General features: G+C 47.2%; 1 protein-coding gene across 1 annotated transcript; it reads right to left on the bottom strand.

Annotated features, from left to right (window-relative positions):
* Positions 1–14,620: 14,620 nt before the first annotated feature.
* LOC147663241 (uncharacterized) lies at positions 14,621–33,062 on the bottom strand. Its single transcript, XM_086950600.1, has 2 exons — positions 32,349–33,062; positions 14,621–16,150 (listed from the first exon to the last, which is right to left on the bottom strand). The coding sequence occupies exons 1-2, from the start codon at positions 33,060–33,062 to the stop codon at positions 14,912–14,914; spliced, it is 1,953 nt and encodes a 650-aa protein (XP_086806726.1). The 3' UTR covers positions 14,621–14,911.
* Between the last annotated feature and the right edge of the window lie 39,027 nt (positions 33,063–72,089).

Genomic DNA, 72,089 nt, shown 5'->3' with positions numbered 1-72,089 from the left:
CTCTCCCTTTTATGCAGCGCGCCGCGTTGCGTGCACATGTAGTATATCTATCTGCCTCGAGAGGTTTTTAAATTATCGACACCCAAAACTTAAAACCCAGTCGTTTGTACGAGAGTTCAGTGGGGTTAAGGATCTGAGGCAGAGATTGGAGTCTACTCTGCAGGTTTACAAATTCAAATGAAAGCTCGGCGGACTCATCTGTTCGAGGCTGGCAAAATAGGTGCCAGAAATTAATATCGGAATCTGTCATTAAGCGCCAAGAGGCCTTTAAGCAAGTTCAGCGTGCCCTGTGCTACTTGCCCACATCCACATGCGTCACATACAGGACACAAGGTTGGATAGGCGGACTTAGGCTCGCTTATACTCTAGAAAGGGCTGTCTGGCATCTCTCCTTGAGAGCTGGGTGCATTCAGTATTATTTAAAATGATAATGCTAACGCCTGGGTGTTTCCAGAGAGTAGTGATGGAGCGAGGTGGAAAACAAAATCTTGTGTACCCCAGTTACTTCCTCATAACAGTAACATGAATACATTGTGTGGTTTTGAAATTAACCAACATAGAATAGAAATGCAAACACACAAATACACGTGGGAAACTAATTTGCTTATGTTGCAAATCATAAATCGACCAATAAAGTGATATTGTTACGTCTATAATTAACGCAATTGCTAGAACCTAACCAAAATCGGCATAAATGTGTTTTTGACTGTTTATTTGTGGCATGAAAGATGGAGATTGGTGAGTAACCCACTCATATATGATGCTTTATCTGCTAGGTAATAACTAACAGGGTTACCTTAGTATGGTGGGAGGTAAACAGAACGGTTATATATTAACAATTAACTTTTAATTGTGTTTGTTTCTATAATCGTTCCCATTCTGTTCCATGCGGCCTAATAAAAAACGGACGTCTCTGTGGCTCCGAGATTGTGGTGCTGTACGCATGCGCAACTGGGCTCAAGACGAGCGCGAGCTGCCTGTGACTGTGCGGAATGGGTCAAGGACAATGTGCCCTGAAAGCCTGACTGATTGCCAACAAAAATGAACATCCGCATCGTGGGCATGTGAAAAACTGTTGAAATATCCATTTTAAGGACACAAGTGAACAGACTATAGCTAAGACAAAGAGGACTTTCATATTTGATGACACCAAGATTTTTGAACAATAAGATGATGAAGTTATGCTAATCCACCCCTTGATTTGTCCAATCAGAACTGTTAAAGACCCCAAATGTTTCAAAATTTAGATTGTTTGGTTTGTGAAAAAGGGTATAATGGAGTACGTGTGAAATTAAGAAAAAAACCTTCCTTTCCGCTTTCATCTTTGCATCCAGACATGCTTCCGGATTGCTGAATCTTTCCTATATATCAATCAATAGAGAGGGGGGGGAGAAGGAAAACTTGTGATCCCACACTACTGATGTCATAGTCAGTGATGGTAATATTCTGTAACGGATGCTTAACCCACAACAAAGACTAATAAAAAGAGGTTAAAACCTATAGCACTCTTCATATCCCTAAAACTCTGCTCTGCCCTTAGGAAAATGATTCATAAGTTTAGTGGCAAGGTAGGGAGCATGAAGAAGTACTGAAGTGAGCAGTATTTATGCAACTTTGTAGGATACTTTTGCAAGGTACCCTTCTTTAGCAAGATAACCAACAGTGCTGTTTGACACCAGCTTCCCATAAACAAGGAAATTGTTCCCAGGTCATGAAACAAGATCACTTTTTGCGACAATCGGTTTAAGAAAGTTGGCAGTTTCTTGTCCTAATCACACAAGCCTCTGCCATTGTCCTGGTCCACATGACTGTGAATGGCTCCTCTGTTGTGCTTTCTGTATTCGTCCCAGACAGTGAGACAATAGGGGACTTCATGTGTTCAAGATGGGCCATCCTGCCAGGTTGTTCCCTGCCCCACACACTACAAAGGGCTTGCCTTCAGCACACACATATCTGGCACTAGCAGTTTGTCACCCCAGACTTTTTGGAGCCTTGATAGGGGAACAGAAGAACTTTCCAGAACTAGATGTGGGGAGAGTATAGGGAGCCCCATCACTTGAAAGGCTGGCAACAAGTATGAATAATAGGCCCTTAGAACAACTCTTCAGAACATTCCTGGACCTGTAGACATTGTGGAAGAAGGACTGCACTGCAACCAGATGTTGCTTTGGGACTGCTTGCTCTCTGAGAAGGAACATTGCACTTTCTCCCTTCATCCCTGCCTAAGTTGAGTGACTCCAAGGGCCAGTTGACTGACCTCTGAGATACACGGACACAATAAGCTCCAGAGACCTCCCTGCAACTGCCCAGCTGACCTACTGCACTCAACCTGCCCTTTCATCCTGGTCTCTTTAATCCCTAGAATCATGAGCTTTCAGGGCGCCCTGGGTGGCTGTCCTACCCAGCTCTTCTCCTACTGGTGGTAACTCATTTCCCAGAATGTAGTCATTGATTATCTGAGGACTAACTATGACCCACCTCAGGACCACTTCCATATCCCATTCTATGGATGCAAGACCCATGGGGCAGACAAGGTCCTGCATCAGGGCCCGACTTCCACTCCACACCTGTTCAGTGTACTGTTCTGGGGAAACCAGACATTCCACTAATGTGGTCTTGCTGGCACTGGTATCCCTCAGAGCACAGACAGGGATCTCATTCACATAATTGGATGGAAGTGAGGTCTCCGAAACTTAGAGATCACAAGCTACCCTCTGAATCAATCTCCCAACTAAAGAAGACCAGGACATGTTCTCCCACCTGCCCCTGGGGACTACTAGTCCGTAAAGGTAACATTAACTGACTGACTGAAATGCTTATACAGCGCACGAATGCCGCGGCGTCTTGGCGCTGTGAGATACAGAAAAGAAAAGCAGTGAAGCAGTTAAGTTTGGGTAAAAAGCCAGGTCTTTAGGCCCTTCCTGAAGCACTTTTTAGATTTTTGGGCGCGTAATACTGGGGGTAGCAAGTTCCATATTTTAGCCACCTGGTAGGAGAATGACTTTGCTCCCCATCGGGCTCTGTTTATTCTGGGCTGGCAGACTAGGCCATGATTGGCTGACCTCAGCATTCGAGAGGGTACATAACGGGGCAGTAGATTGATGAAATCGTCAGGTCCCTTACCATGTAGAGACCTATGTACCAAGCAAAGAGCCTTGAATTGAATACGGCGCCTGACCGGGAGCCAGTGAAGCTACCGAATGGCTTTGGATGTGGGGTGGCGTTTGGGGAGGTTCAGCAGCGCCCTGGCTGCCGCATTCTGGATTGCCTGCAGGTGGGACAGTTGTTTTTCTCCTGCTCCCAAATAGAGGAAGTTACAGTAATCAATCCGGGACATTACAAGGGCTCCCATCACCGTCTTTCTTAACATGATCGGGATGTAGGGTAAAACTTTTCTGAGCACCTTGATACTATAGAAACAGGTTGATGTCACCTGATTAACCTGGGCTTTACATGAAGATCTTTATCTAATAGAAAACCAAGGTTCCTGACCTGGTCTACAGGGAGAGGGCAAGATCCTGCTTCGGGAGGCTACCATAGATCACTCCAGATAGATGGTTTATGACCGAACTCTACGATTTCGGTTTTATCCGTGTTCAGTCTAAGAAAATTGTGGCTCATCCAGTTCTTCACCCCGGCAAGGCAGTTTCTAAAGCGTTCCGCCGTGGCTTCGATGGACTGTGAAATTGACACTATGATTTGAGTGTCATCGGCGTAAGACACCAGTTGTAGGTCATAGGATCTGATCAAGGCTGCTAAAGGAGTGACATATAGGTTGAATAATGTAGGCGACAATGCCGATTCTTGCGGGACCCCACCCGGAAGGGAAAATTCAGTTGATTGTAATCCATTCCAGATCACTTGGTGAGTTTGGGTGTCCAGAAAAGAGGCGATAAGGGCCAGAGCAGTGCCGGTGAATCCTAGGGTGGTTAGTCTTTTTAGCAGGACAGAGTGGTTTACAGTGTCGAAGGCCGCTGTAAGGTCTAATAAGATCAGGGCCGACCTACCACCCTCGTCCATGGTCTTACGTATTTTTTCGGTGGCCATGATAAGAGCTGATTCCGTAGAATGAAGGGGTCTAAAGCCGTGCTGCGACGGATCTAGCAGCTTCTTTTTATTTTTTTATTTTATTTTATATTCTTATATAGCGCCTGAATAGACCCCCGGAGGGGTATCTCCGCGCTTTGCCAGTAAGAATATATCTCCAGATGTTAGATCAGGGAGGATAGTGCTTATTACCTGGGGACAGTCAATTGCTGGAAAATAGGTGTGTTTTTAGAGTCTTCCGGAAAATTAGATGGCTGGTGAGAGATCGCAGCTCAAAAGGGAGGGTGTTCCAGAGCCTAGGTCCCATATGTGCCAGCGCTCGGCCTCCTTGTCTGGACTTCTTTATTCTGGGTACCTGTAGAAGCTCCAGGTTACTGGAGCGCAGGGAGCGTCCAGGAACATATGGCTGGAAGATTTTGGCCAGATATTTAGGACCTTCACCTATCATACTTTTATGAATGGTACATAGAGTTTTGAACTGTACTCGCTTCCTCACTGGCAACCAATGGAGTCTGGTCAGCAGGGGGCGAGAGGGAGTCCTAAAAGGTACATTAAGGACAGCCCTAGCTGCTGTATTTTGGATCACTTGTAACTGTTGGAGTTGTCCTTCATGGCTCCTAACAGAAGACCGTTACAATAATCCACTCTGCTGATGACTAACGCCTGCACAAGTGTTTTTCTGTGGCAGTCTGGTAGATAAGGGAACACTCTTTTTAACATGCCTATTGCCCGAAAGCAGGTGCTGGCCACTTGATTTACATGGTCCTTAAAAGTGAGGGTCTGATCCAAAAGTACTCCCAGGTTTTTGACCGTGCTCTTGGGGCTGGGAACAGGTCCTAGTTCCAAAGGCCACCATTCAGGGGACCAGTATGTTGCTGCATGGCCAAACAACATGACCTCTGTTTTCCCTACGTTGCATTGAAGACAGTTTGATGACATCCACTTGGATATTGCCCTCATTCCGTCTGCAAAAGATCTTATTATTGCAGGTGTCAGATTTTTGAAAGGGAAAAGGAGTTGGGTGTCATCGGCGTATGACACCGGGGTGAACCCAAATGATCTTGCTAAGTTGGCTAAGGGGGCCACATATACGTTGAATAATGTCGGGCTAAAACAAGAGCCCTGTGGCACTCCCTTATTGAGCTCCCTGTGGATGGATTTATGGGAGCCCAGCCTTACTTCTTGGGAGCGGCCAGATAGAAAGCTTTCCATCCAGGACAGAGCCACTCCTTCCAGACCTACATCCTTTAAACGGTCGAGAAGCACCGTGTGAGACACCGTATCAAATGCGGCGGAGAGGTCCAACAGCACCAGAATCATAGAACTGCCCTCATCCAGTGCCATTTTGATGTTATTGGTCACGGTTTGAAGGGCTGATTCGGTGCTGTGGTTAGGCCTGAACCCAGATTGTGAATAGTCCAGGCCCTCCGTCGCCTCTATATGTTCTGATAGATAGGTGTTCACGTGCTTCTCGGCTATCTTGCCGAAGTAGGGTAGGAGTGAGATGGGACACAGGTTTGAGAGGTCTGTCCATGGGGATGCCGCTTTTTTCCGTATTGGGTTTACCACCGCTCTTTTCCAGTCTTCTGGGACCTGTCCTTCCTTAAGAGAGATGTTGATAACACTCTATGTGGAGGGTACCAAGAGAGAAATCAGAGGGGCAACTATCTTAGCAGGGAGGAGGTCATTAGGAGATCCGGATTTTATGTGGGTGATGAGGGGAAGGAGCTCAGTCTTGTCAATAGGAGGAAAGGATAGTAGAAAATGTTTGTTATGCTTTGGGGGGGTCAGGGATAGGGACTTGTTGGTGTTACCCATGTTGTTGTTAGCTGCCACTATTCTTTCATAGATGGTGTTTATTTTGTTCTCGAAAAATAGTGATATATCGTCGCATAAGATCTGCGAGAAGTCAGAGCTCTCACATGCGACAGGCTTGACAAAATTTTGCAGAATTTTAAAGAGCTCCTTGGGACTGTTGCCCACTTCTGTTAATTGTTGCGTTAAGCTTTTCATCCACATGTCTCATAATTTCCTGATTCATGGCTTTTTCCAAGATTTTTGCAGGTAGAGGCATGCAGGAAATGGGACGGTAGTGTGTGGGTTCAGAGGGATCAAGGGTTTCCTTCTTAAGAATAGGTCTGATACAGGCCATCTTCCAGCTTTTGGGGAATTCACCTTGATGAATAATTTTATTAAGCAGGGGAGTCAGGATATTAGCGATGCTCTCAGGGATCAAATGCAGTACATAGGGGGGGGGGGGGCAAGGATCCAAAGGTGAGCCAGATTCCATCTGGATGAGAAGATCGCATACTTGCTTCTTCTCTAGTAAAGAAAAACTAGAGAAGCAGGAGGCGGTTGGAGTGGTCTGTCCGACATCATTGGTGGATATATCTGATATCATGGAGCTGAGGTCATCATATACCATTTTTACTTTAGTTTGAAAAAAAGTGGCAATTCCATTAACAAAGCTCTGATCTGGACTAAAGACTGCGTCCCGGGGGCTTTTGATTAAATGGGCTACGGTTTTGAATAGTTCCCTAGAAGAGTTAGCGGAGTTTTGAATTTTATCTGTAAAACAGGCAGATTTTGCCTGGACAATTATTTGTTTATACTTCTGTAGGACTTTTATATATTCCAGTTTGTTTTCCTGACTGTAGTCTGAGCGCCATATCCGTTCCACTCGTCGGCATTTAATTTTGATTGCTTTCACCACTGCCAGGTACCATTGAGCGGTGACGGACCGTTTTCTGTTTTTTTTTGCTTCCATTGGGACCAGTTCATTGACTGCCTCAGTGATCCAATTGCTAAAGTTAATTGCCCAGTCCTCGCTATGTCCACATTCAAAGTCCGGGGGGTTTCTGGCCAATGTCTTGGCTAAGGGGTTAGATTAAAGCTTTTTCCAGGGCCGGGTTTTTTCAGGAGGCATGTAGTTTCTACGCTGATTTACAAGGTTTTTCAGTTGTAAGTTAAAAAAGATAGCGTTATGGTCCGACCATGGTACAGAGAGAATAGACGTAATCTTAATGTGGTTACTGTTGGTAAAGATCCCGTCAAGGGTGTGCCCTGCTGAGTGAGTGGGCCTGTCAACTAGCTGCTTCATGCCAAAGCTGAGAAGATTATCAAGTAGAGTGGCTGAGTCAGAGTCGTTATTCTCCTCAAGATGATAATTAAAATCACCCAGAATAGTACAGGTAACTGAGTCAAACGTTGTTTCTAAAAAGGTGTGTAATGCTTTGGTGAAAGGACCTCTTGGGCCGTGGGGACGATACACAAGCAGTCCCTCGAAGATCAGGCGGTTATTCTCTTTAATCTTAAAGGTCATAGCTTTGGCCTCTAGGTCTTGTTGGGGGCATACAAGTAATTTGAGGTGCGATCTATGAATTATCGCAATTCCTCCACCAACAGATCCAGTTCTATTTGTGCATTCCACAGAGTAACCTTCGGGAGTAGCGGTGTTCCAATCAGGACCAGAGGCATTTGATGCCCAGGTTTCTGTAAGGAACATAAGATCAGTGTTGTGGTCAGTGATCAACACTTCAATTTCAAGTTTATGCTTCGGCATGGACCTTAAGTTCAGTAGTATACATTTGAGAGATCTGTTTCTATTTATCATCGTTTTGTGAGCAATTGTCCTGATTAGTAGCCTGTGGCTGGTTAGTTAAAGCAGTATGCACTTTTTTAGCTGGAGGTGGGCCAGTGAGATGGTCGGAGGGTTGGTTAGTACTTGAAAGCCACAGGAGGGACATGTGGGGGTCATACAAGTGTCACCGAAGTCAACTCTTATCGGGTGATCACAGCAGCGCTGGTCCAGCCTACATAGATCAGATTTAGAGTATCACAAGCCGTGAAAACGGGCATAGCTTCTGGCACTGGGCGCGGGTCCGCCTTCGGCACCCAAACGGCGTGCCCGCTGCGCTCATCCACTGCGGGTCCGGTAAATGCACATATTTTATAGGGGAAGTGACAGGGAAAGAGGGGGCGTGGCCAACCGTAGTGGGCGTGGCTTTGGGAATCCCCATGAATGGCGTCAAGGAGTAGATTGTATACCGCGACAGCGATAAATCCACTGCGCGGGAAGAAGATCGTAAGTGCAAAGCACAGTTTATAGATGCCCAGGGAGTGCAATTCAGGTTTAAAAACACAACATTTCCACAACAATTATTAAAACTTTCCTCCGATCGGTTGCCCGGCTTCCGCCTCAGGAGAAACTATCTGAGTCGCGCTTGCAATCAGCGCGTTAAGTATACGGTGGTAGGGGGGCGTGGCCGACCGTAGTGGGCGTGGCCTTGGGAATCCCCGTGAATGGCGTCAAGGAGTAGATTGTATACCGCGACAGCTATAAATCCGCTGCGCGGGAAGAAGATCGTAAGTGCAAAGTACAGTTTATAGGTGCCCAGGAAGTGCAATTCAGGTTTAAAAACAATTATTAAAACTTTCCTGCGATCGGTCTCCCGGCTTCCGCCTCAGGAGAAACTGTATCTCATTGGCCATCCTCACAGAATTCCCACCAGTGGGTGGGTTCTTGGTACATATCAAGTTCCCTTGCTTTTGCCCCAACTGTGAGCAGGCTGGAGTTGGAAAGGGTGTGCCTTGGTCCACCACACATAAGAACCTCTCCCCCTATTTTTAGGAGGGGTATGAAGACCTTTCCCCCCACACTATTCTGAGACCGATCTGTGTCCTTTGAGAACTCCGCTTCACTCTGATGGGGGGAATCTACACCACCCTCTTCAGGATCAGTTGCGGGTTGTTAGAAAGGCGATCTTAGGGAGGGGGAGGCAGAGGCTGTCTGGCCGACCACCCCAAGACCCACCTCTTCTTCGAGAACTGACCGAGCGAGGTTGAGAGGCCTCCTGGCGAGGTTCCTCTCCTAGGATCGTACAGGCGAGCAATCACACCACTACAGATGGACACCACACAAGGATAGATTCTTAACGTTTTTATCAGCAATCAAGGCAGGTTAGCTCAGCAATACAGGTACGAATGGATCAAGGGATCCTTATGGTCTTAGTCACTGCGGGAAGGGGGTAGCGGGACAATCTTGGTACAGGGCTACCCTACGCTCAGCTCTCAATCCTCGAGCTGGGGGGTTCCTCAGGGTCGGGCCGCGGCAGTGCCAGCATGCTCCAAAGATGGATTCAGCGAGGTTGGGCCACGGCAGCGCCAGCAGGGCTCCAAAGATGGTTTTCCGCGAGGTCGGGCCACGGCAGCGACAGCAGGGCTCCAAAGATGGTTTCAGCGAGGTTGGGCCGCGGCAGCGCCAGCAGGGCTCCAAAGATGGTTTCAGCGAGGTTGGGCCGCGGCAGCGCTAGCAGGGCTCCAAAGATGGTTTCAGCGAGGTTTGAAGTAGGTGAGTTCTTCTCGGGGTCTCTCGACTCCAGGATACAACTGCCGACCCATTCCAGGGCTGACCCAGATATAGGTCTGGAGTCCTTTGATGTCCGGACCCTCGCACCTGGGGGTCAGAGGGGCCAGGATGCGAGCGTCCAGACACACAGCAGGAGGGTGGAGCCAGCACCCAGGGTGGCTGGAGGGCGATCGAAACCAGGCGTCCAGGGACGGCTAGAGGGCCATCAAAACTCCCCTCTTCCTTGATCCGTCAAGTGGCCGTTTTACCACCTGGTAGGATTTTGGTGCCTCGATGTCGGTGCTTTGTTGGGGCCGCGGCCGAGGCCACGGGTTCCGGACAGGGGAGGGCCAAGATGGAGTCGGGGCCTGAGAGGGTGGCCAGAGAGAGGGATCGGACCAGCAGCGTGGGGCTAGTAGGGGGTCGCCATGTTCTGGTGGTAGAGAGCCGGGGGTCGCCAGGAGTGGCGGCTCTCGTGAAGGTTGGAGGGGGTATCTTCAGCCAGAGGGACAGGGGTCGATGTCATCCAGGGCCCACCATGCGGCAGGAGTGGGACCACGCCACGAGGCCGGTTCTAACACGGGTCCCTCCTCAGACACTCTGGTACTAATCCAGAAGCCTGCCTCCTCTGCAGATACCCCGGGGTCAGTGAAATTGTGGTCAATCAAGGGTTGGTATTGCTGTGAAAAATAATAACTGAACACGTGGTCTCTAGCAACTAAATTGTAAAGCCCCTCATAAGTGTTAACCTCACAACCCTTCACCCAACCATCCAATGCCTCAAAAAAGTAGTCCACGAGATTCACCCAAGACTGTTGAGACAGCTTCTTACTCTTCCAGAATGTTTACCTGTACTTTTCTGTGGAGAGTCCATACTCCCTAATAAGTGTGTCCCCCATGAGTGGATACTTCTTCCGGTTTCATTTTCTTAAGGCCTGCAGTGCATCCCTCCCTTCATTGAGAATTCGCCTCCAGACACTTAACTCGTAAATCCTCGTTAGGGGCCCTGTATATCTCCAAGTCAACTTCATAGGCCTCAAACCACTTATCTATGTCATTCCCTAACAGCAAAGTTAGATACCAGATCTTTGGGTGTGGAGACAGTCCTGTCTCCAATCAAAATTCCACTGCCTTCATTTCAACTGGATCTTGAGGCTTATTTGAACTTTAGGTCCAGCTTCTTAAGACTCACTTCATTAGACCACAACAGTTAATATTCCTCAAAGCTACCTTTTTCTCCTGGGCTGCCTCTACATCAGCAAATTGTGCTTTTGTAGTCAGTTCCAGCTGGACCAGCTGCAGCTTGGGATTGTAACGTTACACAAAATCAGCGTATGGCACTGCACAAACATTGCATCCCACACTGAACACCAATGTGAGAAGTTGGGCTGTTGGTTGAGAGCCCTTCTCAGGCAACCGTCACAATCCCTGTGAAGAAGAATCACAAAAGTCATTAAATAAACGTGGTTTTACCACTCTGGTAGCTTGGCACAAAAGCAATCTGTGTTAAGTTAGAAGAAATGTGTAACACATTAATGCATCACACAAACTGAAATACATTGAACAGAAGACAAGACAAATTCCAAACCAATTTAGAAAAATAAAGTACATTTTAATACATTATTTGACACTAAAATGACAAAAATCCAATTAGCAAGCCGGGAGATATGAAACTTGGAAAGCTTATGTAAAAATAGTGCTTAAAGGCGCCAACTGTGGCAATCTGGTCACACCCGACCAGGACAACATTTAAAATTCAGGATGAAGTGTTGGCAGCTATGGGGACCAGGACAGACCCATTGAGAAACGTACTACAAGACCTGGATGCAGAGCATTGCGAAGTGCAGTCCAGAGGATCAATGTAAGGTAGAGATCGCAGATGCTTCACACAGCAGTGGTACTGATGGGCTGGGAGGACCATGATGCATACTTACATTAAGTATGCACCACGCAGTGGAGGTTCTGAAGGGCTGTGTTGCAGGCTTGTGTCTGGCTGTGGCATGCTGCGTTGGTTCAGATGAACATCTGTGAGATGAGGTATTGAGTTTGCATCCTGTTTTGTTGGTTCTGGTGGATGCCGCAGCTGGGCTTGCAAAGCACCTTTATCTCCACCTACAAGGGTCATGGGCTGGAGGGGTACCACTTGGGGTGTTATAACCCACAGCAGGCAGAGTCCAGGTGGTGGGTTCACAATTGTTTTGATCCTTTTCTGTCCCAGAGGCTCCGATCAGCAGTCCAGCAAACTAGTCCTTGAAGTCACTCTGGTGGTACAGGATTTAAGGTACAGGTCCAGTCGTCCTTACTAAGGCAGCAGAGTAGCAGGGCAGCGAGTCTTCCACAGGCACAGATATGAGATAAATATTTGGGATTCAAAGTCCACTATTTATACCTTATGCCCACTGTGAAGTGGGAGAAGCATTTACAGCCCTCCCCTACAAAGGTGTTTGGAATTTCCTGCCTCTCTACCTTCCTGCCCTGACCCCAGCTTGTCTGGGGGCATAAAAGACTAGTCTGAATCCCTTTGTGAGTGTGGTGAGGCAGACTCTTTGTGATGTTCAAGTATAGTAGATGACAGCTCCGTCCCTCATATTAGAGAAGGCCCCTCCTGCCAACAACAATTCCCCCTTTGTCTCATTGTCTGAGGGTGTAGGATCTGCTCTTATGGTGACCCCCACTTTTTGCTGATGTTTCACTGTTTTTCGACTTTAATCTGGCTGAGGCCCTGCTATCCAGGAACCCAACCTAGCTGCTTCCTCCCTAAACGGATTCCAAGTACTTTAGGTACACTCCAGTTTGGTAACTGGGGTACCCTTATGAGTCCCTAGTATATGGTACCTTAGTTTCCAAGGGCATAGGTACCCACGAGGCCTACCAGGGGCTGCAGCATGTAATATGCCACCCCAGGGAAGCCTTCCAAAATGACACCACAGGACTGCTACTGCAGCCTGGGTAAGGTGATGCATGCACTCCTTACTTAGATATAGGTTACCAATATCTACCCTAAATTACTACATATATAAACCCATCAGTCACCCCTATGGCAGGCCTTATCAATCCCGAAGGCAGGGTGCTGGGTTTTGTGCGAGAGGGTGCCCATGCAGGAGCAGGGCCGCTCTGCAGCCTACAGAAGCTATTCTCTGGGGTGGTTCTGTGTTATCCAGCCAGACCATATACTCTTGAGTCCATTACAACAACGCAGTAAATGGTAGCTTTGGAATGGCTGCACGGAAACTTGTTGTGTTTGGTGTCAAACACTTTGGAATCATACCCCCCTCCCCCCTGCCAGTCCTGGCAGCGGGGGTATGATTCCACCCTACTAGAGGGAGAGACATGTACACAACGGTATACCCGGTACCAATTTAAAAGACCCCTGGCATCACAAATATATGCTGCAGCCACAGACACGAGTCTGGCATTCTGCTGCTGGACTAAACTCCGGCAGTGGAGTCCTGGACAATAGGTTTCCTGCCACAGGGAGGTATAAGACACCTCCCAGACAGGCTTTTTTATATTGGGGCTAGGTGGGTGCTCTGAAGTCTGCACTGGGGGCACATTTGGTGTCCCTGTGCATAGCCCCATTCAAACTGGATGCAGGGGCTGCCAGCCACTGCTCTGCACGAAACTGGACAAAGGAAATGCGTGTAGCCACCCCTCTTTCCAAACCCTCCCATAGGTGGGTCCCCAGAGTAGGTCTTACCCCTTCCTTGGGTATAAGAAAGAACCCCTTAATACAGGAACTTAGATTACACCTGGATAAAACTCTGCTACAGATATCCTGGAACTTCCACGATCTACACTACTAGATGACTGAAAAATCTCCCTTGGAGTAAAAGAGTTATTCCTCTGCTTGGCAGGCACCAAAGACATCTGACTGGTCTGCATCTCTGAAGCTCCCGACGGATTCCGCAGTAATTGTAGCCCAGGAGGTGGATTTCCAGACTCCTCCAAGGCCAACCTGAGTCCCCAGCAAAGCTGAGACCCGCAGCCCTCGTGAGTACTGTGGAGCCGGACCCCTGGACACAGTGCACATTTGCAAGATGCCAGGCCAACCTCTCACAGAGGGTAATACACTAAAACCACCCTCCCAGCTATATCTAGTCAAGTGACTCAGGACACAGGCTGCAGGCACCAAACGGTTGGGGCAAAATCCCAATATCCTTAAAGTCTTTTAGACAAAAGAGGGCGACCCAATATTCCCTTGAGGACTTCTTTGTATAATATAAAACAGATGAGGGTGTCGAACAAGGGAATTATTCCAGCACTAATATGTACGTTTCTAAACTTTTGAATATGTCAAAGCTTGACATTACAACTTAATTGAAAGTTATTTTCAAAAACATAAAAGAAATATTTCAAAAAGAAGGTGGATATATTAAAAAATTGTCTTTACATTGAAAACGAAGAATCATCAAATATACAATGACAGGTTCACAGTAAAAAATATCATGACACTTTGAAATTGGTCATTACTTAATCATATCTAACTACATATGCCACATGTCAATGTATCAAACAACCACTTCCTATACACATGGGATACACCTAACAACAAGTATACTGGGCTGTAAATGGCATATTTATCAGGCACTACAAAGGAAGTTGGAATGTGCATCGCCCCTTCAGTCTCGGTCATTAACAAATCAATGAGACCATCTTCAGGACTGTATATACCTCAAGATGATAAGGAATCCCTCTTGTGGCATAATTGGAGACAGTGTGAAAGATGACAACAAGCTAATAGGGGCCACAAAAGACATGATTTAAGTAGTATTTGGGATGCTCACTGTGCACTTTATGTTCACTGATTTCACAGCAAGCAGCTATCTGTTATTCAGCGCCAAGAGGCCTAACAGGGTGAGCATGCACTTTACAAATACACGTTATGTGATCCTTCATTTACATTTTATATTTAGGCACACATGGTGCACTTAGCTTTCCACTTGTAAAATAAGGCAAACCGTTGAGTCAGTCAAGATATTTCACAACACTTTCCCTAGGTTCGTTCGAAAGACCCCAGCATATTCAAAGGCTGTATTACACCCTCTCTGAAGAAGCCAAGCTGGAGTGACCTCTACCCTAGTCCTCTTTGATTGCTTAGCTATGGCCTTCCCTTTGTTTGCACAATAGGGTTCCTTGTGTGAAGACAACTTCATGAAACCTTATCCTTGTAAGGTCGCTGACCAATAATATTGGTAAGATCATTAAAGATTTACAAAGAGTGGGCTTCATCACCCAAAACCCAAATCTAATTTTTCTTTTTCCAGATTATTCTCTATAGATGTGTCATTTTAAAGATAATAGAATAATGGTTATACAAATACCAGCATCAGATACCTGGGATGTCTTCTGCACTGTCCCATGCTAGGAAATTTAGCACTCCTCACTAACTTTTCACCTGTGATGGCAAGTAAGTCACATGCTCAATCAGAGCATGAAATATCTACCTGTATTATACATTTGTAGAATTGTTCAAAACACTTTTCAAGAGAACAGTCAAGTCAATGTTCATGAGACTATCTAAACGAGACTGGTCATACGACTTTGGCTGGAAGTCTCAGACTCAAAGGTTTTAGTTCTGCTGTCCTGTGAATTTCGAATCAGATCCTCGTCAAATATTCCTTTGAACAATGTATAGAGGGATGTCTTGAAAAGTCCCCTGAATTTTTCACCAATTAACAGGTACAGCATTGGTGTGCAACCAGCATTAATGCAGCACAAGATGATGGACAGGCTCCTCGCTATCAGGAGGAGAAGCTGGGGGATAGACTCTTGGTAGACGATCAAGCCGCTATAGATATGGTAAGGTAACCAACACACAAAGAAAGAGATGACAGTGGTAGCAATCACCTTGAATGGTTTGTTAGTCTTATTGTGGTTCCCAGCCTTGAGCGTCATGGCCAATTTCATGTAGCATACTGTCATAATTGAAAAGGGTATCAGAAAACCCATCATAAGCTGGATGATGAACATTGACAAATGGACAGTTCTCTGTAGGCCTTCTTCCTCAGGAGTAAAGCTGCCATCAGAAAAGGCATAATCGTTGAAGCAGGATGTTTTGTGGTTGACATCAACAAAGGTTTTTGGGAAGGCCAAATAGGGGACACTAAAAACTAGTGCTAGCACCCAAATAGAAAAACACACTACTGATGCCCATTTGGTTTCTCGGTAAGACATAGTCCAAAAAGGATATAGGACCACCAAACATCGGTCAACACTGATGGCGGTGAGCAGAAACACCGAGGAGTACATGCTTAGATATAACAAAAAGGTGACTAGCTTGCAGAGAGTCAATCCGAATACCCAGTCCTCGTTCTTCAGCAGGAAGATGGCATAGAAAGGAATGATCAAGGTGAAGAGCATATACGACCAGATGAGATGGTAGAAACAGATGGTGCTGGCTGTCTTGATCATCTTACAGCTCAACATCCACAAATATAAACTGTTCCCCAGAATCCCAATGGTGAAAGTAATGATGAGTAATGCAGCAACATGAAGAGAAACCTGCTCCGAAGTGGATGCGAGATCACTATCTTCAGATGTCACGTATTCCCTGGTGGAGCCAGGATGTGCGGCTGTAGGCTGCATACTTCCAAGAAAAGAGACTATGGTTGAATACTGAGAAGCGATAGCACTGCCGTATGTGGAATTTACAGCTCCCACAAAAATGCCTGATGTTGGACGCTCAGGAATGGTACCATCTCCAACTGATGTCCCGGTAACTCGAAGATGGTTCATAATATCCAGGAGCAGTGTTCTCTAGGGGAGAGATTGAAAAAAAATGTCAATGAAAACATTTGGATGTACAATCTTTTTTCGAACTAAGAAATTGTGTCAATATTGGTTGTCATTTTGTTTTTACATTCTTCAGTTTAAACTTTGTTATTGCTCGTTGACCATGAATCTAAGAATGATGAACTGCACAGTCAGAGGTTATTAGGGTGTATGCACGGAAAGTAATGTAGAAAAAGTACCAAGGCACATCCCTCTTAGTTGCTATTCTCCAAATATCATTTTCGCCATTACAACTCCAAAGACAAGTAATTTCACCAACTACTCGTAGTCCTCAAAAAGACATGTACAATGTTCAATGTTATTCCAAGTCCATTTATTAACAATTCCTTTCTTTTGCCACACCGTCACAGCCGACGCGCGTTTCGCCCTCCGCGGGCTTTTTCAAGGCTAACAAATTATATGGTGAGCATGTATCTTTAGTAGTCAACAAGAAATCGTGTGGTCTAAAAGTACATGGGTCCTTTAGAACTTTTGTTTTATGCACCATGAATTCGGTTTATGTAGTATGGTGTCAGTCCTTCCGTTCTTTAGTCAATGAACAAGTAATTACACGTCTGATGGAGCCATGATAAGTCCCATCGCCATCTCGTGTTCAATCGTCTTTCATATGGAGTCCCGTTTCGTTTGGTCTGACGGAAAGTAATGTAGTTTACAACAGGAATCCTAGGCCACCATCCCAATTAGGACTCACCAAAATGTGTCTTATTACTTAAAGCTTATTCCTGAAGATGTTTGCAGATTTGGAACTGAAATTTAGAACAACAAAAGTAATGATTCGAAACAAACTCAATATTTTGATGCAGATAAACCTTTAGAAGATAACAGGTCCTAATTGACATTAGGAAAGGTAGATCATTTACATTTAGACACCGAAAAGATGGTATTAGAGCCTTGTGGGGGCAGAGACCCCACCCGAAAACCATTGTACACGCAAACAACAGTTTTCTTTTTAGGCATGTCCATGCCTTAAATTTATTTTTGGGGCGTTTTGTGGAAGGACTGTCCAGAGGAGTCCCACAGCACCCCTGTGGACTGCAAGCACCGGCCGGCAATGTGCCAGGAGGCGTGTTTGCAGAGTTCATCTTTTTAAGGGGGCGGCGGCTACTACTGGCCAGGCTGGGCCTCCCCCTAACATTTTCAGCTTTCCCTATAGCACCTAGGTAATGTATGGGAAAAAAGAATTCCAAGCAACTGGAAACAGGTGAGAAAATAATATCTACTTTGGACTCTTTTCTTGTGATGGCAACACATTTTTTAATTAAGGAAATATAACTCATTGAACTGAGACTTTCATTGGGAGGGCTGGGAGAAGGGGAGGTTGGTGGGGATACCCCACAGAGGCCCAACCTTAGCGACTATCAAACCCAAATACTAGGTCCACATATTGCAAACCTGGAGGCCCTATATGACAAAGTGCCAACCCTCTTGTCAAGTATGGTTCAGTCATTATTAACTTGCCCGGGAAAAATTGATCAAGGGGTGATACTATTGATTGATCAGGGCGGGCAAAGAGCCGGGCCACCTGCGCTAGTTTCTGACTCTCCTTGTGCTTTGAAAACAATGCTGACTATACATGAGGGAGGAAAGGCAGGAGCAGAGGTGAAGGGTCCCATCCTTCCCCCTTGGCCCTAGAAACGTACATCAGCCACCAGCGTCATGCCCCTAAAGAGGGGGGCGCTGGGGTTATTTCCCCAGGTAGCCACGATATGAGATTGAGCGTAAATCAACCGTCCTTTAGTGAAACTGATACTAGGTGAAAAGTCAGGGAGGAGAGGCGGAGAAAAAAAACGCTATCTCACAGGGAGAGGGGTTTAGTAAGGTGCAGTCCCTAAGCCTCCCTCCAGCAGCTTGCCCATACCTTATTGTACTTGTCAATTCACCGGAGCCAAGGGTCTCACAACAACAGACAACCTAATGGCAAGGGCACTTCATTGTATGACCAAGCTTGTCAGACTTGGTACGCATGTACAGGGGCACCCCAATGGCAATGAGAATTCCATGGGTGGGCCCAGCCTCAAAACAAATTGTGGCGGATTGTATTGTAGTTAATTTTAATGAGGAAATTATTAACCAAAGACTAGTTGGGGACCTTTTAGGCCGACTCCCCATAGCACCTTTGGTAGGTTCCAAGATCTACGCTCTACCTTTGGGGTTTTTCTACAAGGCACATGACATTCCATGGTTGCATAGACTGGGAGACGTAAAGATGGATACCAAAAGGGATGAGAGGGCCATATGGCCCTAGAGGGACCAATACCCTAACTTGGTTGGCCCCCTTAGAGAGCCTAGAAGGCTGTGACTGTCTCTCTGGGGAAGGAAAAAAGAGGGATTAGGAGGGGGATCATTGGCAACTATGCACAAGGGAGAAGGGTATAAAGCATGTGAGGGTAAAGGATTGGAAAATTATAACTTGAAAAATTGCAGACTATGGGGCTAAGAAAGATAACAAAGATTGGTTAAATGAGATTACAAAATTTGATTTCATTTGCCTCAAGGAAACATGGGAGAAGGGTCCAATTTTTCTGGATGGTTATCAATTGTTCCAAACCCTGGCACATCCCTCTAGAGCTAGTAGAACAAAGGGAAGACTAGTAACATTATTAGCAAATACCCACAGGCGTAAGATTTTAAAAATGTTGGTTTGTGAGGGTCAAGGCGAGTGAGATCTTATTATAATTTTTTACAATAACTCTTTTCGGCGCTTGGTATATAATGTGGACCAAGCTGAACATAGGATTAACGACTTCAGTCATCAACTTCCCAAACCTCTGAAAACCCTCTGGATGGAATATTTTAATATGAAGAGTGGTCAAATAGTCAAGAACAGAAGTGATATGTGTTTAGAAGCTTGGTTTTAATTTGCAAATAACTATTCTTAAGGGGTTTTTATTATCAATGGTGCATTTTGTGGGGGGGGGGGGGGGTGAAATCGCATAGAGGTTCCTCATACCCGTCTCACCATCTTGGCAGTACTCCTCTAAGCGGGCGGGTCTCTCATGGTCCACCACTGGTCTTACCCGCTTGAGTAGAGAAGGCAGAAGAGTAGAGTGAGAGGCTGTGGGCACTTCTGGTTTTGCAGGGCAGTAGAGTGGAGGTTAGCGGTCTAGTTGCTAACTTCCCCTACCTAAACGGATGGTTTGCATGACGCGCAGCGGGCGCGCCTAAAGCGAACCTGTCTGCAACCGTCCGTGCCTGGACTTTGCCAGGAGCCAGGACCCTGATCGACCCGCAGCAGAAATAGGGAACAAGCATTTACAATGCAATAGGTCTCGCATTAGGAAATTTTGAGCTATTGTAAAAGGCAATTTTTTTATTTCTGTGTTCGTTTTGAAAATAGCTAAATTAATAGCTTAGTCATTTACAATGCCAATAGTTAAATGTGACACCTATAGCATTTGTAATGCAATGTGTGTTGTATTTACGTGACTTAGATGTATTGCTATTACAAATAACAATGGCTTAATTTTTTAAAATAATAAATAAAAGTTATTGTAATTTATAATAGCAATAGCATAAACTCTTGTAAATAACTTTTGTGAAGATTGTGTTAGGTGTATTTTATTGTGACGAAAATCCAAGAAAAGAAGTGAAATATTAACATCTTTTTATGACTTTTGTAAGAAAGTTTGAGATATTGAGAGAACATATTTGAGCCAGTTGTTGAATGGTTGCACAGATTGATGCTGTGGTGCTGAGTGAGGGCGATAGATGGATAGAGTGAGGGCGATAGATGGATAGATAGAAAGTGCCTATAAATAAACCCATCAAAAACAAAAACAAAAATGCCTGATTATTGAAAAGGAATAGACCAAGATATTAGATTTGTGCAAATACAATAAACAGAAGCAAGACAGGGAAGGGGCAGGAGAGAGATCGAGACAGAAATAGAGGAAGAGTGGAGAGGCCAAGACAGGGAAGGGGCAGGAGAGAGTGAGACAGAAACAGAGGAAGAGTGGAGAGGCCAAGACAGGGAAGGGGCAGGAGAGAGTGAGACAGAAACAAAGGAAGAGTGGAGAGGCCAAGACAGGGAAGGGGCAGGAGAGAGTGAGACAGAAATAGAGGAAGAGTGGAGAGACCAAGACAGTGAAGGGGCAGGAGAGAGTGAGGCGGAAACTGAGGAAGAGTGGAGAGGCCAAGACAGTGAAGGGGCAGGAGAGAGTGAGGCGGAAACTGAGGAAGAGTGGAGAGGCCAAGACAGTGAAGGGGCAGGAGAGAGTGTGACAGAAATAGAGGAAGAGTGGAGAGGTCAAGACAGTGATAGATACATAGTCCGTGGCTATCCGGAAAACGTGTCAAGGCACCAATCTTCCTGGACCTACGATCGACACCACTGTTTTGTGTGCATGCATATGTTTTAATGGTGTGCTGGCATGTACTTTTGATAGTGGATCGTGCATTATTTGGGGTTTGGGTGCAGGCACGGTATGCTATTAATGCATGCAGTGTGTCAGAGAGTGCGTGGGCTGTATGTGAACCCTGTGCGTTAAGGAAGCCCAGGGCAGTTTGACAGCATGAAGAGTGGGCTGCTTGTGCTCTGCTGAATGGGTGAATGCACCGATTTTATGAGCAAGCACACTATCTGATATGCACGCGTGCTGCAGAACACCCCTATGGAATGAATGACTAACATTCCAGTTACATATGGTGCCAGTGAAACGCTACCGTAGTTTCTGTCGTGAAATATGACACGCAACCATAGAATGAGGAGACACAACTTAGGAGATGCGTCACGTCCTGCTATCGGGGAACAGTAGGGATATTCAAGATGACTGGCTTAAGGAACGCTGGTTGTCCTCCGTTTTAGCTCAAATATAGTCTGCTTAGCTTTCCGATACGGCAGCTTGCACTTAGTCTTTTATTTTAGAGGAAACGTTTTTTTTAGTTTTTTAGAGTGTAACTCTTCAAGGCACTGCGACTGGCTAAGCAAGTTACACCAGGCTCTGGATTCACGAGAGGGAATGTGGGTACCAAGTCTTTTTTCACTCTTCAGTGTGTAACGCAAGCCTCTCTTGTTTAACCAACCCCGCCGTTCAGGGGCCAACATGACTTGGTCACGAGTTGGGAGCAAAATATGTAGCCAAGCAAGGAAAATATACCGTATCTGGTTGCTTTAATTTTAAAACGCTATCAAGAACGTTGGCTCAATGGGGCAACCCAATTATGCCAAAGATAGGAAGGAGGTGATTGCGCCAGAGAAGAGAAGAGATGAGAGTGAGCTAGAGAGAGGGGACTTGGAATTTAAAAGCAATGTGGAGATGGGCGGATGAGGGTGACGGGGGAGTGTCCGCTTCAGAGCTCGAAAGAGTTGATTGAGGGGCGGAGGTAGCAGACGAAGACGGAAGGAGGGTCCGGCTGGGAGCTGGGAAAGAGGCTAAAAGGGCTGAAAGGGAGGGGAGAATGCACGGAGCGCATTCCAATGAAGTCTGGTGCAAGGCGTGGGAGCAGGCATATGGTGTTTCAGTGAGGCCAAGCGCGCGCCTGGGGTATAGCTTCATGCTCCAGTACACAAGATGCATTGTGAGAAATCTGCTTGTGTTCAAGAGAGTTTGGTCACAAGTACCGTAATAGGTTTCGAGCAATGAATTGCTCGACCTAAAAAGGACTGGGTGAGATATACCTGGCAAGAACTGCTAAGCTACAGGAAAATTGACTCAGATAACTGCACTCAGCCACCTATTACAATACCACGCTTGACATTTGAAGGTCTCTTTTCTTGTAGAGCCTGTTGCTTTCAGAGCATGAAACCATCTACATATACTTTTAAAGGAACGTTGTTGGGTGGAAGTAATGTCCAACGTTGCTACTAAGACCAGACCGACCCTTCTCCTTCGACCTCCCTGGAATCGCAAAACTGGAATTGCTTATTATGTAATGGGAGATCTTTTCCAAAATATTCAACAGAAATATAGTATCTGCTCTCCTCTAAACTCCCCGACATCGGGTTCCTTACGGAAACCTGGATAAAACCCAGCTCAAATCCATTTATTGCTTTGGCTCTCCCGGAAGGATATCGGATCCAAAAGCTTGACAGAGACTCCAGAAGAAGGTGGGGCATAGCTATTATTCACAAAGATCCCATTAAATTGTCTATAGTCGACAAACCTAGCAGTGACACTTTGGAAATATTGGTTTTCAGAATTGATCTGCTCCACCGACATTGTTGGAAAGGTGCTCCGGTCTATCAACCTCCGGGCCCCTTTCCAATTTCTTACTTCAATTGATGGAATTTATCTTAACACATGTGATTTCTATTAGAAACTTTGTGTTGCTAGGAGATTTCAATATCCATAGTGAAAATCCCGCAAACCAAGATACAACTAGCTTTTTGGCATATCTAACCTCACTTGAACTGAACAAGATCAATAGTGGACCCACTCATTTAGCGGGACACATGCTAGATAATATTTTTTCTAATATCCTCTGTGGTGCCACCGCCCCACTCACCTGGACAGACCACTCACTTGAAGAGTTTTTTTTATTAAAGACCCGGGGACATCCAACAATCCTATTACTAATTCTGCCAGGTGGAGTCAACAGTGGTTCAAACTCACGCCTGAGGATTTTGAAAAAACATTCCTTAGCTCTAACAATTCTGACACAGGTGATGTGGAGGAGCACCTAGGTTGCTCAATTCTAATACTAAAAACACCACTGACTGTCTGGTCCCGCTGAAAAAATGCACTACCGTAGTCAAATTCCCTCAGTCAACCAGGTTCTCTTCTAATCTTCAAACTGAAAAAAGTAATTGCAAAAAATTGGAGCAGCTATGGCGCATATCACATCTCTCACTGGATAAAGAAAGATATAAACTAGCATTGGGGCAATACCATAAAAATATCAAATACACTTGCAGAACCCATATAGGGCAAGAACTTGCTCCGAAAACCCATTACAAGATTTTTAAAAAACTTTCACTAACCCCAAGGCATGTGACAAAGAAGAAACTCACTCCCAAGCCATATGTGACAAGATTAGCTATACATTTTACTCAAAAAATTGAATTAATTTATAATAAAATCACAGCATCTGGAAGCCCTCAGGTCGAACCCACGACTAACCTACATGCAAGTGCAGATAACAAACAGAGGCTAGAGGCATTCATGGCACTCAAATCTGAAGAAGTGGAGACTTTACTTAAAACAATAAAATCAGGTTCTCCGCTCGACATCATCCCTGCTGAGATCCCCTCACTGCTAGCCAAACAACTTGCTGCTCCTATGTATTCTAATCTATATTGCTCCTTTGAAAAGGGTATTCTACCCGCTGCATGGAAGGCGTGCAGATAATCCCCATCCAGAAAATCTCAAAGCACCCATGGACGATCTATCCAACTACCGTCCCATTTCGTTATTACCACTCCTGAGTAAAGTACTAGGAAAGCACGTGAACACGCACTTGTCTGATTCTGTTGAAGTTTCTAACTGCCTTAATGCATCTCAGTTGGGCTTTCCAGCCTAGACACAGTACGGAGACGCCCTTGATTGAAGTCACTGATAACATCAGAATGTCCCTAGACAACAGACAAGTGGTGCTGCTGGTGTTACTCTACTTATCAGCAGCCTTCGATACCATCTCTCATCAGACCCAGTTTAGGAGGCTTGGGGAAATCGGCATCCATGGAAGTGCTTTGAAATGGATGAAGAGTTTTCGGTCTGACAAAACGCACACTCCAAATCTGGGCCCGTTCCGTTCTAAAACCACACAACTGACTAAGGGAGTGCTGCAGGGCTCATGTTTGAGTCCCACACTATTTAACATTTATGTTGATCCCTTAGCAAGATTGCTAGAGAACCTAGGTTTTGTTCCCATGTCCTATGCTGATGACACCCAGCTTCTATTCACGTTTGACAGGAACAATCCCAATGCTTAGACAATCTTCGCAGAGGGTTTGCACTCCATTGAAAGATGGATCCAAAATAACTTTCTCCAGCTTAATGCAGGGAAAACGGAGATAATACAGTTTGGAGAGGTAATGTTGAGGTGGTCTCCCAGGTGGTGGCCCAAATAAATGGGCACTGCACCCACACCAAAATTAGTAGCAAAAAAAACTTGGGTGCCTGTTTGAACCAAAAGTTGACTATAAACGAGCATGCAACATCGGCTGTAGGGTCATGTTTTTATGTACGGGGGCTTGTAAGGAAGATATATCTAAGGAAGGTATATCGTGGAGTGGTGTGGCTCACTGGCTAGAGGCGGCAGACCCAGAAGCAGAGGACGCCCCGGGACCAGGGTTCAATTCCCAACGCAGCAGGGTCAGCAGACTCGATAATTCTCGACTCGATGCCTACTCTAACTAGGGATCACACTTGGCAACTCTGGGCATTAGCTTGCCTTATCTCCACAACGGCCCCCCACATACGCCGGGGATGCCTGGTTTCATCTTGGAGATACCCAGCAGGGACCATCTCACAGGGAAAACCAGGACGGCTTCCCCAGCGGTCTACAGCGCTGAGATACCCCATGGCGGGGCGATACATGCGCTTTACAAGACATCATTACATTACATTACATTACCTTTCTTGCCTCTATACACGTGACAAACACTCATCCAGGCGCTAGTGTTAAGCGGACTAGATTATTGCAATTCCTTGATGATTTCAGCAAATGAAGCATCGCTGAATAGACTGCAAATAGTTCAGAACACCGCGGCTCATTTGGTAGCTAACCGCCCCCCTCAAACTTCCTCCCTGCCCCTGTTGTGACAGTTACACTGGCAGCCAATACGAATGCAAATTATGTTCAGGATTTGCTGCATTGTGCACAAATCCTTGAATGGAAAATGCCTCATCTACTTAACAAAGAAACTGACCGACTACCTGCCGACCCGTTCCCTTCAATCATGATCCAACTCGCTCCTGGTCACTCCTCGCTATAGGAAAGAGCGCCCGGGAGGAAACGCTTTCTCCCATGTAGTCCCAACCCTACGGAATGCACTACCAGTGCACCTCTGACTTTGTACAGATTACTTACAATTTAGAAAACACCTAAAGACCCTACTGTTCTAACCCTCCTTTAGATTTGACTGGTAGCAGCAATCCAACAGCACGCAGATACCCCTGACGGGGTGATTCAGGTGCTCTTTAAGAAATCAAATCAAAAACCGATTTTTAGAGTGACAGATTTGAACAGAGACTCCATAATACATTTTACTTACACATCCTATGGTAATGCCTTGAAAAGGCTTCTGATAACATGGAATTTATAGGTTGGAAATAGGATAAATATGATCACTGGTTTTTTGGATCATACCTTTGAAAGAGCAGGGAAAGGGTCTACAATAGATTATATTGTATCCTCTAAAAATCTGAGAGACAGTATATAGAAACCTCCAGGTACTGGCCATAAATGTTAGCGATCACGCCCCAATAACTTGCAAATTAGTTTAAGGAGGTTATGTTAATCTGAAAGAGACAAGACCCCAAAGTCAATTCTATCTAGGACAAGCATTGGCCTAGCCAATAGGTCTCGCTTTTGGGACCTTATAAGTATTTAGTTATGCAGCACAATATCCTTGGTGCAACATCAACTGTTGCATGGCTAAACACTTATAAGGTCCCAAAGGCGAGACCTATTGGCTAAGCAATAGGTTTCGCATTTGCAAGAGTTTAAGCTATTGGTATTGTAAATGACATTGCCTTTTATTTATCGGTTTTAAAAACAACACATAGATAAAAGGCAATATAATTTACAATTCCAATAGCTCAAACTCTCGCAAATGCGCGACCTAATGCATTGCAAATGCTTGTTTCTCTCTGTCAGTCATTTCCCCTGAACCATAAGACGTCAGTGTATTGACCTATCTGATGCTCCGTCCATCGCCACCCCCTTTTGTACCGCTTTGTTCGCCATAATTTTCCAACTTCACAATAATTTCTTGTGAACAACTTTCAAAACTTCTCTTAGCTACCAAATCTGGATCACCGTTAGATACTTGCCCTCCTAGAGGGACCCATATGATAGTGGAGACCGTCACTCATCCACTCATGGAGGAAATTAATTCTACTATTGAATCAAGGATCTCCCCCAAGATGTGGAAAAAACACCTATTCTACCTCTGCTAAAAAAGTCACATTTAGATAAAACAGACCCAGGGAACTATCACCCTATTTCCCGCCTACCTTTGCCATCAAAAATCTTGGAGTAACATATGAACCAAGAATTAGCAAACTTTGAGAACAATCATGTTCTGGACTCCACCCAATTTGGTTTCAGAATAAGGCATAATACTGAACTGGCCTTAGTCACAGCAACATAGGAAATTATACATGCAGTTGACAACTGAGGCTTTGCAGCCCTGATATTGCTAGACTTGTCAGCTGCCTTGGATAAGGTAGATCATGGCATTCTAATAAACCGGCTTCAAGAGGCAGGGATAGTAGGACCAGCCTGTGCACCCCTCAGATCTTTTCTATCAAACCGTGTACAATTATTTGAAATAGAAGGCTTTAAACCTCAGTGCTTCAGGCCCCCATATTGGATGCCACAGGGTTCGTCTCTGAACCCTACCTTGTTTAATGTCTACATTACACGTCTGACCCTCCTGATTAAAGCCCTCTGCATCGATTTGGTATCATATGTAGATGATATTCAGATTACTGTATCCATCTCGAGTAAAAATCACAACACATTGGCCACAATTTCAAGGAGTGCATGAGATGTGTAAGTGAGTGGATAGCAGAGAATTGCCTCAAATTTAACTCCGATAAAATAGAGGTTTTACTCTTTGGCAGAGACACATCTTTCTGGTCCCCATAACGGTGGCCAGCAGAGCTGGGGATCTCCCTCACCGGAGTTACCAAGGCCAAAAATCTTGGGAGTCATTATTGACACTACCCTATCCTTTTCCCCATCATTTAAAGCTGCTTACCTCAATCTATTTTACCCTGAAGATTCTGAGGAAAGGTCTTCCATTTATTCCGGTGGAATTGCGGAAAGCGGTGGTGGCAACCTTAGTTCTATCTAAACTTGATTATTGTAATGGACTTTTGGTTGGAGTAAATAAGACGGTAGTGGCAAAATTGAAAGTACTCCAAAACTATACAGATCGGTTGCTCTTTGGCGTAGCCAAATATTTTTCAGCCAAACATGCCCTCATCATCCTGCATTGGCTACCTGTAGAGAATCTAATCAAATTCAAGGCACTTTGCATTGCCTTTAAGGGGCTGCATAACTTAGGTCCTGCCTACTTGACAGACTGCTTCCAATGGCATATCCCAGTACGTACACTTCGGTCAGCATCTCTGAAGTTAGTGAAAGAACCAAAGTTCCGCCTTCATATTTGGGGCAGAAAACGTTTCACAACTGTCACAACCAGATGGTGGAATAAGCTACCAATAAAGCTAAAAAACTCCCCCGACCTACTCTCCTTTAGGAAAGGACTTAAAATCTGGTTACACAGATTAGAACCTTCACACAAGTAAGAGACGCAACATCTCTCTGGTGCAATGTGTGTTGAGCTGCAAGCGCCTAGACACCCTTGGGTGGTAGTGCGTTATATAAATAAAATAAGAGGCAGATCTTGAAAACAGATGCGCTCACCAATATACTCCTGTGGGCAAATATTTGTATCCTTGATAAAAATTAACAATGTATCTCCATTACATTCTCCTATCAGAGTGGCAAGTTATCATTTGTTGAACAACGAGATCAAGGTGTCATAATCAGCCGCGGCCTGTGGAGGGAGTTGCGGTGGGGCAGAGAGGCGGGAGAGGGGCAGGGTGAGGGGTGCTAAAAACCGGTATATGGATAATTGAAGGTAAGTAAACAATGTAATTAATAAAACTAATATCGTAGCGCGTGCTGCATTGAGAGAGGGACAGAGAGAAAGGGATAGAGTGAGAGAAACCAAGAGACATATGGGGATAGAGAGGGACAGAGGGGGGGGGTGGAGGGGGAGAGAGGAATTTGTATAGAGATATTGAGAGGGATAAATAAATAAATAGAGAGCGCGTGAGGGAGAGAGAGCGAGCAAGAACATTGTTCCCTTTTCCATCCGCATGTCTTTTCGTCTTCCTTTCATCTCTCTTCCACCTTGATTTTCGCTTGGTGTTTCACTCTCTGTCCCTTCTTTGTCTATGACCCTTTTGTCCTTGCCTTTTTCTGGTTTCTCCCTTTGAATTTAGAGGACACTTGCAATCAAAATAAACCGATGAGGAGATATTTTCATGCTGTCCAGGGCCAGTGCTACGAAATATAAGAGGTGGGCCTTCCAAAACATAGTTCTTTTTTGTGTTTTAGGTTTTGAATATTTCAGGAACACCGGCATTAACAATGCATTCATATGACAAGGACATATATAGCTGCTATAAATACAAATAAGGCGCTCTCGACCATACAGATGTTTTATACACTGGAATCGGCACAACCCTGGGCTCACAAACTCCAGTTAGTGCGTTATTGTGCGATGGTGTATCCGGTGGTGCCTCGCTGAAGCTTGGTGCCACCTTTTAAAAGATATGCAATGCACCTGTGATAATAGGAAATTGAGATCACGTTTGCATCACAGAGACGTCCTGGTTGAACACAACGACGAGCACACGCTTCAAGTCCAGATCTTGCGTTTACTACTCTTGCGCGAGGCGTTTCGGAGATTAATTAGTGGCAATGCGCTAATAGCGGGACCCCTCCCCTTCTTTAAGAGATTTGCTTGTACCTGCTGGGTTTACAGTCAGGCAGCCACTCTCTGAAAAAGGCACATTTAAAAACAAGGGCTGCTCACAATGCAAAAAAAATAAAAAATTAGAAGCCATTTATTTTATATTGTCGGAATTGCCAAAGCGATCACAGTTTGACTTGTGTGCCTCGTCGGATCAAAGTGGATTGGCAAAAACAGGCTCACACCTGCAGTAAGGACGGGGCATGCTGGGTGTTCATTACATGCACGAGATTCCATCAGATATGCGGCAGGTGCTGCAGGGAGAGAGTACCCCCCCTCCTCCTGTGCCACAATTACAGACATCGAAAGGTGGATGAGTCAGTCAGATGTCGCGCAGGCTGGAGGTTCGGCATTTCAAGCCATCTTCTGTAGTAACAGAGTCCCTGGCACGGGGATTTGTACTGGCAGGCACGAGGGTACTTGTGTACGGTTTACACCTTTGAATGCGTCTGCAGTACCGTATGCCCAGCAGATGCGCGTAACAGCAGACCTGCCAGCCTGCAGCAAGGCATGGCCCCTGCATTCCAAGGGCACGTTTGTTTCTATAGACAGGCCTGTCTATAGATGTAGTAGGCAGTGCGAATGAGCTCCCCTCCGCCCCCTCCCCCAGTGTGCTCTTTCACCAGGAGTTCGGTTGGGCGGCATTCTCAGCAAAAAAAAAGCACTTGCAGCACGGAAAAGTTAGAATGTGTAGGCGCTAGAATTGCTGGGAAGTCAGTTCTCTCGCCCATATGCCTGCCAGTCAGTAACATTTTGTGGTTTCTCTGATAGAAACGGGTACCCACAGCAAACAAGACATGTCTCAAAGACTACATACATGGGCAATTACATGCATGGCCACTCTGTTATGGCATAGGTGTTCTAGAAGCAAGGATAAGTACATATGTACAGCTGCTTTGCAGTGACAGGTCATGATTGCATGTTTGGGGGCAGGTCTGGCTGCTAAACGTTTTCATATCAAAATGGTGAACACTGCATGCAGTCTCATGGAGTGCAGTGTGGGTAGGGCTGGCGCACAGCGATTTTTATGAGAAATTAATCCTTAGTTTTAAGGTGCTATGCAAGTGATGTCAGGCGTCCCTCGACATCCAATATAACAGTCTATGTTGTGGGGTCAGTGGGTCACTGGTCCCATCCTTGTATGCACACAATGGTTCCTCTGTGAGTTACAAAGGTTTCTGTAGATTGTTTCAAGCAGTGTTTGCAATCATCATTGTATTCATAATTTTCTTTTTTATAGGTTATTGACATTTTGCTTTGTTCATTATTGATTTGCATAATATGATACCATCCTTATATACATCCAATGCATTTCGGGGTTGTCATACACCCCTTCATCAGGGAAAGGACTCTGTAAACACAAAGTATAAGAATCATAAATAATGTAAAAACGGAACGTAAGTACAGTGTGCGCATGCACCATAGTGGGACCTAGATCTTGGGTAACTTTGGTAGCGGAGTGTTGAAAAGTGGGGGTAGTTTATAGAGTACACCGTTCTGTGACCCGTTTATTCCCGAGTGAGGCATGCGTGGTGTGCAGGTTCAGCACAAAAATGCTTACTTGTATCATTCAGAAAATTAGCGCATGTTCCTGCAAAGGAAGACGTGAGGAAGCGTATTAGTTGTCTGTGAGCGGTATAACGGGTTTAAGCAATGTTAATGAGGTTCCTAAGTGCAAACTAACCTTAGTGATTATGAGTAGGGTCCTCCTTTCTTAGACGCTGGTTCTGGCGGAACGCCATTGACCGCGTTTCGTTTCATTAGAGAGGCGTGGTCACGTGGGTTAGTAGGAAGGAGGTGGGAGTATTTCTGGCCAGTTAAAGAGACAGTGTAGTGCTATAGCGCATTCAGATGAAATTAAAAACGCCGTGCAGTCTGGGCCTGGTAGTTGTGTTACGACGAGCGGGTGGGTTAGGTGGTGTGGTATGTAAGGGGTAGGGCAGTGGGTTAAACGGGGGATGTGCAATGGCATACGAAAGGGCCGTGTGGTAGTACATAGGTGTGGTTCATGGGTCAAATTAAATCTAGATCAATCAATGTACAATATTACAGACTAAATGATTTTAAAGAAAAAACGTAATAAGAAAAAAGTCCTTAAATAAATCAGGAGTCACTGACTCGGTCCGTGAGCAACTTTTACAGGTAACAAGAGAGTTCGATTCTTTCATTAAGCCCCAGTGGCTTCTGTGTGGAAAGTCTGTAGATCCAGAAATTTTCTCTTTGGAGTAGGAATTTGGTGTTGTCTCTACCCTCTTGTTTGGCAATGGTTTCCAGTATCATGAATTTTAACTGAGCGATGTTGTGTTTCTCTTCGTGGAAGTGTACTGCTAGTGCTGATTTGGTGCTTTTTAGACGAATATTGGATTTATGTTCTGTGAGCCTGGTTTTGATTTTGCGTTCTGTCTTTCCGATGTATAGTTTTCCACATGGGCATTTAAGGGCATAAATGACATTGCTAGTGTCACATGTGGCGTTGACTTGGAGTTTGATCTTGTTACCTTTCATCGGGTGGTTGATCGTGTTGCCTCGAATAATGGAGTTACAGTTCCCACAATTGCAGCATGGTTTCGTCCCTGTATAGCTAGTTTGTTTTCTTGGTTTCTGTCGCACAAGTTCACCCAGGTTGCGTGATCTAGTATATGCAAATAGTGGAGGTTCCTGAAAAATCTGATTAAAGTCTGGTTCCAGATTCAATAATGGCCAATGTTGGTGAATAATCTTTTTGAATTTGTTGGTCATAGTAGAAAATTTTGAAACCACCACTAGGCGTGTCTGGTGTTTCTTGGCGCTCGGTTGTAGTAGTTTTTGTCTGTCTAGGTTGTTGATCCTTTGTATTGAGTCTTCAATGATGTTTCCTGGATAACCTCTTTTGTGAAATTTGTGTGCGACTTCTTTGATCCGTTGTACTGCATTTTGGGGGTTAGATGTAATCCGTTTTGCTCGTGCCATTTGGGAGAATGGTAAATGAGTTTTCAAGTTGGATTCGTGAAAGCTGCTATAGTGTAGCATGTTATTCCTGTCGGTGGGCTTAGTGTAGAGATCTGTTTCGAATTCCGTTCCTTTGATGGAAACCTTTACATCTAGGAAGTTAACGCAGGTATTTGAGATTTCCCAGGTCAATTGTATTCTTTCGTCTATGTTGTTAAATTCCAACAGTCTGTTTTGCAGTTCTTCTTGTGTGCTTTTCCAAACGATGAAGATGTCATCTATATATCTTGTGAAAAGCAATAGGTGATCTGTCCAATTCTTATTATTGAGTATATGGTTTTCTTCAAAGTGTTGCATAAAGATGTTTGCATACGAGGGGGCCGCTGAATTGCCCATAGCCATGCCCACGAGTTGTTGGTACCATGTGTTGTGATGTTTAAAATAACTGTGGTACAACGTAAATAACATCAGTTCCATTAGGAATGTTTGAAAAGATCTTTCCATGTCAGATTTGAGTAAGGACTGTTCTATGGCTTCGATCCCCAAGGAATGGGGTATTGATGTGTACAGGGAACGTACATCAGCTGTGCATAGGATGAGTTCTTGGTTTGCTTCTGTTTTGAGGTTCATTAATTTCGAGATAAAGTGTGTTGTGTCTTTGGTGTATGAATTCATGGTTTGTACCATTGGTTGAAGATATTTGTCCAGTAGTTGCCCAATGGGTTCGTGTAGACTCCCGCATGTAGAGACTATAGGTCTCATGGGTGGGTCCCTTAGGTTTTTGTGAATCTTTGGGACCATTCTTAGGATCGGGCTTCTAGGATTGGATTTGGTGAGGAAGTTCTTGGTTTTGGTATTGATTATTCCCATTTCATGCGCTTTATCTAGTATGTTGCTTAGAATTTTCATATATTCCGTTGTCGGGTTCATGTCCAGTTTCATGTATGTTGTCGTGTCGCCGATGTGTTCCAGCACTTTCGATTCATACATAACTGTGTTCATAATTATGAGGGCGCCGCCCTTGTCCGCTTTGACACATGTAATGGTTTCATTATTGGATATTTTTCTCAATGTAGTTAGGTCCTTTTGAGTGATGTTCTTAGTCTTTGTGCGTTTGTGGTTGATTTTCATTAGATCTTGTTTGACTCTGTTTTCAAATAGATCTAGTGTTTTGTGGCTTACTGGTGATTGGAATGTGCTGTGTGGTCTCAGTCCGAGTAGTTGGTCTGGTTCCACTTGAGTGTTGGGTGGTAACACATTGTCAAAAAAGTGACGAAGTCGGAGTTTACGCATGAGTTTGAAGAAACTGACTTCCAGTTCCAGGTTGTTGGAGTCAGTCGTGGGTACAAACGAAGTTCCCTTTTGGAGAAGTTGAATTTCATGTTGGGTAGGTTGGTAGTCACTAATATTAATGACTAGTTGTTCTGTGTTTTCTTGGTTTGTTTGTCCTTGATCGTTCCCGTTGTGCTCCTCGTGGTGGGTGGCTCTTTCCTTGTTTCTTTGTCTTTTGTTTTGTCCTCTCCGGGGTCCCCTTTTTGTGTTTGGCCCCGTTCTAAAAAAGGACTTGTGTCTGTTTGGTGGCTGGTCGTTGGTTGTTGTGCTCTGGTTGTGTCTGGTTCTGTTGGTATTGGCTGAGTTCTCCTTGATCTTTGGTTGCTGTCGCTATCCGATGAGGAGGTATCTGTCTGTGATGTATATGGTTTGTTGCGTCTTTTCTGGGCATAGACTTCAGCCCATGTATAAACCTCTCCGAGCTTATAATCAAGAGTATCCCTCCTGTATTTGCGTATCTTACGTTCATTAATGTCTTTGGTGTGCTTATCCATCTGGGTTTGGATATCGTCCAGTATGTCTTTAAGCTCGTCCTCCGTTAACATTTTAGACAGTTCTGTAGATGTCTCCTCTATCTCCCTGGTTAGTTCACCAAGTATTCCGGATAGTTCTTCTATAATTAGAAGGATCAAGTCGAGTGAGCATTTGTTAAGGATCTCAAACCACCTTTCTTGAAAAGTTTTAGAATTCTTGCAGAGTGATGGTCTCAGGGCAATTCTGAGTCCCCTTGGTATGCGTAAGTTGCGGTGATATTTAACCAATGTACTCGCATGTAGTTGCTGGTTAATGCGTCTCTTGCTTAGGTAAATTAGTTGTTTTATATGTTGCTCTTTGGAGCGGGTGGTGGCCTCCTGGGCATTTTCCTCCCTAATGAGTGCGTAAATCCGATTTGCTTCATCTGATTTAAACGCAAAGGTTGAGGCTCTGGCCTCTGTGCTCTTGGATATGTCGTCAAAGTTACTCATCTTATGGTATTTGCGTGCAGCCGGTCCAATGGTGGACGCAAAGACGTAAAACAGCAGTGTGGGTAGGGCTGGCGCACAGCGATTTTTATGAGAAATTAATCCTTAGTTTTAAGGTGCTATGCAAGTGATGTCAGGCGTCCCTCGACATCCAATATAACAGTCTATGTTGTGGGGTCAGTGGGTCACTGGTCCCATCCTTGTATGCACACAATGGTTCCTCTGTGAGTTACAAAGGTTTCTGTAGATTGTTTCAAGCAGTGTTTGCAATCATCATTGTATTCATAATTTTCTTTTTTATAGGTTATTGACATTTTGCTTTGTTCATTATTGATTTGCATAATATGATACCATCCTTATATACATCCAATGCATTTCGGGGTTGTCATACACCCCTTCATCAGGGAAAGGACTCTGTAAACACAAAGTATAAGAATCATAAATAATGTAAAAACGGAACGTAAGTACAGTGTGCGCATGCACCATAGTGGGACCTAGATCTTGGGTAACTTTGGTAGCGGAGTGTTGAAAAGTGGGGGTAGTTTATAGAGTACACCGTTCTGTGACCCGTTTATTCCCGAGTGAGGCAAGCGTGGTGTGCAGGTTCAGCACAAAAATGCTTACTTGTATCATTCAGAAAATTAGCGCATGTTCCTGCAAAGGAAGACGTGAGGAAGCGTATTAGTTGTCTGTGAGCGGTATAACGGGTTTAAGCAATGTTAATGAGGTTCCTAAGTGCAAACTAACCTTAGTGATTATGAGTAGGGTCCTCCTTTCTTAGACGCTGGTTCTGGCGGAACGCCATTGACCGCGTTTCGTTTCATTAGAGAGGCGTGGTCACGTGGGTTAGTAGGAAGGAGGTGGGAGTATTTCTGGCCAGTTAAAGAGACAGTGTAGTGCTATAGCGCATTCAGATGAAATTAAAAACGCCGTGCAGTCTGGGCCTGGTAGTTGTGTTACGACGAGCGGGTGGGTTAGGTGGTGTGGTATGTAAGGGGTAGGGCAGTGGGTTAAACGGGGGATGTGCAATGGCATACGAAAGGGCCGTGTGGTAGTACATAGGTGTGGTTCATGGGTCAAATTAAATCTAGATCAATCAATGTACAATATTACAGACTAAATGATTTTAAAGAAAAAACGTAATAAGAAAAAAGTCCTTAAATAAATCAGGAGTCACTGACTCGGTCCGTGAGCAACTTTTACAGGTAACAAGAGAGTTCGATTCTTTCATTAAGCCCCAGTGGCTTCTGTGTGGAAAGTCTGTAGATCCAGAAATTTTCTCTTTGGAGTAGGAATTTGGTGTTGTCTCTACCCTCTTGTTTGGCAATGGTTTCCAGTATCATGAATTTTAACTGAGCGATGTTGTGTTTCTCTTCGTGGAAGTGTACTGCTAGTGCTGATTTGGTGCTTTTTAGACGAATATTGGATTTATGTTCTGTGAGCCTGGTTTTGATTTTGCGTTCTGTCTTTCCGATGTATAGTTTTCCACATGGGCATTTAAGGGCATAAATGACATTGCTAGTGTCACATGTGGCGTTGACTTGGAGTTTGATCTTGTTACCTTTCATCGGGTGGTTGATCGTGTTGCCTCGAATAATGGAGTTACAGTTCCCACAATTGCAGCATGGTTTCGTCCCTGTATAGCTAGTTTGTTTTCTTGGTTTCTGTCGCACAAGTTCACCCAGGTTGCGTGATCTAGTATATGCAAATAGTGGAGGTTCCTGAAAAATCTGATTAAAGTCTGGTTCCAGATTCAATAATGGCCAATGTTGGTGAATAATCTTTTTGAATTTGTTGGTCATAGTAGAAAATTTTGAAACCACCACTAGGCGTGTCTGGTGTTTCTTGGCGCTCGGTTGTAGTAGTTTTTGTCTGTCTAGGTTGTTGATCCTTTGTATTGAGTCTTCAATGATGTTTCCTGGATAACCTCTTTTGTGAAATTTGTGTGCGACTTCTTTGATCCGTTGTACTGCATTTTGGGGGTTAGATGTAATCCGTTTTGCTCGTGCCATTTGGGAGAATGGTAAATGAGTTTTCAAGTTGGATTCGTGAAAGCTGCTATAGTGTAGCATGTTATTCCTGTCGGTGGGCTTAGTGTAGAGATCTGTTTCGAATTCCGTTCCTTTGATGGAAACCTTTACATCTAGGAAGTTAACGCAGGTATTTGAGATTTCCCAGGTCAATTGTATTCTTTCGTCTATGTTGTTAAATTCCAACAGTCTGTTTTGCAGTTCTTCTTGTGTGCTTTTCCAAACGATGAAGATGTCATCTATATATCTTGTGAAAAGCAATAGGTGATCTGTCCAATTCTTATTATTGAGTATATGGTTTTCTTCAAAGTGTTGCATAAAGATGTTTGCATACGAGGGGGCCGCTGAATTGCCCATAGCCATGCCCACGAGTTGTTGGTACCATGTGTTGTGATGTTTAAAATAACTGTGGTACAACGTAAATAACATCAGTTCCATTAGGAATGTTTGAAAAGATCTTTCCATGTCAGATTTGAGTAAGGACTGTTCTATGGCTTCGATCCCCAAGGAATGGGGTATTGATGTGTACAGGGAACGTACATCAGCTGTGCATAGGATGAGTTCTTGGTTTGCTTCTGTTTTGAGGTTCATTAATTTCGAGATAAAGTGTGTTGTGTCTTTGGTGTATGAATTCATGGTTTGTACCATTGGTTGAAGATATTTGTCCAGTAGTTGCCCAATGGGTTCGTGTAGACTCCCGCATGTAGAGACTATAGGTCTCATGGGTGGGTCCCTTAGGTTTTTGTGAATCTTTGGGACCATTCTTAGGATCGGGCTTCTAGGATTGGATTTGGTGAGGAAGTTCTTGGTTTTGGTATTGATTATTCCCATTTCATGCGCTTTATCTAGTATGTTGCTTAGAATTTTCATATATTCCGTTGTCGGGTTCATGTCCAGTTTCATGTATGTTGTCGTGTCGCCGATGTGTTCCAGCACTTTCGATTCATACATAACTGTGTTCATAATTATGAGGGCGCCGCCCTTGTCCGCTTTGACACATGTAATGGTTTCATTATTGGATATTTTTCTCAATGTAGTTAGGTCCTTTTGAGTGATGTTCTTAGTCTTTGTGCGTTTGTGGTTGATTTTCATTAGATCTTGTTTGACTCTGTTTTCAAATAGATCTAGTGTTTTGTGGCTTACTGGTGATTGGAATGTGCTGTGTGGTCTCAGTCCGAGTAGTTGGTCTGGTTCCACTTGAGTGTTGGGTGGTAACACATTGCCAAAAAAGTGACGAAGTCGGAGTTTACGCATGAGTTTGAAGAAACTGACTTCCAGTTCCAGGTTGTTGGAGTCAGTCGTGGGTACAAACGAAGTTCCCTTTTGGAGAAGTTGAATTTCATGTTGGGTAGGTTGGTAGTCACTAATATTAATGACTAGTTGTTCTGTGTTTTCTTGGTTTGTTTGTCCTTGATCGTTCCCGTTGTGCTCCTCGTGGTGGGTGGCTCTTTCCTTGTTTCTTTGTCTTTTGTTTTGTCCTCTCCGGGGTCTCCTTTTTGTGTTTGGCCCTGTTCTAAAAAAGGACTTGTGTCTGTTTGGTGGCTGGTCGTTGGTTGTTGTGCTCTGGTTGTGTCTGGTTCTGTTGGTATTGGCTGAGTTCTCCTTGATCTTTGGTTGCTGTCGCTATCCGATGAGGAGGTATCTGTCTGTGATGTATATGGTTTGTTGCGTCTTTTCTGGGCATAGACTTCAGCCCATGTATAAACCTCTCCGAGCTTATAATCAAGAGTATCCCTCCTGTATTTGCGTATCTTACGTTCATTAATGTCTTTGGTGTGCTTATCCATCTGGGTTTGGATATCGTCCAGTATGTCTTTAAGCTCGTCCTCCGTTAACATTTTAGACAGTTCTGTAGATGTCTCCTCTATCTCCCTGGTTAGTTCACCAAGTATTCCGGATAGTTCTTCTATAATTAGAAGGATCAAGTCGAGTGAGCATTTGTTAAGGATCTCAAACCACCTTTCTTGAAAAGTTTTAGAATTCTTGCAGAGTGATGGTCTCAGGGCAATTCTGAGTCCCCTTGGTATGCGTAAGTTGCGGTGATATTTAACCAATGTACTCGCATGTAGTTGCTGGTTAATGCGTCTCTTGCTTAGGTAAATTAGTTGTTTTATATGTTGCTCTTTGGAGCGGGTGGTGGCCTCCTGGGCATTTTCCTCCCTAATGAGTGCGTAAATCCGATTTGCTTCATCTGATTTAAACGCAAAGGTTGAGGCTCTGGCCTCTGTGCTCTTGGATATGTCGTCAAAGTTACTCATCTTATGGTATTTGCGTGCAGCCGGTCCAATGGTGGACGCAAAGACGTAAAACAGCAGTGTGGGTAGGGCTGGCGCACAGCGATTTTTATGAGAAATTAATCCTTAGTTTTAAGGTGCTATGCAAGTGATGTCAGGCGTCCCTCGACATCCAATATAACAGTCTATGTTGTGGGGTCAGTGGGTCACTGGTCCCATCCTTGTATGCACACAATGGTTCCTCTGTGAGTTACAAAGGTTTCTGTAGATTGTTTCAAGCAGTGTTTGCAATCATCATTGTATTCATAATTTTCTTTTTTATAGGTTATTGACATTTTGCTTTGTTCATTATTGATTTGCATAATATGATACCATCCTTATATACATCCAATGCATTTCGGGGTTGTCATACACCCCTTCATCAGGGAAAGGACTCTGTAAACACAAAGTATAAGAATCATAAATAATGTAAAAACGGAACGTAAGTACAGTGTGCGCATGCACCATAGTGGGACCTAGATCTTGGGTAACTTTGGTAGCGGAGTGTTGAAAAGTGGGGGTAGTTTATAGAGTACACCGTTCTGTGACCCGTTTATTCCCGAGTGAGGCAAGCGTGGTGTGCAGGTTCAGCACAAAAATGCTTACTTGTATCATTCAGAAAATTAGCGCATGTTCCTGCAAAGGAAGACGTGAGGAAGCGTATTAGTTGTCTGTGAGCGGTATAACGGGTTTAAGCAATGTTAATGAGGTTCCTAAGTGCAAACTAACCTTAGTGATTATGAGTAGGGTCCTCCTTTCTTAGACGCTGGTTCTGGCGGAACGCCATTGACCGCGTTTCGTTTCATTAGAGAGGCGTGGTCACGTGGGTTAGTAGGAAGGAGGTGGGAGTATTTCTGGCCAGTTAAAGAGACAGTGTAGTGCTATAGCGCATTCAGATGAAATTAAAAACGCCGTGCAGTCTGGGCCTGGTAGTTGTGTTACGACGAGCGGGTGGGTTAGGTGGTGTGGTATGTAAGGGGTAGGGCAGTGGGTTAAACGGGGGATGTGCAATGGCATACGAAAGGGCCGTGTGGTAGTACATAGGTGTGGTTCATGGGTCAAATTAAATCTAGATCAATCAATGTACAATATTACAGACTAAATGATTTTAAAGAAAAAACGTAATAAGAAAAAAGTCCTTAAATAAATCAGGAGTCACTGACTCGGTCCGTGAGCAACTTTTACAGGTAACAAGAGAGTTCGATTCTTTCATTAAGCCCCAGTGGCTTCTGTGTGGAAAGTCTGTAGATCCAGAAATTTTCTCTTTGGAGTAGGAATTTGGTGTTGTCTCTACCCTCTTGTTTGGCAATGGTTTCCAGTATCATGAATTTTAACTGAGCGATGTTGTGTTTCTCTTCGTGGAAGTGTACTGCTAGTGCTGATTTGGTGCTTTTTAGACGAATATTGGATTTATGTTCTGTGAGCCTGGTTTTGATTTTGCGTTCTGTCTTTCCGATGTATAGTTTTCCACATGGGCATTTAAGGGCATAAATGACATTGCTAGGGTCACATGTGGCGTTGACTTGGAGTTTGATCTTGTTACCTTTCATCGGGTGGTTGATCGTGTTGCCTCGAATAATGGAGTTACAGTTCCCACAATTGCAGCATGGTTTCGTCCCTGTATAGCTAGTTTGTTTTCTTGGTTTCTGTCGCACAAGTTCACCCAGGTTGCGTGATCTAGTATATGCAAATAGTGGAGGTTCCTGAAAAATCTGATTAAAGTCTGGTTCCAGATTCAATAATGGCCAATGTTGGTGAATAATCTTTTTGAATTTGTTGGTCATAGTAGAAAATTTTGAAACCACCACTAGGCGTGTCTGGTGTTTCTTGGCGCTCGGTTGTAGTAGTTTTTGTCTGTCTAGGTTGTTGATCCTTTGTATTGAGTCTTCAATGATGTTTCCTGGATAACCTCTTTTGTGAAATTTGTGTGCGACTTCTTTGATCCGTTGTACTGCATTTTGGGGGTTAGATGTAATCCGTTTTGCTCGTGCCATTTGGGAGAATGGTAAATGAGTTTTCAAGTTGGATTCGTGAAAGCTGCTATAGTGTAGCATGTTATTCCTGTCGGTGGGCTTAGTGTAGAGATCTGTTTCGAATTCCGTTCCTTTGATGGAAACCTTTACATCTAGGAAGTTAACGCAGGTATTTGAGATTTCCCAGGTCAATTGTATTCTTTCGTCTATGTTGTTAAATTCCAACAGTCTGTTTTGCAGTTCTTCTTGTGTGCTTTTCCAAACGATGAAGATGTCATCTATATATCTTGTGAAAAGCAATAGGTGATCTGTCCAATTCTTATTATTGAGTATATGGTTTTCTTCAAAGTGTTGCATAAAGAGGTTTGCATACGAGGGGGCCGCTGAATTGCCCATAGCCATGCCCACGAGTTGTTGGTACCATGTGTTGTGATGTTTAAAATAACTGTGGTACAACGTAAATAACATCAGTTCCATTAGGAATGTTTGAAAAGATCTTTCCATGTCAGATTTGAGTAAGGACTGTTCTATGGCTTCGATCCCCAAGGAATGGGGTATTGATGTGTACAGGGAACGTACATCAGCTGTGCATAGGATGAGTTCTTGGTTTGCTTCTGTTTTGAGGTTCATTAATTTCGAGATAAAGTGTGTTGTGTCTTTGGTGTATGAATTCATGGTTTGTACCATTGGTTGAAGATATTTGTCCAGTAGTTGCCCAATGGGTTCGTGTAGACTCCCGCATGTAGAGACTATAGGTCTCATGGGAGGGTCCCTTAGGTTTTTGTGAATCTTTGGGACCATTCTTAGGATCGGGCTTCTAGGATTGGATTTGGTGAGGAAGTTCTTGGTTTTGGTATTGATTATTCCCATTTCATGCGCTTTATCTAGTATGTTGCTTAGAATTTTCATATATTCCGTTGTCGGGTTCATGTCCAGTTTCATGTATGTTGTCGTGTCGCCGATGTGTTCCAGCACTTTCGATTCATACATAACTGTGTTCATAATTATGAGGGCGCCGCCCTTGTCCGCTTTGACACATGTAATGGTTTCATTATTGGATATTTTTCTCAATGTAGTTAGGTCCTTTTGAGTGATGTTCTTAGTCTTTGTGCGTTTGTGGTTGATTTTCATTAGATCTTGTTTGACTCTGTTTTCAAATAGATCTAGTGTTTTGTGGCTTACTGGTGATTGGAATGTGCTGTGTGGTCTCAGTCCGAGTAGTTGGTCTGGTTCCACTTGAGTGTTGGGTGGTAACACATTGTCAAAAAAGTGACGAAGTCGGAGTTTACGCATGAGTTTGAAGAAACTGACTTCCAGTTCCAGGTTGTTGGAGTCAGTCGTGGGTACAAACGAAGTTCCCTTTTGGAGAAGTTGAATTTCATGTTGGGTAGGTTGGTAGTCACTAATATTAATGACTAGTTGTTCTGTGTTTTCTTGGTTTGTTTGTCCTTGATCGTTCCCGTTGTGCTCCTCGTGGTGGGTGGCTCTTTCCTTGTTTCTTTGTCTTTTGTTTTGTCCTCTCCGGGGTCTCCTTTTTGTGTTTGGCCCTGTTCTAAAAAAGGACTTGTGTCTGTTTGGTGGCTGGTCGTTGGTTGTTGTGCTCTGGTTGTGTCTGGTTCTGTTGGTATTGGCTGAGTTCTCCTTGATCTTTGGTTGCTGTCGCTATCCGATGAGGAGGTATCTGTCTGTGATGTATATGGTTTGTTGCGTCTTTTCTGGGCATAGACTTCAGCCCATGTATAAACCTCTCCGAGCTTATAATCAAGAGTATCCCTCCTGTATTTGCGTATCTTACGTTCATTAATGTCTTTGGTGTGCTTATCCATCTGGGTTTGGATATCGTCCAGTATGTCTTAAAGCTCGTCCTCCGTTAACATTTTAGACAGTTCTGTAGATGTCTCCTCTATCTCCCTGGTTAGTTCACCAAGTATTCCGGATAGTTCTTCCAGCCACCAAACAGACACAAGTCCTTTTTTAGAACAGGGCCAAACACAAAAAGGAGACCCCGGAGAGGACAAAACAAAAGACAAAGAAACAAGGAAAGAGCCACCCACCACGAGGAGCACAACGGGAACGATCAAGGACAAACAAACCAAGAAAACACAGAACAACTAGTCATTAATATTAGTGACTACCAACCTACCCAACATGAAATTCAACTTCTCCAAAAGGGAACTTCGTTTGTACCCACGACTGACTCCAACAACCTGGAACTGGAAGTCAGTTTCTTCAAACTCATGCGTAAACTCCGACTTCGTCACTTTTTTGACAATGTGTTACCACCCAACACTCAAGTGGAACCAGACCAACTACTCGGACTGAGACCACACAGCACATTCCAATCACCAGTAAGCCACAAAACACTAGATCTTGTTTGACTCTGTTTTCAAATAGATCTAATGAAAATCAACCACAAACGCACAAAGACTAAGAACATCACTCAAAAGGACCTAACTACATTGAGAAAAATATCCAATAATGAAACCATTACATGTGTCAAAGCGGACAAGGGCGGCGCCCTCATAATTATGAACACAGTTATGTATGAATCGAAAGTGCTGGAACACATCGGCGACACGACAACATACATGAAACTGGACATGAACCCGACAACGGAATATATGAAAATTCTAAGCAACATACTAGATAAAGCGCATGAAATGGGAATAATCAATACCAAAACCAAGAACTTCCTCACCAAATCCAATCCTAGAAGCCCGATCCTAAGAATGGTCCCAAAGATTCACAAAAACCTAAGGGACCCACCCATGAGACCTATAGTCTCTACATGCGGGAGTCTACACGAACCCATTGGGCAACTACTGGACAAATATCTTCAACCAATGGTACAAACCATGAATTCATACACCAAAGACACAACACACTTTATCTCGAAATTAATGAACCTCAAAACAGAAGCAAACCAAGAACTCATCCTATGCACAGCTGATGTACGTTCCCTGTACACATCAATACCCCATTCCTTGGGGATCGAAGCCATAGAACAGTCCTTACTCAAATCTGACATGGAAAGATCTTTTCAAACATTCCTAATGGAACTGATGTTATTTACGTTGTACCACAGTTATTTTAAACATCACAACACATGGTACCAACAACTCGTGGGCATGGCTATGGGCAATTCAGCGGCCCCCTCGTATGCAAACATCTTTATGCAACACTTTGAAGAAAACCATATACTCAATAATAAGAATTGGACAGATCACCTATTGCTTTTCACAAGATATATAGATGACATCTTCATCGTTTGGAAAAGCACACAAGAAGAACTGCAAAACAGACTGTTGGAATTTAACAACATAGACGAAAGAATACAATTGACCTGGGAAATCTCAAATACCTGCGTTAACTTCCTAGATGTAAAGGTTTCCATCAAAGGAACGGAATTCGAAACAGATCTCTACACTAAGCCCACCGACAGGAATAACATGCTACACTATAGCAGCTTTCACGAATCCAACTTGAAAACTCATTTACCATTCTCCCAAATGGCACGAGCAAAACGGATTACATCTAACCCCCAAAATGCAGTACAACGGATCAAAGAAGTCGCACACAAATTTCACAAAAGAGGTTATCCAGGAAACATCATTGAAGACTCAATACAAAGGATCAACAACCTAGACAGACAAAAACTACTACAACCGAGCGCCAAGAAACACCAGACACGCCTAGTGGTGGTTTCAAAATTTTCTACTATGACCAACAAATTCAAAAAGATTATTCACCAACATTGGCCATTATTGAATCTGGAACCAGACTTTAATCAGATTTTTCAGGAACCTCCACTATTTGCATATACTAGATCACGCAACCTGGGTGAACTTGTGCGACAGAAACCAAGAAAACAAACTAGCTATACAGGGACGAAACCATGCTGCAATTGTGGGAACTGTAACTCCATTATTCGAGGCAACACGATCAACCACCCGATGAAAGGTAACAAGATCAAACTCCAAGTCAACGCCACATGTGACACTAGCAATGTCATTTATGCCCTTAAATGCCCATGTGGAAAACTATACATCGGAAAGACAGAACGCAAAATCAAAACCAGGCTCACAGAACATAAATCCAATATTCGTCTAAAAAGCACCAAATCAGCACTAGCAGTACACTTCCACGAAGAGAAACACAACATCGCTCAGTTAAAATTCATGATACTGGAAACCATTGCCAAACAAGAGGGTAGAGACAACACCAAATTCCTACTCCAAAGAGAAAATTTCTGGATCTACAGACTTTCCACACAGAAGCCACTGGGGCTTAATGAAAGAATCGAACTCTCTTGTTACCTGTAAAAGTTGCTCACGGACCGAGTCAGTGACTCCTGATTTATTTAAGGACTTTTTTCTTATTACGTTTTTTCTTTAAAATCATTTAGTCTGTAATATTGTACATTGATTGATCTAGATTTAATTTGACCCATGAACCACACCTATGTACTACCACACGGCCCTTTCGTATGCCATTGCACATCCCCCGTTTAACCCACTGCCCTACCCCTTACATACCACACCACCTAACCCACCCGCTCGTCGTAACACAACTACCAGGCCCAGACTGCACGGCGTTTTTAATTTCATCTGAATGCGCTATAGCACTACACTGTCTCTTTAACTGGCCAGAAATACTCCCACCTCCTTCCTACTAACCCACGTGACCACGCCTCTTTAATGAAACGAAACGCGGTCAATGGCGTTCCGCCAGAACCAGCGTCTAAGAAAGGAGGACCCTACTCATAATCACTAAGGTTAGTTTGCACTTAGGAACCTCATTAACATTGCTTAAACCCGTTATACCGCTCACGGACAACTAATACGCTTCCTCACGTCTTCCTTTGCAGGAACATGCGCTAATTTTCTGAATGATACAAGTAAGCATTTTTGTGCTGAACCTGCACACCACGCTTGCCTCACTCGGGAATAAACGGGTCACAGAACGGTGTACTCTATAAACTACCCCCACTTTTCAACACTCCGCTACCAAAGTTACCCAAGATCTAGGTCCCACTATGGTGCATGCGCACACTGTACTTACGTTCCGTTTTTACATTATTTATGATTCTTATACTTTGTGTTTACAGAGTCCTTTCCCTGATGAAGGGGTGTATGACAACCCCGAAATGCATTGGATGTATATAAGGATGGTATCATATTATGCAAATCAATAATGAACAAAGCAAAATGTCAATAACCTATAAAAAAGAAAATTATGAATAAAATGATGATTGCAAACACTGCTTGAAACAATCTACAGAAACCTTTGTAACTCACAGAGGAACCATTGTGTGCATACAAGGATGGGACCAGTGACCCACTGACCCCACAACATAGACTGTCTCATGGAGTGCACCATGTTAGTAAACATTCTCTGGTTGCTTTCACTCCTGCACTGTGTGCATTGTCTGGTGGCACGGCCTCCGAGTTAGACCCACACACACACTTCACATTTGGGGGCTGTGGCTGTCGAAGCGTTTCATGTAACTGTGTGTAACAATAAAAAAAACACTGCTTGTAGGATCATGTGCTGCACTTTTTTAAGGGTGTGGCCACACCTTTCAATACCACCTTGGGCAGAATGTGGAAGGTGACATAAGGGTTTTTACAGAGGTAAACTTACCCCCTAGCCAAAGAATGAAAAAAAATCCATACGTATTTCTCTCTCGGACACACACACACAATGTCTCCCCTTTCTCTTCTCTCTCTCACACACTCACTCTCGCTTGCACGCATGCACACACCCCCATTGTGTATGTGTGTTTCTACTTCCCACTCAAACATACGAACAGAATCAATATGGCTTTTGCACACATGTAAATACATACATACTTTGTCTCGCTGTCGCACACACACACACTTGCACCTGTCTCACTCTCACACACAAACAAAGACACATTACTTCCCTCTCTCATTCCCCACCCCTTCCACGCAGTGAAACACCTGTATGTCTAAGCCTGGCCTGCCATTATTACACCCACCCTATGGTAATGCTGGTGATATATGCAGGGATCAAACCAGACCCAGTGTCGCAAGGACAGTATCTGGTCGCACATGCATCTTTCTTCCCCACTGGCTGAACTAATGAGGCAACTCACGTTGATGTGGCTTCTGAGTTTAATTGTTAAACATTAAAGAATATATAATTTGCGACCATAACACACAGAAGGCATTTCTGAATTTTAATAAAACAACCATTCCGATTTTGAGAGGAGTAAACATCTAAACCTTTTTTGCCTTTGGAACCTTAATGCCAATTACCCCGTCTGCTGAGAGCTAAAGGCCTTTACAGAAGCAGGAAGAGTTTCTCTCAATAAACGGGACACACATACAGATAAGTGGCATCTGAGAAAAAAGCATTTGCAATTCAATAGGTCTCGCATTTGCTAGAGTTTAAGCTATTGGCATTATAAATGACAATGCTTTTTATTTATGTGTTTTGAAAACCAACACAATAAATAAAAGGCATTCTCATTTACAATGCCTGTAGCTCAAACTCTCGCATATGCGAGACCAATTGCGTTGCAAATGCTTGGTTTTTTTGCACATACCATCAGATTAGGCCTCAATCTGATGGTATGTGCAAAAAAAATTAATTGTGCCTGTAATTTACTTTCGGTGGCCGCGGCCGCCCCCTCCAGTCCCGAGAGGCTGAGGCAGCAATCACAGTAGCCTAGGCCGTGATTGAAGAAGGGGAACGAACAAAGCAGCCAGCCAGGCTGCTGCATTAGTTTAGTTCAGTTCTCCTACTTTAATCACGGCCTGCTGCCCGCACCATGCACAACAAATCAAAAATTGTAATCATGATGATGATTGATTCATCATCATAATTACACATTTTGATTCATTGCCTGCACCTGCGACGGTCCTGTGAGAGGCTGAGCGCACAACTCAGGCTGAGGGGCCCCTCAGCCTGAGTTCTGCACTCAGCTCAGGAATGGGTAGCTCATTGAAGGCTGAAGAAGGCGCTAGCAGGCGAGAGGCCTCTGCATGTACACAGAGGGGTGCATTTACCCATAAACGTCATCAGAGGCAGACCACCTCGCTCCGCACTGCCTCCTCCGCCCTGGCCCCTGCTCACAAGTCACTCACTGACTCACATTCTCACAACAAGGCAGGCAGCAATCAATTAAATTAATCCAGACCACCACGGCGCGACGCCAGCCAACTGTTTGTGCAACCAATGCCAATTATGCCATGACGAATCATTAATTGATTTGGTGCCGGAAAAACTCACCTGCTGTTGGCGGCAGACAGGGGGGGCTACGTTGGCGGGCTAGCCTAGGAGTTATTGAATTATGGTTGGTTGGCCGCCCGCAAGCTCCGGTCCAGAAGTGCGCACAGTGCCTCTGCTCGCCACTCTCACTGGTAATGTCTTATTACTTACCGGTAATCTTCATTACCCCGATTAGGGTCCTCCCCGTCCCAGTCCTTACTACGTGAGGCAGTCCTGCCTCCACCCAGCCAATCAAAACGCCAGAAATCCGAAGGTTACATAAGCCCCTCCCACCCACCGCCATGCCTGTTATCAACAAGACTCGGACACAAACACAGCGGGAGGGAGGGAGGGAAGAGGACTGGGACGGGGAGGACCCTAATCGGGGTAATGAAGATTACCGGTAAGTAATAAGACATTACCCCCTCATGGGTCCTCCCCGTCCCAGTCCTTACTACGTGAGGAACTCACAAGCAGAGAACCAAGAAGAAAAACTGCAGGACACCAGGGATCCATGCAAAAGCACAAAACTATAAACAACAAAGTATCAACGAACAGCAGCGCACAAGACGCCAACAGAAATCGTCAAAAGAGGCAAGAAAACATCAAGCCGAGAAAGTCGCACAAACGTGCGACGGGACCGCCAAATAGCCGCCCCACAAAGCACCCAGATAGAGATCCGCCGCCCAGCACAGGAAGCAGACACAGAACCCACAGGAGACAAACAGGCAAGGAGAAACCCGAGACTGCAGCGAACATAGGAGGCAAAACAGAAGAGCCCTGCGAACACCCAAAGAAGGGAAACAGGAGAAACCCCCTCAGCAGGCAAAACAGGAAGGAACACCTCTAGCCGCAAAAGGAAACACGAAGAAACGGGCAGAAAAGCCCGATCTAAGCCGAAAACAACACAAACCAGCAGAAACTGCAAAGAAGGAACCAAAACGAGCAAGGCACCCAACTCACCCAACCGACAAGCGGAAGTGAAGGCCAGCAAAAAAGCCACCGCAGTGGAGAACCACAACAAGACCGCCACTAACAAGAGCACGAAAGGGGCAACCGCAGACCATGCAAAACAGCAGGCAAGGCCCAAAGATAAACGAGCATAGGAGAGCCTGGACAACGAAGCAAAAGCCCCGAAGGAGCCGATTCACCAAAGGGCAACAACCACCGAGGAAGCCCCAAGGCCCCGACAAGCACAAACCGCCGTCAACGAGCAGACAAAGGGGAAGGGGAAAAATCCCAACAACAAACCCAAGCCGGAGAAATCAGCACAGAAACAGGAACCCCAGCACGGATTCCGACCAAGAGAAGAGCACCAGGAAACAAAAGAGCCCCAAAGTGCAACACAGCTCCAAAGAGCGGAAGGCCAACGCGACCAACACATGCCACCGGCCACCACAGAAGAACAGCCCAAAGACGCCAAAGACAGCCGCTCAAGAGCCAGGCAGTCAGAAGCAAGCGCCAAAGATAGGGCAAAGACAGCTGCGGACCCAGAAGCAGAGCCGGAGGCAAGGGAGGCTGGCCAAAACCGACACCCACCAGCAACAGCAGGAGCAGAAACCAAAAACAGCGAGGCCAACCCAACAACACCGACACCCCCCAAACCTCCGCAGAACCCCCGGGAGGAGAAAACGGGAGCGAAGGCATACAGAAAACCCGCAGGCCAAGGAAACGAGAAAGCAACCCCCGAGGAGAGACCAACCCGGAACAAAAACCGGGGGAGAAGAGCAACAGTAGGGGAAGCAAACACGACCGAACCAGAGTCCCAAACCAAAGACAAAAGGACCTGGAACAGAGGAACAGAGAGGGAATGCTACACGTAGCAGCAAGACATCCCAGCGCAGGGCCATTCCAAGCACCAGCGCACAGTCCCAAGCACCCGTGCATAGTCCCAATAAAAGGACATGTCCCGCTGAAACGAGCACTAGACAGCACCAAACAGAGGACGGGGGGGAAGCGGCCCAAGCCACCAAAGGAAGGCACAATCAGAGTACCATACCATCAGAGAAACCAACCGCCGTAACAGGGATGTTTCTCAAGACCCCCCGAAAGCCAACAGAGAAAACGCCGCCCAGACACAAAACAGGGAAGCCAGCAGGAACAGAGACACGTACCGGGACCCCCCAGGAAGGCCCAAACAACAACGAGCCACCGGAGCGCCAGTCCGAACAACCGACAAGCCGGCCACCAAGGACCCCAACGGGGCCCCCAACCGAAGGACAGGCATCTGAGGACAACAAGAGGAGAGAGGGAAGCAGAAAGCACCCCCCCCCACACCAGGCCGGGAGAGCAAAGCCACCAGACATGGGGAAAGAGGAACCAAAGCCCTGAAACCAGAATGAAAAAGTACCCAGCGAGTCAACAGAAAAAACACCAAGGACACGAGGTGCATGAGAGCCCAAGGAACCACAGCCGAGGAGGCAACCCCCATCCGCCGGACACACGACCAATCCCGAGCCGGGGCAGGAGGGAGACCCAGTAGGACCCGCAGAAGATCCAACAGGGCAGAAAACAGATCCGGACATATGGAGCGCGTCACGAAATGCGTGTCAACCTAGCGCAGGGGCCATGCCAACCCCCACCATTAACGCTCAACACAAAAGCATACGAGCCGCCAAAGCGAGCACTGAGAAACAGCTCCCAGCAAAGCGCCAAACCGGTCCCGAGGAACCGAAGCCCCCGAACAGGAACCAGACGAGGAATGGCCCGACCCAATATGCCCCCAGAAACTGGAACCAGGCCAGCAAACCCCCACAGCAGGGGCCAGCGCTGTGGAAAAAACCAGGGGAGCAGGAGTGAGGCCGAAAGGAAAAACCGAAAACAGGAAACTGAACACAATCACCGCAAACCTCTGAGCAGCCGGATGGTAGGGAACGAGAAAAACAGGGGACTCCCAGACCTAGGGAAGCCAAAACCATCCACCAAGAAGAGGGGAAAAACCGGGCAGCAAGGGGCACAACCGAAAAGGACACAGCCGCACCAGCCCGATCAAAGCTCCGGGAAGCAGAACCGAACAGAAAGACCAACGGGAGCCAGGACCAGGAACAGAGAGAAAGAGGACCCCCGGCCCCACTCCGTCACAGAAACCATCACCACAGAGTGCAGTGACAAAAAACAGGCCGACGCCAAAGAAGATGGCAGAACGCATCACAGTGCCAACGGACAACGAAGCAACCGTGAAAACAGCCTAAAAGAGGGACGACCCCGGAATGGAAACCGGCAACCAAGAACGATGACCAACAGGACACACCATTCGGAAAGCAGACCGGACCAACGAGTCAGGAACAACGGAGCCGAGCCCCCAAATCGAAACAATGTCAACAAAGGAGACAGGTGACCCACAAGCAGGTCAATACCAGGAGCGGAACACAGAACCTGAAGAGGAAGAGACTCAACCACCAGGCCACAGAGACTCCTCCTGGGCACAACATATCCGACTGTTACCCAGGGGGCAGCAGCAGGCGCCGCAGAGGCAGGGAATCAAACGGAGTGCAAAAAATGCAGGCAGCGGACCAAGGCGCCAGGGGAATGGCAAAGCACCAAAACGCAGGCCAGAGAGAAACCTCACAAGCCCCCGCCGCCCCTGTAGCCGAGGACAAGGCCCAACCATCCGGTACTAGAAAGAGGGACCCCCAAGAAAAGAACCTGCGAAGCACAGATCGAAAAAGAGCAAGCATACATCCCAAAAGGAGAAGCCGCATACGAACTCCTGAGAGCGGAATACACCAACCTCCCAACTTGGTCCTCCAGGGAAGACGCCTCCGAAGACAGAGGAAGAAGGCGCAAAAAGAAGAAAATGGTGGATACCAGGTGACAAAGACCGCCAGGCGAAATCGTGTCCCCAGAAAGAGAGGAACACCCCGCAAGGCAACGCCAGGCCACACCGCAGCCAGTACAGCCAACAGGACAGCACGAAATGGCCGGTAAAATTAAACCGGGAATAAACCCCGCAGGAGCAAATGAATCAGGGAGAAAGACCCAGCATTAAAACGCTAGAAACCACATGGACCATCCCCGAACGTATACCCCAACAGGGGAAAATGTCCACACCCCCATCAACAGTAGATGATGGCATAGCCGCATGCATCAGCAGCGCAGACAGCGCAAAACAGGCCAAGAAAAAACTGCAAAAGATGCTACGTGGACAAAGAGAATGCAAATTTCCAAAGCACAGCATGAAAATGAACATCCCAAGTCACATTGACAGCATAGGCAGGACTTGAACCCTTGGCAAATGAGAGCCAGTGACGCCAGAGGCATATGACATACCATTGAGCAACAGCTCCCTGGATGCGCCGGAGAGGAAGCCCCCTCAAACATGGCGAGCAAAGGAGTAAACCCCACAGGAAACTCCCAACACACCAACAAAGGAAGTGCCCAGCAACCTCCAGGAAACACTGCCCCCAAACAACAATCTCGCATGCGAGACCGAAGAAGATACAAAAAAGGCAGCCCTGCAGTCTCCACCCACAGCCACATAAGAAGAACATGGCAGCAGGGGCCGGACGCTGCACTAAAGCACCAGCGCCGGAACGACCTGGGGCCAGAACACCAGGAGGGCTCCCCGCCCCAGCCCAGCACATGAACGGGGAGCATCCTGACCCCAGAACAGGAGCGAGGCCAACCGGAGGACCGGAGTGGCCACGCAAGGAAATGTGAAAAGACCACATCAGAAGCAATTTAAATGGAAAAGAAACACTCACGGCACCGCCAAACCCTCCAGAAGAAACCAGGAACAGAGACAGGAACCGGGAGCACCAGCGTTCCGACAGCCGTCGGAGCAGAAAAAAAACAGGCATGGCGGTGGGTGGGAGGGGCTTATGTAACCTTCGGATTTCTGGCGTTTTGATTGGCTGGGTGGAGGCAGGACTGCCTCACGTAGTAAGGACTGGGACGGGGAGGACCCATGAGGGGGTAATGGTGCAGGCAGTCACGCGCAGGCCTAATGCCCTAAAGAGGCGCGCAGACGCGGAGGAGGAGACAGGGCAACGTTCTGCGCGCGCGTACAGGCACCTCCTCCTCCTGAACGTTTGGTTGTTACACACCCAGGGCACGGGTCAATCAAGCATGCTGCTGTTTTGTTTCCCTGTAGCTTCAGAGAGCGGACACTCGGACTGGAGTTGAGTAGTATTGGAAGTCTGACTGATTGTCTGAATGAATGAAATGATTCTCGTGTCACGTCACTCACGGTCCGACGGTCGGACTGAACAACGGCCCCCCAGCCACAAAACCGCCCCCCCACCCTTGTCGGAAAACCCGGCCCCCACCCAGCCTACCAGGGGATTGCCAGGTGCCCGAAAACACCAGCTTCCTGTTGGGTGCAGAGGAGACGGGGCAGAGGCGATAGCACCCGTCGGCATTCAGGTAAGTGCCTTTAATTATTATTATTATTTTTTTTGTATTCACTAACTCCCATTATCCACCCACCACCTGTGCTTAGGAGCGGCCGCGAGTAACAGGTGCTTTGTAATCTGTGCTATGTTATGTTATGCCAATCCCTGGGACAAGGTGGGAATCGATGGTAATGTTGAACCACCACATTATTGTAAGCATTCACACACCTTCATCTGGGCTGCAGCTGAGCTCTTCAACCCATCGGGACCCCATTTATCAGAAATGCGGTGAATATCCGCCTAAATGAAGAAAGACTCAGATATATATTTGTCATACAATATTACATCACTGGCGTGAACAGAGGGTCAGATATACTATGGCTTGTGCTGCCTTGTGTGGCCCACGGTGACGCAAAACAGGGCAAGTCCTCAACTGGGATGTACCAATCCACACAAAGCCACCTTCCATGGACGCATGGCAGCACATTTCTGTCCCAAACTTCACCAGCCGCAAGAGGTCAACCCACGCAAAACGTGTAGCTAATTATAAGCAGAGCAGAGAATTGAGAACATTAAGAGTACTATTGAGGTGAACCGACAGAGATTGGCATTATGGCAATAGCCGAGGCCAAAAAGGGCATCTCTGATGTGCATTCCCAGAGTTACATGTGGGTTTCATTGCTGAGAAAGACTCTTGCAAGCAGGCTCGAGTTGCACTGACAGGGCTTCGAGCGAGATTTGGAGGACTCTGCAGGGAGGGGCAGCAATGTGGGTCTCAGGATTAGGTCAGAAGAGCATGGTGGAGGCGGGCATGCCGGAGTGGGTAGAGTTTGGTTGGAGTCAAAGGCCTGGAGGAGCAGAGGATCTTAAGGCTGGATTGAGGTGCATTGGCAGTGGTGTCTGGCTAACACTGGCTACTAATTCAGGTAAAGTTTGGGGCGTAATAGCAGTTTTGCGGTTAAACCCAGTAACAGGAAGTGCTTCAGTTCAGAATTGTGGTATTTTTGCCAGGGCAGCGCATTGGACCACGGCCCGGAAGTGCATCTCAGCTGGAGATCAGCAGAGCCGTCGGGAGGAGCACAAGAACAGAAGGAGAGAACCGAGACAAGCGAAAGATGGAAATAAATCAACGAAAGGGAGCGAAAAACGAGAGAAATAACTGCAACTTGTCGGAATGTCACTATGTGTATTAATATTCTGAGCATCGGTCACGATATGTTTGATAATCAGGTGCATGACAAAGAATTGTTGAATCCAATACTGCGTGCGTGTCTTACTTGGAGTGTGTGAGTGTCTGAGTGTGTGTGCTGGTGGCATGACCATCGCCGCGCCATCTGTTTCATATCCTCACCTTTTATTCGGTCTTTATTTACGATCCGTTCCGTGAGGTACGGTGTCCTTTCAGACGGCGCAAACCGGTCTTGTGTTGATGACCCCTCCTTTCCAAACCAAGCAGCCTTGACCACCCGCTCTGGCGACGGATCGCGACTGACCCAGGCCGCTAGTCCAGCTGGGAAGATGCCCTGCGGCCGTCTGTCTGCTCCGGGCCCGGCCCTCGCGCCAGCTTTAATATTGCGGATCGTGGTTACATCACGGTTCCAGCTCCGAGGTCAACGCGCCATCGAGGAAAGAGAAGTGACGGAAAAGAAATTCGAGATAAGTTCTTGAGACATCGGCAAACCCCGGGAGAGAAGGGGTGTCGTGATGGAGTGAGGCAACTGTAGTCAGGGGTGATGCAAAGGGGGATGGGATGGGGAGGGTGTGTGGGGGGGGGTCGTGTGTGGTCGATAAGATGTTGGTGGCCCGTGGGCACACAAGACAAATCACAAGGATCCAAAACATAAGTAAATTAAACGAGTGAGTCCACGGAATGGGTATTGTGAAGCAAAACACTTTGTATGTATTTGTTGGGCAATTTTAAACAGCTCTAAACACAGCGCGAGATGCATGTCACCAGTCATCCGTTTTCATGCCTTTCTGCCTCGTTTCTCTGCCCCTTGTCTCTGCGGCCCTTTTTTGTGACCGTGCTTTCCGTAGTTTTTCACCCGTTTTTCTTTGCCTTTGTGCCCTGTTTTTGTGTCCCACAGTCAAAGCACCCCGCTATCTCACTCTCCACTGCTCCTTACTTGGGGGCATATTTACAAGGGCTTTATCTCCGCTTTCTTGGCTTACAAAGCCAAGAAGAGATAAAACCAGCGCCCTATTTATAAGAGGGCGCTAACACGCATAATTTACCCTTTTTACCAATGCCTCCCTTTGCATCTCTATGCAAAGTGGGTGTAACTGGGCGTACCCCAGAAGGACTACCTTGTAAATATCGCTGATGTTTACATCGCGATATTTACAAGGCAGCGCACGTTAGATTTTGGCGAAAACTACTGTTTTCGCAAAAATCTAATGTCTGCTAAAATCCTGATTTAGCCATCCCTAACATAGGGGGTGGATTATGGTGATACAACCCTGTGGGTCGTATCAGCAAGGTTATCACCCTTTTGCAGGGAACATCTCTGGAAAACCAGCGATGCTCCGTGCAAAAGGGCGATAACTCGCTATCTCTGGAATTTTTATCGCCCTGGAGTAACACGTTGCTAATAACGGCTGTTAGACGGGAACCCGGACGGTCGGCCGAGCAAGGGGGAGAGGCCTCCTAGCGAGGGCCCTCTCCTTCAATCGTACGGACGAGCAACTACCCCCCCACAGATGGACGCCACACAAAGATAGGTTCTGTACACTTTTATCGGTATTCTTAGGCAGGTTAACTTGACGATACAGCAGGACCAGGATACGATGATCCCTTCAATTCTAGTCTCTTGGGAAAGGGGGTAGCGGGACAGTCTCAGTACCGGTCCGGTACAGGGGTAGCTGGTGTGTAGCTCTCAATCCTCGAGCTGGAGGGTTCGCAAGTAGGGGCCGCGGCAGCGCCAGCAGGCCTATGGAGATGGTTCACGAGGGTGGGCCGCGGCAGCGCCAGCAGGCCTACGAAGATGGTTCACGAGGATGAGCCGCGGCAGCGCCAGCAGGCCTTCAAAGATGGTTCACGAGGATGAGCCGCGGCAGCGCCAGCAGGCCTTCAAAGATGGTTCACGAAGAGGATGAGCCGCGGCAGCGCCAGCAGGCCTTCAAAGATGGTTCACGAAGAGGATGAGCCGCGGCAGCTCCAGCAGGCCTTCAAAGATGGTTCACAAAGAGGAGCCGCGGCAGCGCCAGCAGGCCTCCAAGGATGAATTCGTCTCGGTGTCTCTCGACTCCAGGATACAACTGGCTTCCTGCTCTGGCGCTACCCCAGTTATAGGTCTGGCGCCCTTTGATGTCCGGACCCTCGCACTTGGAGGTCGGGGGGTCCGGGATGAGGGAGTCCAGACACCCAGCAGGGGGGTGGAGCCAGCGCCCAGGGAGGCTGGGGGCGATCGAAACCTGGCGGAGGGGAGCCATCGACACTCCTTCTTCCATTGACTCGCCAAGTGGTCTCTTTACCCCCTGGGTGGATGGTGGTGCCTTGATGTTGGGGCTTGGCTGGGCCTGAGGCTGAGGTCGACCCGCGGCCACAAGGCCTGGTTGTGGCGGGTCCAAGATCGCGGCTGGGCCGGGGCCGGTGGTTCGGGAAGGGACCCGGGCCAGCCGAGAATGTTATGGTTATGAGCCGGGGTTCCGTCGGGGAAGAGCTGGGGGTTGACCCGGCGGGCTGCAGGTGTGGTTCTTGTCCGGGGAACAGGGGTAGCAGTAGTCCGCGACCCGCCATGCGGGGAGGGGTCGGGCCTGCCACGAGGCCTGTCCAACATGCGTCCCCCCCAGCTGAAGGAAGGGAGAGTCAACCATCCTCTTGGGTAATCTCCTCGCCGAGGCGGAAGAAGCGGGACAGGCCGTCTGCGTTGGCGTGATCTTGGCCTGGGCGATGCTCCACAGTGAAGTCCATCCCTTGCAGTGAGATGGACCAACGCAACAGCTTCGGGTTCTCTCCCCGCATCTGCATCAGCCATTGCAGAGGACGGTGGTCTGTTTGTACCCGGAAGTGGGTACCGAAGAGATAAGGCCGGAGCTTCTTGAGGGCCCACACCACGGCGAAGGCCTCTCGCTCTATGGTGCTCCAGCGTTGTTCTCGGGCCAGCAGGCGTCTGCTGATGAAGGCCACTGGCTGGTCAACTCCTTCTGTGTTGATTTGGGAGAGGACGGCCCCCACGCGGTGATCGGAGGCATCTGTTTGTACTATAAATTCCCGGCTGTAGTCGGGGGCTTGGAGCACGGGGGCGGTGCACATGGCGGATTTGAGGTTCTCAAAGGCGGCCTGACACTCAGGAGTCCAGTGTACTTTCGGGGGGTTCTTTTTGGACGTGAGTTCTGTGAGGGGCCCCACAATGCTGCCATAGTCTTTTACGAAGCGCCGGTAGTATCCGGTGAGCCCCAGGAAGGCGCGGACCTCTGTTTGGGTTACCGGGGGCTCCCAAGCCTGAATGGCAGCGATCTTGAGTTGGAGAGGGGCCACCTGGCCACTTCCCACCTGGTGCCCCAGGTAGGTCACGGACCCTTGGCCGATTTGGCACTTGCTGGCCTTGATTGTTAGTCCTGCCCGCCGGAGGGCGGTCAGGACCTCCCGGAGGTGTTGGAGGTGTTCTGCCCATTGGCGGCTGTACACGGCAATATCGTCCAGATAGGCGGCGCTGAACTCCTCCAGCCCCGCCAATACTTTGTTTACGAGCCTCTGGAAGGCGGCGGGGGCGTTTTTCATTCCGAAGGGCATCACTTTGAAGTGGTAGTGGCCATCCGGGGGGGAGAAGGCGGATCGCTCTTGGGCACCGGGGGTGAGGCCGATCTGCCAATAGCCCGCGGTCAAGTCAAAGATGCTCAGGTAGCGGGCGGCCCCCATGCGGTCGATCAGTTCATCCGCTCGGGGGATGGGGTGAGCGTCTGTCCGGGTGACGGCGTTCAAGCCCCGGTAGCCTACACAAAATCTGAGCTCTGGGGCGACTCCAGGGGCGGCGGCCTTGGGGACCAGCACGACTGGGCTGGCCCAGGGACTGTCGGAGGGCTCGATTACTCCTAGGGCCAGCGTCTTGGATACTTCTGACTGGATGCAGGCGCGCACTCGATCAGGTACTCTGTAGGCCCTGTGCCGGATAGGGGGGCTATCCCCGGTGTCGACATCGTGGAGGCACCAGGGGGTGACCCCAGGGATGAGGGAGAACAGGTCGGCAAATTGCTGTAGCAAGTTTTGGCAGTCTTGGCGTTGTGCTGGGGACAGGGCATCGGAGAGGTGGACTCCTTCCACGGAGCCGTCTTTTTCGAGGGTCCTCAGGAGGTCGGGGAGGGGCTCAAAGTCCTCTTCAGCCCCACTGTCGGTAGCCATCAGGAGGCTAAGTTCAGAGCGCACAAAGTGAGGCTTAAGTCTGTTGGCATGGAGGACCCGGAGAGGGTTCCCGGGGGACTCCAGGTCCACCAGGTAGGTGACGGGGCCCTTGCTCTCCACCACCTTGAAGGTCCTGTCCATTTGTCCTGGAGGGCGCAAGGTTCGACCGGGGACATGACCCAGACCTGTTGTCCCGGCTCGAACTCAATGGATGAGGCATTTTGATCGTACCAACGTTTCATGTCTTCTTGGCTGGCTTCGAGGTTGGCCTTGGCGAGTTCCCTGAACTGCCGAGTCTGGTTCCGGAGGGTCAAGAGGTACTTGTACACATCAGGAGGAGTTTTCTGGGGGGTCACCTCCCACCCTTCCTTGACCAGGCTGAGGGGACCCCGGACGGGGTGCCCATACAGGAGCTCGAAGGGGCTGAATCCCAGGGATTTCTGGGGGACCTCCCGGTAGGCAAACAGGAGGCATGGTAGCAGCACGTCCCATTGGCGGCGTAGGGGCTCCTCCAGGCCCATGATCATACCCTTGAGGGTGCGATTGAATTGTTCCACTAGTCCGTTTCCTTGCGGGTGATAGGGGGTCGTAAATTTGTAGGTGACCCCACACTGTTGCCATAGGGACTTCATGTATCTGGAGATAAAGTTCGTGCCCCGATCACTGACGACCTCTCGGGGGAAGCCCACCCGCGAGAAGATCCCCATCAGGGCTCGGCCCACCACGGGCGCTGTCACGGTCCGGAGAGGGATGGCCTCGGCATAGCGGGTGGCATGGTCCACCAGGACGAGTATGAACCGGTGACCTTATGCTGTCCGGGGCTCCAGGGGCCCCACAATGTCGATCCCCACCCGCTCAAAGGGAGTGGTGACGATGGGAAAGGGTTGCAGGGGGACTTTTAGTTTCTGGCCGCTCTTCCCGCTGGCCTGGCAGGTGGGGCAGGCCCGGCAGTGGTTCATTACATCGTTCTGCATTTTAGGCCAGTAGAAATGGGTCACCAGGCGGCTGTAAGTCTTGTCCTGCCCCAGGTGCCCGGCAAGAGGCACATCGTGTGCCAGGTTCAAGAGGAAGTCTCTGAATCGGAGGGGGACCACCAGCACCCGGCTGGCTCCCAGTTCGGCAATCTTTTGCTCACTGTAGAGGAGCCCGTTGTCCCAATAGATCCAGTGGGCCCCCGAGGCATCCCCTGCGCTCTGGGCTATGGCTTGCTCTCGGAGCCCCTCGAGGGAGGGACACGCTCTTTGTTCCTGGCGGAACTGTTCCTGAGTGGGGCCACCTTCTTGGCGCCACTGGGCCAGCTCCGGGAGGTCTTGGAGTGGGTCAGGGTCTTCGTTGTTGGGCCCCGGTGGACCAGGCTCAGGGGTGGTCTCTTCTGTGACGACCGGCGGTGGAGGTTCGGGCCACTCAGGTTCTTCTGTGGTGGGGATGGCGCGGGCGACCATGGATCGGGTCGTGGCGCAGACCCATTCAGGGAGGCCAAGCATCCCCAGGTGCTCTCTTCGCTCAACGGCTGCCCAGGGGGAGCTCTCGAGATCGTTCCCCAGGAGGCAGTCCACGGGGGCATCGTCTCGGACGGTCACTTTCAGCATGCCCAACACTCCCCCCCCCACTCGAAGGGGACGCGGGCCATCTGGCACAGGCTTTCGGAGCTGTCCGCAGACCGTACTGGACAAAGTACGTTGGGCAGGATTTGATCGGGGGTCACCAGATGGCAGCGGACTGCGGTCACACTGGCCCCTGTGTCGCGGAGGGCTTCAGCCCGGTGTCCATTAATGGTGACCCACTGGCTGTACTTCTGCGTGTTGGCTGGGATGGGGGCCCGCGGGACCATGTCCCTTTCCCCATGACATACCAGGGACATGGCTGCGGGTTACCACTCGGGCTGGTAGTGTTCGCACTCTTCGGCTTCTTCTTTGCCTTGCTCTTCTCCGAGGGCGACGGCGGTGATCTGGCGGTTCACTGAACCCGGGGCCTGGACTGACTGGTTTCTCGGACAGTTTGGGTCATTGGCGTAATGGCCGGGCCGCTGGCATTTGTGGCAGACCAGGTTGGAGCGGAATCCCGGTCGCGTCGGAGGGCTTCCTCTTCCGGCCGGAGACGGGGGGTTGCTAGTGGGGGGCACCGTGACGGTGTCCCTGCCCCGACCCTGGCCTCCTCCTCCCCCTCGTGGACGGTGGGACCCCTGGGAGGCTCTGTTTTGTTCGCCCGGCAAACTCCGGGGGACCCGGGTGCTCTCCCATCGATCCGCTTCGATGGCGAGTTTCCGGGGTTCGGTCAGCTTGCTATCGAGGAGATGCTGCCTTAGTTCCACAAAACAATTATTGGAGAGGTGCTCCCACACAATGAGATCGAATAATTGTTCGTAGGTGGTGACCTGGCTGCCTTTGATCCATCCCTCTAAGGCTCGGCTAAAAAAGTTCACATATTCCACCCAGGTGGTACCGGGGATTCTTTTACAGTCTCAAAATCGCTGCCGGTAAATCTCGGGGGTGAGCCCGTAGCGAGTGAGAAGGGCGGCTTTCATGTGTTCGTAGGAGGTCATCTCTGCGTCGGGGAGTTGGAGCAGGGCATCTCTTCCTTCGTTGACGAATCTCCCCCACAACCCGGCTCCCCAGTCTTTTCGCGGAATTCGGTGGGAGATCATGGCTACCTCGTAGGCCTTGAACCATTGCTGGATATCGTCGATCCGATAGTACTCTCGGACGACGTCTTTGGGAATGTGGACCTTGGTGTCTGTAGGAGGAGTGGAGTTCTGACTTTCGGGGACGCCGAGGTCCTTGTTTTGTCGTCGAATTTCTAGCTCTTTTAAACTGCGCTCGTGTTCGTACGCTAGTTTCTTCTCTTCCAGCTCCCTCTGGCTTTTTTTCTCTTCCCGTTCTTTCCGTAGCCGTAAGTGTTCGAGGGCTATCTTTTGTTCTGCTAGTTTTAGTTCCCCATCTAAGCGGAGTCGAGCCAGTTCCAACTCGTGGAGCCGGCTCCTCTCCCCTTCTCGGGCCTCCTCGGACGAGAGGCCCGCTCTTCTTTCTTCTTCGGGGGTTGCAATTGTTTCTGTGGTCTCAATGTTTTCGTTTTGGGGTGGGGGCGCTCCCGTCTCCACCCAAGACTCCAAGGCGTGCTTGAGGTCATCTTTGGTGCTCAGTCCCGTGGTAGCGATGCCCAAGTCTATGCAGAATTGTTTTAATTCTTTGTGGCTGTATTCTTCCAGCCGTTCCATCTGGAATTTCGTGGTTGTTCCAACCTCTTTCATCGACATTGTTGCTGTGCGTCGTGGGGCGAGTTACTCTCCGTACGATTATGCGTCAGCTCGGATCGCGCCGCTGGCCACCAATGTTAGACGGGAACCCGGAGCGTCGGCCGAGCAAGGGGGAGAGGCCTCCTAGCGAGGGCCCTCTCCTTCAATCGTACGGACGAGCAACTACCCCCCCACAGATGGACGCCACACAAAGATAGGTTCTGTACACTTTTATCAGTAGTCTTAGGCAGGTTAACTTGACGATACAGCAGGACCAGGATACGATGATCCCTTCAATTCTAGTCTCTTGGGAAAGGGGGTAGCGGGACAGTCTCAGTACCGGTCCGGTACAGGGGTAGCTGGTGTGTAGCTCTCAATCCTCAAGCTGGAGGGTTCGCAAGTAGGGGCCGTGGCAGCGCCAGCAGGCCTATGGAGATGGTTCACGAGGATGGGCCGCGGCAGCGCCAGCAGGCCTACGAAGATGGTTCACGAGGATGAGCCGCGGCAGCGCCAGCAGGCCTTCAAAGATGGTTCACGAGGATGAGCCGCGGCAGCGCCAGCAGGCCTTCAAAGATGGTTCACGAGGATGAGCCGCGGCAGCGCCAGCAGGCCTTCAAAGATGGTTCACGAGGATGAGCCGCGGCAGCGCCAGCAGGGCTTCAAAGATGGTTCACGAGGATGAGCCGCGGCAGCGCCAGCAGGCCTTCAAAGATGGTTCACGAAGAGGATGAGCCGCGGCAGCGCCAGCAGGCCTCCAAGGATGAGTTCGTCTCGGTGTCTCTCGACTCCAGGATACAACTGGCTTCCTGCTCTGGCGCTACCCCAGTTATAGGTCTGGCGCCCTTTGATGTCCGGACCCTCGCACTTGGAGGTCGGGGGGTCCGGGATGAGGGAGTCCAGACACCCAGCAGGGGGGTGGAGCCAGCGCCCAGGGAGGCTGGGGGCGATCGAAACCTGGCGGAGGGGAGCCATCGACACTCCTTCTTCCATTGACTCACCAAGTGGTCTCTTTACCCCCTGGGTGGATGGTGGTGCCTCGATGTCGGGGCTTGGATGGGCCTGACGCTGAGGTCGACCCGCCGCCACGAGGCCTGGTTGTGGCGGGTCCAAGATGGCGGCTGGGCCGGGGCCGGTGGTTCGGGAAGGGACCCGGGCCAGCCGAGAATGTTATGGTTATGAGCCGGGGTTCCGTCGGGGAAGAGCTGGGGGTTGACCCGGCGGGCTGCAGGTGTGGTTCTTGTCCGGGGAACAGGGGTAGCAGTAGTCCGCGACCCACCATGCGGGGAGGGGTCGGGCCTGCCTCGAGGCCTGTCCAACAACGGCCATCGATGATTATTGTTGGCCGTTGTTAATATGCCCCTTGGTCTTTTCCCGCTCTGTCCCGTGGCCCTCCCAACCCCACCTACCATCCCCTGTGCTCTTTCCCCTCCCAGGACCTATTCAATGAAGGCCGAAGTGTGGGTGTGTGCAGCAGGTATGCCAAAGTTGTGCCACAGGAAAGCCCTTCTGTGCCTGTTTGCCCCTGACCTGCATCCAGCGCCAGAAACACTAGACCTCCCTTGATTTGCCACTACCCCTCTGCACCCCTCCGTGCCTCCAGCCCTGGCTGTTGCTCACCAAGCAGATGCACCACACCACACCATAAAATGAGTAAGAAGCATTCACCTGCACTTCAAGCTGCTTCACCTGCACCACCGCACCCACTGCCCCAACACTCCCCACAACCACACCGCTAGCACCCCACCCTTGATATCATGCATGATTCTCAATGCCGGGTCAATCAGCAAACGTACCGCAGAGATATGGATCCTCTGGATGATGCCTCCCTTGATCTCCTTGTCCTGCTTTTCCTCATAAACACCATAGATCGCCTCCGCCACCCTAGCTTTCTACAAGATCATAAGACAGGACCACCAAAATAGACCCTGAGGAGGAATCGCCATTATCAAACTTTCATCATCGGCTGTAGCACCAGCTTCGTAACAGGAACTGACTACATGGGACACCTCAGTTTCGAACTACAAGTCTCAGCCAACTTCATCCTGCTTAGATCTGTGGTAACTGATCCCCAGGACCTCAAGACAACTTCATCAGCAACATCTCGGTTTCGCCACCCCACTAGCCATCAACGCCAGCACCTACATCCTCCTAGGAGACCTTAACTTTCACCTAGAAGACCTGACTGACCCCAACTCAGTGTTGCTCCTCAAAAGCCTTGGTAATCAAGGGCACACCCAACACGGCTCAGCTGTCACCCTCAATACCCAACACATCCTGGACCCCATTTTTACCTCATTCATCAACATCATGATCAACACATCTACTTCCGTCACCTTGACCAACCACGTTATTGCCAGTTTCTCAGTCGAAATTCCCCACCACAGAAGATCGACCATGACAACCTAAGACCGCTGACACTGAAACAAAAGGTAATAGATGGATTGGGCTTTTCCTCTCCACAAAAACAAACCGGAGCACACAGTGACCTGGCCAGCGACATCAATAACTTCACCGCCTATGCCGACACCCTGGACCCTAAAAAAAAGAAGACTAGTAGCACAATGGCCAATGCATGCCAGCTGATACTCACAGTAACTCAGAATGACCAAATTCAACTGCAAACAACTGAATTGAGATGGAGGGCAAGCCAGGAATAATCGGACAAGAACATGTTCTAATCTGCCCAGAGAAGCTACCACCAACAAACCTCGAAAACCAAGAGAAAGGCCCTAGCTGATTGCATCAACAACAGCTCAAACATCAGCGAAGACATTTTCACAGTCATCAAAGACTTCACAACATAAGTAGCAACCTCTAGCAACATCATCACAACCCAAGTGCAATGACCTCTCAGAATTTTTCTGCAGAAAAATCACAGCCATCTACAGCAACTTCGACCCACAACTGGACCCCCATCAACCTTGCAATAAGTCTCATAAAAAAATACCTTAACCACATGTTACACCATCAGGACTGAAGAAACCAGAAGGGGCTGGTGCAGGTAAGTGCGGTAAGGCAAGGAGCGGGTAGCAGCGTGGGGGGTGAGTCGAAAGACGGGGGAAAACATTAAACCACTTACCATGCGCAAGGTAAGAAAACCACACTATACACGAAGACCATATACTCCGAGGCCCATTTGACTCTTTCCCCACTCCACTCCATCCACAAAAGTTCAGCCCATATTAGCAAAGCTCTCACCCCCATCTTCAAACCCTCTATCAACATACCCATTTTCCCAGAAAGCTGTAAGTATGCAGTCATCAATGCCATCCTGAAGAAGCCCTCAGCTGACCCACACATGCTCGTAAACTACCAACTGATCTCCCTCCTACCATGCCCAGCAACATTTTTAGAAAAAAGTTATTAACAGATGTCTCGCTGACCACCTTACCATCCACCAGCTTCTTGAGACTGCACTAGTCGCAGCTACAGATGACATCTGGATGATCCTCGACAGAGGGGGAACCCTCATCATACTCCGCCTCTCTGCGACCTTCGACACAGTTTTCCATCTGGTCCTGATCAGATGGCTCCAACAGATTGGAATTCTTAGACCCTACCTCCAATGGATCTGTACCATTATCACCCAGAGAACCCAAACAGTTAACATGCCACCATACTTCCAGAAGCATGAAAACTGATTTGTGGGACCCGCAGGGTTCCACACTGACCTTATCCCCCTTCAACATCTACCTAATTGGTGGATATCCTCTACGCACAACGCATTGACATTCACCTATGCAGTTGACACTTAAAGTGAAATTGTCCCTCTTGGACAAAACACCAAGCACCACAATCAACTTCAAAGCTTGCATGAATGATGTGGCACTCTGAATGAAGTCCAACTGCCTGAAGCTGAACACTGACAAGACCGAAGTGGTGATCATGGGAAAAGATGCCACTCAGTCTAGTGGCCTACAGATCTCGGACCCACTTTCACCCCTAGAACATAAGCATTGTAATCATTATGGACAACAAGTTGGACATGTCAACACGAGTTAACCCCTTCACTGCGGCGACTATTCCGCCGCAGTGCTAAGGGGGCGGGGAGGCCGCGCGGCGGACGCAGGCTGGTGACGGAACCTCTCCGTCACCAGCCGCGGTTGAGCTGTGCTCATGACGGATCGGTTCCGTCATGGCCCCGCCCGCTCAATTGAACGCGCAGCGCAGGCGCCGCGGCCGGGCCATGACGACCTGCTCCGTCATCAGCACAGCGCCACCGCGGCTGATGACGGAGCGGTTCCGTCATCAGCATGGATAGGGTTAACAAAGTCACAATGTCCTACTTCAACATTTTGAGAATGCTGAATAAGATATTCCAGTGGCTATCCAACACCAGGAAAACTGTCATCCATGCACTCATCACTAGCAGATTGGACTATGGGAACTATGGACTATGCAAGAATAACCAACTAACTCACAAAAAGACTTCAAACTATTCAGAACACAGCAGCCAGACTGGTTCTCAACCTCCCATGACGGTCTCTTGTCACACCACTTCTGAGGGAACTCCAGTGGCTCCCAATACATAAGCATTCACAAATGAAGCTCCTCACTCTCACATGCAAAGTATTACACAATACAGGGTAAGCCTACTTGAACAGCTGCATGGAGTTCCGCCAAAGATTCAGGCACCTCCACTCATTAAGACTCTCACTAGCACACGTGCCATGCATCCGCAAAGCAGATCAAGAGGTTGTGCATTCTCACACATCACTCCTGTAGAGTGGAATAACCTCCCACATCACATTCAGGCCTTCTCCTCCCTTGTAGAATTCCGCAAGAAGCTGAAGACAAGGCTCTATGAATAAGTCCCCAAGACTAGCTTCATACACCTGTCAAAGAGCAAGGATACCCTCATGGTGATATTGCGTTTTAAAAGCATCCATACCATAACATATCACAGTTAGCTGGTTCTACAAACCCTTATATACCCATGTGTATAGCAGCCTGTACTGCAAGCATTATAAGACACTTTTCAATTTCCATGTATATCCACATGTGAGTGTAGTGCGAGCAGTATGAGGCACTCCTCAATGTTGATGCCCATCAGTATGCGGAATGCAGTGTAAGCAGTATAAGGCACCTGTAAACATCTATTTTCATCAGCGTGCAAGCTAATGCACAGAGTGCAACATGAGTCACTTATTCTAAACATTGCATGAGCATGTTACAACATGAAGTGTTAGGCGTATGAGTCACTTATTCTAAACTTCCATGTACATCAGCAGGCAACAACACAAAGTGTTAACTGTATAGGGAATATCTAATAAGCATCCATTTACTACAGTGTGAAACGGGGCCCTTTTTTGCTTGATTAGTGCTATTTTTGTGTGGACATATGCTGCTAGTTTTGTACTCTGTGCACTGGGACACTGGTAACCAGGTCCAAGTGCATGTGCTCTGACTCCTAAAAAATGTCACAATTGGATAACTCCTAACTGACATATTTAACTTTCCTATGTGGCTATAATACATGGTGAATAAAATACACTCATGACATGGAAAGTTCGATTTTTATCTATGTACCACAGTCGTACCTTGGTGGGACTGCACCATCTCTTTGATGTTACCCAAGCCTACTTGACAGAAAATGGCCATAGCCGCTTAACTGCAGCGGTTTAGCGCAGTGGTCGGGCTGCTACGGCCAACGGAGATGTGCAGCACTATGGAGATAATGCGCGCGACGGCCGTTGGCCGTCAGAAGCAGCGAAAGGGTTAAGATTAACTTAGAGAAGAGAGATACAATGTTAGTAAACAACATAAAAAGAAGCGCACCAAGCTTGTATTTGGCCAACCAATGCCTGGAGTCAATAACAGAATATAAATATTCAGGAGTCATTATAAACAAAATTGGATCATATGAATTACAGATAGAAGCTCTGAGTAGGAAAGGCAATGCTCTAGCATTAAAACATCTGAAGAAGGCAGGGGCTAGTCTGATTTTCACCCCACTGCTCCAGGTAATAAAAGAAACACTCATACTGACAATAACTTACTGGAGGGAGTTGTTGCGAGGAAGAAATTCACCCACTCTGGAGGGGATCATGGTTGGGGCATATAGAATGATCTTTGGCCTCCCCAAATACTCCTACCAGCTCAGATAAGGCTTGAGCTTGGCCTGCAGCAGCCAGGAGGGGGGCATATATTAATTGCTGTCATAAATCAAGAGCTCAGAGCCGAATACACTAAACTCTCATCTTTTGCTGGCACATGTAAAGCCACGCAGAGTGGCTTTAAATAGGATCATAAATATCATGCAGCAGGTTGCGCCGCTGGTGAGTCTCGCAATGTGACGAACCAGTGGCGCAAGGGGCTTGTAAATAAGCCCCTAAATTTCTCTTTTTCTATTTTTCGATTTGTTTGTTAGTTTAGTATGAGTTTATAATCTCCTCCAGAAATGTATTTGAGTTGTAATTAAATAATCTAATACCAGTTGATTTCCTGACAGTGCTTAGAGGGAGCCCTGCTTTTGAAGGTTCATCAAACATTTCTGTGTCCAACCAGGATCCTTTCGACTCCAAAGTATGAAGTTGGGCTTGACTTTAAGATCAGTAACTTTTGCCCCAGCCAGATGGCGGCCGCGTATGTGGCCGAGTGAGAGGTCGTGAGAGTGGAATTCCGCCCGGAGCCTATCCATACCTGTAGCCTGCGGTCTGCTGCTGAGCATTGAAGCGGTGAAGACGAGGGTCAGTGTGCGGCAGACGGCAGGCGTGCCGAAGAGGGATCTGTGCCGGGAGCTTTGTGGAGCGTATGGGAGTTGCTGCATGCCGGAGGTGGCGCGTTTGGGAGCTGGAGTAATCTCGGCTGCACGCCAGAACGGCAGCGGAGTGCGTAGAGTCTGCGGAGCTGAGTAAGCGAGTGGAGAGGCGTGGCGAAGCCATAGCGGAGTAGGAGCTGCAGGAAGAGGCAGCCGGAGAGCAGGAGACTCGGTCGGAGCTGGTCGGAGCCCGAGTAAGGCACAGTGAATTTTAGGTCAATTTCTTCACCGAGGAGACTGTTGGCTACGGTTCTGTCTACGCATATCCTGGGACTGTAGTAGAACTCCTTGTGCGCTCCCTGCTCCTTGTGTGCTTTTTTGTGGCAATGGCTCCAAAGGGAAGGGGGGCCAAGACAAAAGCTGCGGTCAATGCAGCTACTACGGCAGTAACAATGGCGCCCACTAGCTCGACTTTAACTTCAACAACAACCGGGACAGTTGCCGAAGGGGCAGGGCGACCTAGCAGTCCTTCTGTGCCTAATGTTCTAAAGCATTGAAGACGCCCCGAGCCACCTAGTAGTAATAATGGCCTGGATGGGTTAAATGGGCACACTGGGCTTAACGGGCACACTGGGCTTCAATCAGAAACTGCGACGAAGAAGCGTACAGTAGCCGATATATTCAGAAAAAAGACTACCTCCCGTTAAACAAACAGCGCATACATCTCCAACTGCAGGCAGTAAAGTAATGGTCGGGACAACACCTAAGTCTACCCCTATGCCTGGAGGTGTGGGGGAAGACGATATGGTCGAATTGTGTCAAGCCGTGGACAAAGTCAGAGTCTCTCCTAAAATTGCTGCAGATGGTACTGAAAGCTGCCCAGATATTGACATAGAAATGGTAGCTGTGAATGATGGAGATTCAGCCGGTTCATAGGGGCAGTTTTACTCTTTGTCTGATGTGTCTATTACTTCAGATGAGATCGAGAATGACAGGCTGAGTTATTTGGGTGATTGGGCAGATGATGGCAGTCTATCATTAGAAGATGACATCCCTAGTCCAGACCCCGAAACTAATCAAGACGGCCAAGAGACAGTCCGCAGAGTGTTTGTCTCAGGAAAACCGCTGGCAGCTGCTAGACCCAGCATGGTTAATCCACCTCAATGGGATACCTCGCCTTGTATAGAGATTGGTCAAGGCAAAACAAGTGATGAAGTTGAAACAGAAGGCGAGATAACTCTTATAACTATCTATAAGATCATTATGGCACACCGGGAGGAGACCAAAGCTGAAGGGCTGCGGACCCAGGGGGCGGTACGCAAGCTACAAAATACTGTACGTCGGATTGCCAAGTCATGCACAGAGGTAACTACTAGAGTGCACGAAGCAGAGGAACGGATTTCAACAGTGGAGGATCAACTCTCTTTGCAAAAATCCTCAATTACCTCATTACCGAAAAGCGGGCAGGACGTGGATTGGAAGCTCACTGATTTGTAGAATCGTGTACGCAGAAATAACTTACGTGTTTTAGGCGTGCCGGTAGGTAGTGAGGGGAAGGATACGTGACGGTTCGTGGTGGAACTATTCACAGCAGCCTTTCCAGATTTAAAGGATTGGAATTGGGATATGGGGATTATAAGGGCTCACAGATTCCCCTTCGTGCAGAAACGAAATTCAGGGGGTGGGGTGGAGAAACCCAGAGCAATCCTTATTTGTCTTCATAATTATCTGCTTCGTGAAATTCTCTATGATTTGGCTAGGCCAGTCCGTCCGAGGAAAGGCAATGGTTGGGATTTTTTGTGCGCCCGGACCTTTGTCAGGTGACTGTACAGCAAAGGTGGTGCTTAAGGAAAATGATATCACCAATTCAAGTTAAAGGAGGGCAGGCGTTTCTATTAAACCCTGCCAAACTGAAAGTGATTTATGAAGGGAAAACAACATATTTTTTTCAGAAATTAAGGCACAGGAGTTTTTGGATGTGATGTGAATTTTGAAATTTGTTAGGCTTAGTTATGTTGTGCTAGTAGAAGCTGTTATTAGTTTTTTTTCTGTAGCGTGTGGTGGCATGTTAATGGGAAGATATGTATATGAAGAGAGGGAAGTGTAGCTTGGGGTGATGGGTTTCAGATAGGACACGGGACACAGCGGGACTCACTCACTACACGATCACTTACCATCACTGAGGACACGGTCCTTAAGCCTCTATTGGGTGGGGTCACAGAGGGTGGGGGTTGGTGGGGGGGAGTGGGAGAGGGAGAGGAAGGGGGGAGGGGGTTGGGGGTTGGGGGTGTGGGGCAAGGAAAAACAGTAAAAGAATATTTTGTGCAAATCAAATTGGAGATGTCGCCAATCTGTATAATTTGTTTGTCGTAGCTGTAGCTGCTGTGGGCATTGCTTTCTTTATCCTTTACGTTACATTTATATTTCAAAATGGGTAGATTTATAATATGTTCTTGGAATATTTGTGGTCTTAATGACAAAAGGAAAAGGGGTATTATGGCTCAAATACTGAACTATGAAAATTGATGTCTTGTGTATCCAAGAAACCCATATACCCTGGAAAAACAGAAATTGGCTTAAAGATTTAGGATTGGAATTAGTAGGATGCACTTGGCAGGGCACCACCACAAGAGGAGTTGCTATATTAAAAAGGTATGGGGTAGGCTTGACTATCTGTACCATCTATGGCCCCAATTCAGATGATCCGGATATGCTGAACCAATTGAGTATTGAACTAGCACTGTGGCCGTCCCCCTTACTTTTACGTGGGGATTTCAATTTACATTTGGATGGGAAATATGACATCTCTAGTGACTACATCGATGCTGGTAGGAATAAAACGTATTCAAGGCCACTAAAGGAATCATTGATGAGTTTGGGCTAGTGGATGTAGGATACTTAAAGGGAGGGGGTACTCCTGGGTGCAATTTTTTTTCTGCTCCGCACCAGAAACATTTTCGTTTAGACTACTTTTTTGCTACGGCTGGATACATTAATACCGCCAAAAACATTAGGCTTGAAATTGTGCCCAAATTAATTTCTGACCACAACCCTATTATTCTCGATGTAGATATTGACTTTAGACAATACCCTAAGCCGTGGTATTTTGAGCTGAAGTTACTTTTTGATCCCCTTTACATTAAACACATGGGGAAGTGGATCCCAGAATTTTTTTAAATTAATCAAGGCTCGGCATCAATCCAGATTGTGTGGGATGCGTTCAAATCAGGGGTTCGGGAGAAACGTTAAGTTACTCAATAAATAAACAGCGTGAAATTAGGAAGGCAAACAATATTGAGATGGCCAAATTGCGAGATTTTGAAATCGAGTTGATGACCGCACTTAGTAGAGGGATATGTACCGAGCAAATTTAAAAAAATGTAGCTGTACAGAAAGCAAGGATTCATCAGAGTTTTGCCACAAAACTGGCTCAACAAATCGTAGCTTTCAGATCAGAGATGTATGAGGTGGGAGAAAATTCAGGCAGACTTTTAGCGAAAAGTCTTCGACAGAAGGCGTTATCTGCAAATATAGATAAGATCATGGATAATTCAGGGCAGCTATACGATAATCCATCAGATATATTGTTTTTTTTGTGTGAATTCTACTGTAATTTGTATACATAATATATTACTAGCAATATTGAAGGAAGGGTAATAGATTTTATTGATTCTTTACCCAATAATATTTTATCACCAGAAGAGTCTGAACAATTGAACACCCCTATTATTTGGGAAGAAATAGAATTATCCCTAATGTCACTAGCGTCAGGTAAAGCTGTAGTGCCAGATGCTATTCCTCTCGAGTTCTTCAGGTTTTTTTGAAACAGTAAAAAAAAAGAAATTACCATACTTTTTACGGAGACTCAAAAAAGGAAAGGCTCCATCCTCATGGCAAGACTCAGTAAT

Source organism: Lissotriton vulgaris, unplaced genomic scaffold, assembly GCF_964263255.1.
Source record: "Lissotriton vulgaris unplaced genomic scaffold, aLisVul1.2 SCAFFOLD_3607, whole genome shotgun sequence".
Lineage (NCBI taxonomy): Eukaryota > Metazoa > Chordata > Amphibia > Caudata > Salamandridae > Lissotriton > Lissotriton vulgaris.
Note: the sequence above shows the minus strand (reverse complement) of the source record. Positions and strands in the feature narration are given on the sequence as shown.

Coding starts and splice junctions, on each gene's coding strand:
- LOC147663241 (XM_086950600.1), bottom strand. CDS start 33,062: ATGCGTAAACTCCGACTTCGTCACTTTTTTGACAATGTGTTACCACCC. Junction 16,151..32,348: donor TCATCCTATGCACAGCTGAT/GTACGTTCCCTG, acceptor TCTCTCCCCTAG/AGAACACTGCTCCTGGATAT.